At 42.5% G+C, this 72089-nt stretch overlaps 1 protein-coding gene across 1 annotated transcript; it reads right to left on the bottom strand.

The window, feature by feature from the left end:
- Positions 1-45439: 45439 nt before the first annotated feature.
- Positions 45440-67513, bottom strand: LOC124720373 (cortactin-binding protein 2-like). Its single transcript, XM_047245700.1, has 3 exons — positions 65595-67513; positions 61736-61882; positions 45440-45867 (listed from the first exon to the last, which is right to left on the bottom strand). Exons 1-3 carry the CDS (start codon positions 66155-66157, stop codon positions 45480-45482), a joined length of 1098 nt encoding a protein of 365 aa, XP_047101656.1. The 5' UTR covers positions 66158-67513; the 3' UTR covers positions 45440-45479.
- Positions 67514-72089: the final 4576 nt, after the last annotated feature.

Below are 72089 nucleotides of genomic sequence, written 5' to 3'. Positions count from 1 at the left end.
AGGGTATTTCTCCTGTCTCATACATCTTGCTCACCAGATGGTAGAGTTTTCTCAGGACTGGCTCTCCCAAGGCCATCAGTAGTTCTAATGGAATCTTGTCTACTCCCGGGGCCTTGTGTCGATTCAGGTCTTTCAGTGCTCTGTCAAACTCTTCACGCAGTATCTTATCTCCCATTTCATCTTCATCTACATCCTCTTCCATTTCCATAATATTGTCCTCAAGTACATCGCCCTTGTATAAACTCTCTATATACTCCTTCCACCTTTCTGCCTTCCCTTCTTTGCTTAGAACTGGGTTTCCATCTGAGCTCTTGATATTCATACAAGTGGCTCTCTTTTCTCCAAAGGTCTCTTTAATTTTCCTGTAGGCAGTATCTATCTTACCCCTAGTGAGACAAACCTCTACATCCTTACATCTGTCCTCTAGCCATCCCTGCTTAGCCATTTTGCACTTCCCGTCGATCTCATTTTTGAGACGTTTGTATTCCTTTTTGCCTGCTTCATTTGCTGCATTTTTATATTTTCTCCTTTCATCAATTAAATTCAATATTTCTTCTGTTACCCAAGGATTTCTATTAGCCCTCGTCTTTTTACCTACTTGATCCTCTGCTGCCTTCAGTACTTCATCCCTCAGAGCTACCCATTCTTCTTCTACTGTATTTCTTTCCCCCATTCCTGTCAATTGTTCCCTTACGCTCTCCCTCAAACTCTGTACAACCTCTGGTTCTTTCAGTTTATCCAGGTCCCATCTCCTTAAATTCCCGCCTTTTTGCAGTTTCTTCAGTTTCAATCTGCAGTTCATAACCAATAGATTGTAGTCAGAAACCACATCTGCCCCTGGAAATGTCTTACAATTTAAAACCTGGTTCCTAAATCTCTGTCTTGCCATTATATAATCTATCTGATACCTTTTAGTATCTCCAGGATTCTTCCAGGTATACAACCTTCTTTCATGATTCTTGAACCAGGTGTTAGCTATGATTAAGTTACGCTCTGTGCAAAATTCTACAAGGCGGCTTCCTCTCTCATTTCTTCCCCCCCAATCCATATTCACCTACTATGTTTCCTTCTCTCCCTTTTCCTACTGACGAATTCCAGTCACCCATGACTATTAAATTTTCGTCTCCGTTCACTACCTGAATAATTTCTTTTATCTCGTCATACATTTCATCAGTTTCTTCATCATCTGCAGAGCTAGTTGGCATATAAACTTGTACTACTGTAGTAGGCATGGGCTTTGTGTCTATCTTGGCCACAATAATGCGTTCACTAAATTCAGTAACCTGGTAAAATTTGGACGACGGCAGTGCTGCGTCGTGGCCCTGTAAGGTCATTCTGAATAAAAAGCAAAAATTCTTACCTCAATAAAAACGGCGAATATATCTGCTCTTACGTAACATTTCTCCGGCACAGCTCCGTGCAATGCCTGCCTATACATTTGTGATTTGTGAAAGAAAGCAACTGATTTTTTTTAAATGAATGCTTTTTTTTTAAAAAAAATTACTTAATATTGCAAAAATTATTATTAGGACATTTAAAAAAAAATTTGGATGACAGTCCAGATACATTACTAGATATGCGCGGCGCTGCTTCTTTACCTTATACAATAATACTCCATCTCCAGATTCCTGACCAGAGCGGACTGCAGACAAGCGCAGACAACCTCAGACTAGCGACTAGCAACAACTAACTGCTACAGTTACACAGTTCGTACTGCAGTCAACACTGCTCTCTCGTCAGCGATTCTGATATCGCAGACAGCGCATACCTCTTACAACGTGTTACCCCTTCACCGAGGAAGCAACGCTCACGAACGGCAGTAATGTAGATTTACGTAACGTGCACTGCTGGCCAGCTCAAAGTCCACGCTGGCCCCGTCACGCACAGCACCGACGACCGTGGAGCGTAAACGCGTGGTGCGGCGCCGTAGGAAACTCCACCGTGACGTCATCGCAGGGCTGTTGAATAGGCACCCTTCTCTACGAACACTCCGTCTCTTCTCCTGGAAGACGGACCACCGGATAAGAGTCAGCGTACGTGGTTCCGACACGACGGCTGCCCAGCTCGGTCATCCGATAGGAAGCAGTGCTGCACTACAGTTGCCTGCTGCTCTCGATTGCTCATCTCTGAGGGCAGCGCTGGAAGGTGCAGCCTGTCACGAAGCCCCAGTCACACAAGGCTGTGTGCGCCGTCGCATCCCCACAGGACGCTACGACGTAACATCCAGTCTACTTTTACCTGCTCATCTTTCTCTCGAACGGCGATTGCAAGTCTGCAGTCGATGGTAAACAATTCGAGCACGTAGTTAAGTAAGGTGTAAAACTACGTTTCGTTAAGAAAAATATTTATTTTGTGGGTGGCATGTCGTCAGTCATTGTGAATAAAATGTTTAAGTGTCTTTCGACTGATTACAATTTCACGTAGTATCTGTAGACACATTTTTCAACAGCAGGCGTTTTGCCTTTAACAAGCATTCAGAAGTCTCCTGCGAAAGACGGGTCAGGTCTTATTATTATTATTATTCTGAATACGTCATCCGGCGATCACATTCCAATTTCAGTTATTCGTTCTTCGTTCTCTTTTTTTTTCTTCAGGTATGCCTTCATCTGTGCACTGTGTTTCTTCGTTCTGTCTTCAGATCCTTTTGAACCAGTCTTTTTAGCTACCCTACCTTAGGATCCTTCCATTTTCAATCCTTTCACCCTAAAGGCTTCTCTGTTGTTTATAATTTCCAATTTCATATTGTTGCATTCTAAATCCTGTTTCACTTCGTTGACCCAGCTTGTTGTGGGCTTCTGAAAATCTTATTAGTTAATCTACTGTCTTTCATTCGAAACAGATGTCCAAAAATTGTGAGTCTTCTTTTTCTCATTACGTTTGAAATATATTATATACTTTGGTATACTCCAGCATTACTTCATAATTTCCAACTTTCTGCTGTGTTTTGTGGTCCTTATATTTTCCTTGTAATTCGCCTTTCTGGTACTTCTAATTTATCTAAATTGTAGTTTAATGCCAGGTATTCGTTTGCATGTAGGCATTCTGGCTTCACTACTATGCTGTAATACCTCACTTTTGCATTTTTCGATAGACGCTTTGTATTGCAGATGTCTTTGACGATACCATACGCTTTCTTCATGTCATGCAACCTTTCCTCTGTTGCAGATTCCTCCAAAGCATTTTGTTGCATTATCTCCCCTAGCTATTTGAATTTTCTTACCTTCTCTATGTGGCCAATATCTGTTCTGAGAAATTTTGGAGCATCTTTAACGTTTGTTACAAAATTTGTGTTTTCTGCAGAAATTCTTAAGCCGGTTCTGCTGGCTATTTCTTCCAAGAGATTTATTTGTGTTATAGTAGGCGCCACATTTTTGGAAAGTATAACAAAATCATCTGCAAATGCTAGACAGTTGATATCGATCTATTTGCTTCCTCTTTCTAACCTTATAGGTGATGTGTTGAGTTCAATAAGTTTTTCGTTCCAAATTGTTACTGTTTTCCCTAACACACTATTAAAAAGAATTGGTGACAGGCCGCCACCTTGGAGTACGCCTGTTTTTATTTTGAAAGGCTGTGAAATTTCTCCCATAAATGTTACCTTACACACTGTATCTTTAATTGTTTCACGGATTAGGTTTGCCAGTTTAGACTTAACGCCGAATTCTCGAATTATTTTATCTATGGTTTCTCTGTCAAGAGAATCAAAAGCTTTTTTGAAATCCAAGAACATACCTACAATATCTTTTGAATTAAGTAATCTGGAGCGCCCCTCATGAACCATGGAGCTTGCTGCTGCCGTTGGTGGGGAGGCTTGCGTGCCTCAGTGATACAGACAGAAGTACCATTGGTGCAACCACAACTGAAGGGTATCTGTTGAGAGGTCGGACAAACGTGTGGTTCCTGAAGACGGGCAGCAGTCTTTTCAGTAGTTGCAGGGGCAACAGTCTGGATGATTGACTCTCTGGCCTTGTAACACTAACCAAAATGGCCTTGCTGTGCTGGTACTGCGAACAGCTGAAACCAAAGGGAAACTACAGCCGTAATTTTTCACAAGGGCATGTAGTATTACTGTATGGTTAAATGGTGATGCGGTCCTCTTGGGTAAAATATTCTGGAGGTAAAAAAGTCCCCTGTCCGGCCTACAAAAGAGGTCGCCGTTATCAGGAGAAAGAAAATTGGCTCTCTACCGATCAGGGTGTGGAATGTCGGATTCCTTAATCGGGCTGGTAGGTTAGAAAATTTAAAAAGGGAAATGGATAGGTTAAAGTTAGATATAGTGGGCATTAGTGAAGTTCGGTGGCAGGAGGAACAAGACTTTGGGTCAGGTGAATACAAGATTATAAGTACAAAATTAAGTAGGGGTAATGCAGGAGTAGGTTTAATAATGAATAAAAGTATGAGTCCGAGTAAGCTACTATGAACAGCATATTGAACACATTATTGTAGCCAAGATAGACATGAGGCCCTTTGCCTACCACAGTAGTACAGGTTTATATGCCAACTAGCTCCGCAGATGACGAAGAGGTTGAAGAAATGTATGGTGAGATAAAGGAAATCGTTCAGATATTGAAATGAAACGAAAATTTAACAGTCATGGGGGACTGGAATTCAGTAGTAGTAAAAGGAAGAGAAGGAAAAGTAGTAGGTGAATATGGAATGGGGGTAAGGAATGAAAGAGGAATTTTGCACAGAGCATAACTTCGGTTCAAGAATCATGAAAGAAGGTTGTATACATGGTAGAGGCCTGGAGATACTGGAAGGTTTTAGATACATTATATAATGGTAAGACAAAGATTTAGGAACCAGGTTTTAAACTGTAATACATTTCCAGGGGCAGATGTGGACTCTAACCACAATTTATTGGTTAGAGCTGTAGATTAAAATTGAAGAAACTGCAAAAAGATAGGAATTTAAGGAGATGGGACCTGGATAAACTGAAAGAACCAGTGGTTGTAGAGAGTTTCAGGGAGAGCTTTAGGGAACGATTGACAAGAATGGGGGGAAAAATACAGTAGAAGAAGAATGGGCAGCTTTGAGGGATGAAATAGTGAAGACAGCAGAGGATCAAGTAGGTAAAAAGACGAGGGCTAGTAGAAATCCTTGGGTAACAGAAGATATATTGAATTTAATTGATGACAGAAGAAAATATAAAAATGCAATAAATGAAACAGGCAAAAAGGAATACAAACGTCTGAAAAATGAGATCGACAGGAAGTTCAAATTTGCTAAGCAAGGATGGCTATAGGACAACTGAAGGATGTAGAGGCATATATCACTAGGGGTAAGATTGATACTGCCTACAGGAAGAGACCTTTGAAGAAAACAGAACCACTTGTGTGAATATCATGAGCTCAGATGGAAAATCAGTTCAAAGCAAAGATGGGAAAGCAGAAAGGTGGAAAGAGCACGTAGAGGGTCTATACAAGGGCGATGTACTGGAGATAATATTATGGAAATGGGAGAGCACGTGGATGAAGATGAAATGGGAGATATGATAGTGCGTGATGAGTTTGACTGAACACTGAAAGGTCTGAGTTGAAACAAGGCCACAGGAATAGATAACATTCCATTAGAACTACTGATAGCCTTGGGAGAGCCAGCCCTGACAAAACTCTACCATCTGGTGAGCAGGATGTATGAGACAGGCGAAATACCCTCAGGCTTCAAGAAGAATATAATAATTCCAAAGAAGGTAGGTGTTGACATGTATGAAAATTATCGAAGTATTAGTTTAATAAGTCACAGGTGCAAAATACTAACACGAGTTCTTTACAGACGAATGGAAAAACTGGTAGAAACCGACCTTGGGGAAGATCAGTTTGGATTCCGTAGAAGTGTCGGAACACGTGAGGCTATATTGACCCTACGACTTACCTTAGGTTAAGAAAAGGCGAACCTATGATTCTAGCATATGTAGACTTAGAGAAAAGGACCTGGAAAAGCAGTTGAATGAAATGGACAGTGTCTTGAAAGTAAGATATAAGATGAACATTAACAAAAGCAAAGCGAGGATAAGGGAATGTAGTAGAATTAAATCAGAGGTTGTTGAGGGAATTAGATTAGGGAATGAGACACTTAAAGTTGTAAATGAGTTTTGCTATTTGGGGAGCAAAATAACTGATGATGGTCGAAATACAGAGGATATAAAATGTATACTAGCAATGGCAAGGAAAGCGTTTCTGAAGAAGAGAAATTTGTTAACATCGAGTACAGATTTAAGTGTCAGGAAGTCGTTTCTGAAAGTATTTGGATGGAGTCTAACCATTTATGGAAGTGAAACATGGACGATAAGTAGTTTAGAGAAGAAGAGAATAGAAGCTTTCGAAATGTGGTACTACAGAAGAATGCTGAATATTAGTTGGGTAGACCACATAACTAATGAGGAGGTACTAAATAGAGTTGGGGAGAAGAGAAATTTGTGGCACAACTTGACATGAAGAAGGGATTAGTTGGTAGGACATGTTCCGAGGCATCAAGGAATCACCAATTTTGTACTGGAGGGCAACGTGGAGGGTTAAAATCGTAGAGGAAGGCCAAGAGATGAATACACTAAGCAGATTCAGAAGGATGTAGGCTGCAGTAGGTACTGGGAGATGAAGAAGCTTGTGCAGGATAGAGTAGCATGGAGAGCTGCATCAAACCAGTCTCTGGACTGAAGAACAAAACAACAAGAACAACAACAACAACAGTTTTTAATTGATTCTTTCGTTATAGTCAGACTGTCTGTATTATACATTATTAATCTTTGTGACTTTCTATGTTCTTAATTCGGTAGGAGTTTGCCTGATTTTGGAGAGGTACTGATCAGAATCAGATTCACTATTCGGCACTGTTTTCACATTCACAGTTTCCATTGCACTTTTTTGCGAAATAGCTACATGATCTAATTGAAATCGTCCTAACATTGGGTTAGGAGATATCCACGTTTCACCTTTTCTTGGGAGTTTCCTAAATAAGGCTGGTGTTAGCTTCTGATGAGACCTTTAACACGAGCTGATTAGCCTCATAACATTTGTGTTGGTTATTCTATGAGCTGGGAAGTGTCCTACTACATTTCTAAATTTCTTTCCTCTGCGTATTTGTGTACTGATGTCGGGTAATAGTAGTACGATGTTCATCTTTGGAATTTTAGATATTTCAGTTTCTAAAAGACAGCAGAATTCCTCTGTTTTTTGTGGATTTTTCTCGTTGTTTTCATTTATTGTATATCTTGTTTTTGCATCTAACTGACAAGAAAGATTGTGTGTCTGAGGTGGATCTAAATTCTGTAACTATTCTAATTACGTTTTTATGAACACAGAAAGCTGTACCCCATAATGGGATCGGATTCGTAATTTTTATTGCTGGTTTGCCTTTGAAGATTTTGTAGTTACAAGAATCTACTACATTTTCTTCCAGGAACCTTTGTTTCTTGAATTGCTAAAATCTGAATTTTTCTTTAGTATTTCCAGTTCCTTTTGTTTGCCATTCTTGATTAGGGAATTCGTTTTTCCGTGAACAGACTGTTTATCACGGTGAAGTATGACTGGCATCTCTATTTCGGCACTGATAAGTGATCAGCATTATGGAGGGTTTCAATGGGAAACTGCGTGACACAACTGTAGTTGTTTCTTAAAAACTGGAAACGTACATACGTCTGTAACAGTATACTCAAGACCCATCTGACGCACCAGGAGTCGGCGTTCAGCGTAGTTCCATACACAAAGCTGACAGCTGGCCCCGTGTCTGCGTGGCTAGGTGGGGTTTCCTCCCGTGGGGTTTCCTACAAGGGTGCAGCAGGTAGCGAAGCAGTCCAGAGCAACCGGTTCCGTAACGAGGTGTTTGCGAACTGAGCCTCCCCCACTGCTTCTCTTCCCCAGTCGCTCACCCTCAGTGCAGGAGTTGTCACCGTTTCTCAGACAGTGTCGCCGTCGATAGCTTTCATTCCGTGCGTTTTCCTCTACGACTTCTGTTCTACGCAGTGTACACGATGGAAGTGGCCGTGTCTTATCAAGGATAGTCATCGCTACCGTATTCACAGGAAAAATGAAGAATATACGAACTGGATGTGCGTCAAATATGAACGGAGTAGGTGCAAAAGGTCGTTTAAAAATTGCAAATGGTGAAATTGTTGCTCAACAGCAACATTCTTGTCCACCTGACAAAACAGATGTGGAGATAAAGAAAAGACTACATAATTTCAGAAAAAGAATTCGTGAAGAAAAGACAGTGCCTGTAGCCCAAATTGTTAAGCAGGATTTTCAAGATTTGAAAGATAAAGGGTTAGAATTCGTGGCAAATATTCCGAATTATGACAGCTCCAAGACTCAGTTGTGTAAGGCGAGAAGACGAGCTATTGGGACTACCCAGAACCCTGGCTCTAGTTCGGAAATTCACTTTAGACCTTTTGAAATTAACGGAAGGTAATAGTTTTTTGAAGATTGATGATGGCTCTGTTCCAGGCAAGAGACGTTTAGTATTTGCTTGTGAAGAAGCAGAGAAAATCCTTTGTGACAATGGAACTGTGCTTATGGATGGGACATTTGACAGCTGTTCGAAACAGTTCAAACAATTGTACACAATCCACGTCGACATCGAAAGTACAGAAGAGGCAACTAAGATATTTCCTGTTTTATTTGCTTTGCTGCCAGACAAAAGTCAAAATTTATACGAAAGACTTTTTTGTGGATTGAAATCTAAGATGCCTGGGTGGCCACCAAAAACTGCAGTGCTAGATTTTGAAATGGCTACAATTAAAGCAATGAATTCAGTGTTCCCTAAAACTCAACTTTCCGGTTGTAATTTTCACTTTAACCAGTGTCTGGGGAAAAAGATACAGGAACTGGCATTAACGGGAGACTACAGGGATAGGGAGGAAGTACGATTGTTTTGTCGCATGTGTGCTGCAATGGCACATCTTCCACTTAACACTGTCGATGAAGCATGGCTTTTAATAATGGAACAAATGCCCAGTGGAGAGAAGATCACAGCATTTGCAGACTATGATCAGTGGATGGAAAATCCTAATATATCTATTGAAATGTGGAATGTTTATAACCAACGACACAGAACGACGACTGCTGTCGAAGGTTCGCATAGAAAACTGAACTCCTCAATAAATCAGAAACATTCAAATGTATACTTTCTGATTCAGAAGCTGAAGGAGGAGGCAGTGAATGCTATTTTTGAAATTAAAAAAGATTCCATAGGCCTACCTCTTCAAAAAAGAAAGAAAACGTACATAGATCTTGACAAAAGATTAAAAGACATTATGAAAACATACGAAGACTCTGGAGATTTAAAAAGGCGTTTAAAATCTCTAGCCTTTTTACAAAAAATTGAATAAGAAATTACGATTGATAAGAAAAAAAGGTCTTTAATTTGCTACTGTAATTCTGAACAACAATAACAACAAAAACAAGAAGAAATAAATAAAAAGAAATAAAATTTAAAAAAAACATTTAAACATGCCTATGTACTACGTGCATAGCCAGTCCTAAGCCTGGATAAAATGTGAAGGGATGTTCTTATTTTCATGTCAGTCGGAAAGTTCACTGTTACGATATTTATTTGTAGTCGGAAATGCGAGCGTCACCACGGAGGGGGTCTAGAGACTCGAAAAGTTGGATGATAAAAAATTTACCGTGATGTTCTGTGTGAAAAATTATGGAGCTTGCTGTGGGCCTTAAAAATATTGTTGTTTCAAAACAGTATGTGTAAGTAAAGCAAACATTTACCAGCATCAATAATTTCGCAAAGTTAACTTGCCGATTCTGTAGTTCCGTCATATATGTCATACGAAACTAATTATTTGTATTTGGTGGATTTCATTCACAAAAGTACGCTTTTAACGGTATTTCTGAAGTTATAATACAAAATCTGCTATTTATTGAATTTTTAACTCAACAAAACTGAAATTTTACTTGGTAAATTTCTTACATAACATGGTCACTCGTCCTGCGAAGCTTACAGATTTTTTGGTGAGGAAGGCGGAATGAGGACTCAGACAGCTGGTTGCCCACTTTTCTGTCAGAGTCTTTTTAACACGAACATATTTGCCTTTATTGTGCTCCAACAGGAGCATTTTTAAGCTGATTATTATGAAGTTCATTTTATAAAGATGAAATTCCAACTAGATGAACTTTGGTGGAGTCATCTGTATTATGCAACGAATTTTATCATATGTAGACATCAAGAACAACACTCTAGTTATCGAGACTTTAAACGCCTCATCGAACCATAGTAAAATATTCTGTAATTTCTTTCAGATGAACATGCCCATTGTCGGTTAAATCTTTATCTAATTACTAACAGAAACCCGGCGTTGCCCAGATATTTATTCATCCCAGTTTTATGTCAGTTCATCCCCTCTTCCCTCATCTCTCTTGTCCACTTAGTCCTGCCTCGTCTCTCTATCCACCTCTTCCTTCCGCCCATCCGTCTCCCTTTCCATCTCCTCCATCTGCCCCCTCTCTCACATCCTCCTCCTCTCCATCCTCCTCTCCTTTTCCATCCATCTTCCCGTCTCTGTCCACCATCCATCTTCCCGTCTCTGTCCACCTCCTTTTCCGCTTTTTCTAATAGCACATCGAATTCACAATAACACCCCTAATTTATGTATTTATTACAGTGTTCTATTAGTCATTCACCACCTTCCCCCTTTCTCTGTTTACCTGCTGCTCCCTCTCTCTTTTAATCTGCTTCTTTCACTTCACTGGATGCACCTTCTCCCCCCTCCCCGTACCCATCACGTTCTCCTCACTCCGTATATCTCCTCCTCCGCCTGTCATGCCATCTCCTCTTTCCTGTCTATGAAAAAATACGTATATCTGCCAACTTTCATGCTGACTGACGAAACGATGTTGAATTTATTTAAAGGTAGGCCAACCCTCCGCCATCCAGCATACGTTGGCTTTTATGAATGCCTTCACCACGAAAACATACTTACATGAGCCAACTCCCAAGCTGATCAGTCAAACGGTGTGTAATTATGTTGTAAGGTACTCTCCATCCACCATACGCCGTATGAAATTTCACTTAGACGGTGAGGTTCCCCTTGTTTTGAAGATCAAATGTACAAAATTTCATCAAAATCGGAGCAACACCGTGGTTTTTGTTGAAATCCGTAAGTAAAGTACCCTCCACCATGCACTGAACGAAGTTTTATGTAGACAGTGACCTTCCACTTGGTTTGGGAAATAGGGATTAATTTTTATACGCCCCGCTCGCTCTATGCCGACTTAATTGCAAAACATAAATAATAGATTCGAACAACAGAAATCATGTAATGAATTCCGTCGTATGAGGGGCAACATAGCTATTAAATAATAGCAACGAGATTACGAGAGCAGTCACTTTCAGTGTTACGTAAAATAACGTTATACATTGTAAATTATCATGACACAAAATGAAGATGATAAGCAATGTGGGACTTCCTTCCGTTTGCGTTTGAAACTCTCGGAGAACTCATGTGTGGCGAGGAGTGTGGGAGGGGAAAGCAAGGGGAGCCTCAATTTGTTTTGCCGGCCCGGCCCTCTGATAGGTTTAGTGCGAAACTGCTCCTAGGAAACCCAATGGTAGGAAACCCTACGACACCGCCTGTACGACGCCCGCAGCTCGTGGTCTAGTAGCTGACGTTGCTACCTCTGGATCACGGGCCCCCGGGTTCGATTCCAGGTCGGGTTGGTGATTTTCTCTGCCCGGGGACTGGGTGTTTGTGTTCTCCTCATCATTCGTGAAAGTGGATAGACTGGACTGTGTACAGATTGGGAATGTGTACTGGCGCTGATGGCCGTGCAGTTGAGCGCCCCCCAAACCAAACATCATCACCGTGTCTGTGCGACACGCGGGACGAAGAGTATAAAAACAAAGACAACAAGAGAGAGCCGTGGTGAGCAGCTACTGCAGCCGTTTTGGCAGAAAGGGGGATGGTCTAGATGACAAGCAGAAACCAGATCTTGGCGAGTACTAACAGTAAAATGTTTTTTTAGATCCATAAACAGTGTACAGATTCACGAATAAAATACCAACAAGTGAATTGCTACACTAATAAAACTACGTCTTTGTTCGAGGATGTTACCGCAACGATCTTGCAGCGCTACAGATCGAAGCCATGATACAGAAGTAATCAGCAAAACGATCTGTGATACTTTTCCCATTATTATTCCCTTTTGTCTCATGTGCAGGAATACTTTCCATACTGCATGTCAGAGTGTCACCGAAACTGTAGCCATCATGTTTGTGAAGTGCGCAACGTGCCTGAATGACAGTATCTGCCACATTCACATTAACTTCGGTTGGACGACGAAAAATTCTCCATTTATTAACTAGAGTGCCAAATGCACGTCCTACATGACGATGTCATCGTGACATCCTCTAACTGAAGACTTTTTGTTTATTAGTCAGGTTTTTTGTGGGATATGGTCTCATTAAGTTGTTCCTCAACGCGAAAACCTCATCAGCTACAAACACGTGACGTATTTTCGGCCACAACGATCACTGAGAAGTGGTTAAGCAGCTGGCAAATTCAAAGTTTGATTCTAAATGTTTTTAGCTAATGCAGTAGCTTTGAATATGTTAGAGTCTCCTTGATGACCAAATGACCAAGCGTTTATGAATCTGAAACAATAATTGCTGTCTGATATGGCCGTCAGTACAACAGAAAAGTACTTCTTGCAATTGTAATAACCGCTGCCTGATCTGCACGGTTTAACGATTGTGACGTGTTGTCCGTCTGTGGTTCCCGTACAGTGAGGGAAGTTTGCTGTCTTCTCATGTTGGTCGCTAATAGTCTTCCACTCTTCTGTGGTGAGTTGCTTCACGTATTCCTCTCTTAACATCTGCCAAATGATCGTCCATGTGTGTCTAATAATGCCAGCAATTGTAAATCGGCCGAGCAGAAATTTAAAATGTAGAGAACGCTTCGAATTCCCATGCCCTAGATACCTGTAAAATTTGACTTGATGCATTATAAATAGTTGGCGAAAGCCTGCGGATTTTCTTTTTACTAATTTTTTGCACTTTGAGTTTCGGGAAATCAGTTCCACTTTAAAGTGTGTTTTCTGTGCGCTATGCCATTTATTTCTGATGATTTACGTGTGTGATGTGCTAAGTGATTTGTTGTCTTTACTGTAATGCATAAAAGCACATGCAATTTTTAATTAATGATCGATCTGAATATAAAGACCAATTAAAAATTGCACTTTTTTTTATATGTTACAGTAAAGACAACAGAACAATGGAGCACTTCACACATGCGAAACGTCACGAATAACTGGCGTATCACAGAGAAAAAGCAACTGAAAATAAGAACCGTTCCCCGAAACACGTTGTGGAGAATATAAATAATAAGAACATTGTGTTTCAAGAAAGGGCGTAAGGGAGAATTACACATTATTGTCGTTGGATGTACAACTCCACTGGTTGAGCTGTAGTAGCTCGTTCAGTTAACGTACGAGGTGTACAACCTAGCTTCCGCCGTTTGCCGATAGGTGACTACAACGGTAAGTAGCGGTCGAAAGAAACAGATGGCAGACGTCAGGCAGTTAGCTTGGAACTCGGTCAACATTAGTCGATTTGTGTCTGCATCATAAACTTGTTCTTGATTGAAAATGTCAGTTTACGAGACTAATCCTCGTCATTTGCGGGAGGTGTTACTGTTTGTTTCAATATGAAGGAAACAGCGGCTGAATCTCATCGAATGCTCTCAAGTACGTATGGTAAGGACGCTATTAGTGAAAGAACGGGTCGCGAGTGGTTTCAACGGCTCAAGAACGGTGATTTTAACGTCGTGGACTGGCATAGTGGTGGAAGAGAGAATGTTTTCGAAGATGCAGAATTGGAGGCGTTGCTGAGTGAAGACTCGCGTCAAACTGAAGAAGAACTGGCACAATTAGTGGGAGTGACACAGCAAGCCATTTCAAATGTCTCGTGGTTATGGGCACAATTGAGAAAGAAGGAACTCGGGTCCCGTATGAGCTGAAACCGAGAGACGTTTGAAAGGCGTTTGTGTGTTGGTGAACAGTTGCTTGAGAGGCAAAAACGGAAGGGATTTCTGCATCGCATTGTGACCGGGGACGAAATATGAGTTCATTACGTTAACCCTAAACGCAAACAATCACGGGGATATCCCGGCCATGCTTCCACGACGACGGCCAAACCGAATATTCACGGCTCCAAGATCATGCCCTGCATCTGGTGGCACCAGCTCGGCGTCGTGTACTGTGAGGTTTGAAAACCAAGTGAAACAATGACAGGTGCTCGATATCGAACGCAATCAATGTGTTAGAGCAGAGCATTTAAAGACAAACGGCCGCAATACAGCGAGAGGCGCGATAAGGTGATTTTGCAGCAGGACAACGCTCGACCCCACGTTGCAAAAGAAGTCAAAACGTACTTGGAAACGTTAAAATGGGAAGTCCTACCCCAGCCGCCGTATTCTCCAGACATTGCTTCCTCTGACTATCACCTGTTTAGATCAATGGCACACGGCCTGGCTGACAAACACTTCCGGTGTCATGAAGAGACCACAAATTGGATCGGTTCGTGGATCGCTTCAAAAGATGAAATATTTTCTCGACTGCCCGAAAGTGGGAGAAAGTAGTGGCCAGCGATGGAAAAAACTTTGAATGATAGATGTGTAACCAATTTGTTTCATGAAAGCGGAAGCCAAGTAGTACACCTTTTAATATTCGTTAAATTATATAAAAAACGTTATTTTTTCAGAACTTGTGGGAATAAGAACACCATTGCAGGTGATCTGATTAAAGTGATAACTCAGTCTCCATCTGGAGGAAGTACGCTCGTAAGACAAGTGTCCAAAGGAGATTTGGCACACTCTACACCCCGTGTGCCTGACACGGATGACATGTTTCTCGTGTCGCAGCTTCCTGTGATTAGGATACTGAAACTGCAGGTCAAACTTTACTTTCAGTTTAAATTTATTGAGCTTATAAAATCTTATGTAATGCCCAAGCCTTCCTCTTGACTGTTAGTGCATAAAGTCAGCGCCGGCACGCCAATCGGCAGTGTGTGGGAAGGCTGTGAGGAGAGGACAGCCAATCACATGCTCACCGACCTCCCTCCAGGACGACAACGCTACAGCAGCGGCTCCTACGTGAAGGGGACATAAGCGCCGCGCCCGAATGGTGGGAGCCCACTTCGGTAGCAGCTTCTACGTTAGCCACTTCGTTAGGAATCTTTATGTAGCACAGACGAAGAAGATTGCTTGTTTTGTATGTCTCCCTTTGCTTCCCCACATCTATCAAAGTTAAGTATTCTATTTGTTTTGATGTAATAAAACTCATTAATACGAGTTGTTTGATTGTTTGTCTACCGAACCGAGTATGCAGGATTTCTAGACACGACATCCACCATCTTCGCCAAGTGGCACCACAGTTAAACAGCATGCAGTACAACACTACGAAAGCAGCGTATGAAACTGTGAAACGTCCCCTTTGAACAATTATACACGACTGTGCTTAAACTGACACACAGTATTTTTAGCGCAACGCAATCTGACTTTAAAAACATCCCTACAAAAGAATGGCCCTGACTAACATCAAACTATACCTTTCATAAATCACTTACCTCACAAAAATCTTCGCTACTCAAGCTACTGCAATACAGCGAGCGCCACTACTGCCAGCTAAATGAAAGATTCAAACTACTGAAGGCACTAACTACTGATAGGGATAGTTAGCAAATGAAAGATATTAATAGAGAACAAACAATGTACTTACCTTAATATCATTATATATATATATATATATATATATATATATATATATATAGCAGTTCATGACAAATTTCAAAACTCTGCCATCTCTCTCCCCACATCCACCACTGCTGGCGGCTCACCTCCAACAGCGCAACGCTACGCACTGTTCACAGCCAGCTGCCTAACACTACAATGGCGAGTATTACAACAATGCAAAGCAGCCACAGACTGCACACAGCACAGCCAATGATTTTCATACAGAGGTGGCGTTACCAACATAAAAACCTAAACAGCCTACTTACAACTGTACTGAACAAGGTGAACAAGAATGTTCTGTTACTCTTTTTGAGCTTTAATTGAGCTTTAATTGTATTCCGTAAAGAATTTGGGTTCATGGACTTTAACATTATGCACTAATATTAATTAAAATAATTTTTAACGATCATAGACACGGAGATGAGAAAATAAAAAATAAGATATACCTTAAAGCAACTGCGAGTATTTCTTCTGCACTGATACGTCGCCTCATAGACGTAGATGTGTTCCTTTTAAATTCCGTCTCTGACCATGCTCAGAAGCATTTCAAATCAGTCAACAGACATGCTGTAGTATTCGAAAAATTTGTCTGGATTTGCCTTCAGTTTTCTGTGTAGAAGCACAAATTTTCCCTTTGTCGATCTCTCGCTTGGCATACGATGAATCAAGTGGTTTTTCTCATATAGTAGTTTTGGGCCCCTGTGGACAACTATCGCAGCACATCATGCGAGAACCGCATTCTTGTTCAATCAACTTGCACTCACAGTTCCAGGAGATGTTTCCGCAGCCTGCACCGGCGCGGCGCACTGCGTGAGAAGTGCGCCCTGCGGCTACCACTGAACAGTCTTGAGTGTTGCGTGAATTACGTCACAGACGCGGGCGAAAAACACGTTTGCGAGGCTGTAGCCTTGGAGCCTTCTATAGTTTTATCTCTGCTTTCTCTGGTTATTCCGCACCGTTTCTTCTTCGTGCTGCGTCTGAGCAGCATATTGCTATGTTTTAATTTTTGCCATTCTTTTGTGCTATATGATTTACTAATCTCAATCTCTTAGCTGCAAGTATGTTGATAAACATTGTAGGTACATATCTACACCTACATCTACATGGATACTCTGCAAGTCACATTTAAGTGTCTGGCAGAGGGTTCATCGAACCACCTTCACAATTCTGCATTATTACAATCTCATATATCGCGCGCAAAGAACGAACACCCATTTCTTTCTGTACGAGCTCTGATTTCCATATTTTATTATGGTGATCGTTTCTCCCTATGTAGGTCGGCGTCAACAAAATATTTTCTCATTCGGAGAAGAAAGTTGGTGATTCAAACTTCACGAGAAGATTCCGCAGCAGCGAAAAACGCCTCTGTTTTAATTATGTCCACCCCAAATACTGTATCATTTCAGTGACTCTCTCACCCCTCTTACGGGATAATACAAAACGTGCTCCCCTTCTTTGAACTTTTTCGTTGTACTCCGTCAGTCCTATCTGGTAAGGATGCCACACCGCGCAGCAGTATTCCAAAAGAGGACAGACAAGCGTAGTGTAGGCAGTCTGTTTAATAGATCTGTTACGTTTTCAATAAAGTCCAGTCTTTGGTTAGCCTTCCCCACAACATTTTATACGCATTCCTTCCAATTTAAATCGTTCGTAACTGTAATTTCTAGGTATTTGGTTGAATTTACAGCTTTTAGATTCGACTGATGTATCGTGTAGCCGAAGTTTAAGGGATTCCTTTTAGCACTCATGTGGATGACCTCACACTTTTCATTATTTAGGGTGAATTGTCAATTATTGCACGATACAGATATCTATTCTAAATCGTTTTGCAATTTGTCTTGATCTTCAGATGACTTTATTAGTCGATAAATGACAGCGTCATCTGAAAACAACTTAAGACGGGTGCTTATACGTATAAGGAACAGCAAATGGCCTATAACACTACCTTGGGGAACGCCAGAAATCACTTCTTTTGGACTCAATGACTTTCCGTCAATTACTACGAACTGTGACCTCTCTGACAGGAAATCACGAATACAGTCACATAACTGAGACGATATCCCATAAGCGCTCAGTGTCAAAAGCCTTCTGGAAAACCAGAAATACGATATCAATTTGAAATAACTTGTCAGCAGCACTCAGCACTTCAAGCGAGTAAAGAGCCAGTTGTGTTTTAGTATCACTAAGAATTGCAAATAAAAATGTGTCAAGAAAAGGGAAAATCCAGGAATGACAAGTTCGAAACACTAGACAACTGTATCATTCACTTTCCAACCCCTATTTGGACGCGTTGGAATCTGTGGGAGGGGGTGGGGGTATAAAATAAATAAAATAAAATAAAATAAAATATTATATTAATTATGTATTATTGTATGATAGTGATTGGTTGTACTTAATATTTGCGTGACGTTTAATTATTCGGTATCAGACGCTTGACAATGGCTTTTTCGTAAAGGCAATGTTACTCGTACTTGACCGTGAAATAAAACTGAAATAATCGGACTTCGTAATTAAATCGATTCCAAAGACTGCTGCGGTAGGTGCGGACTCATAAACTAAATCTCAATATTACAATAATTTGCCAGCCATGCCAAAACGTCGTACAGAGGTGATTGTCTACTAAACAAAAAATTACACAGTTAGTTAAATCAGATATATTCAATGAATAAGCCTACAGTTCACAATCCTACTTACTTTTATAAATATAAATTCTTTACAGAATCGAGTGCCTAGTATGGTTGCAACTCGCAGTAATTTTCTATATCATGAAATATGGCGGTGTGCCAGACAATAAACTAAAATACGTGCTTCTCGCACCACTTCAACCAGGGCTCTCTCTTTTTTAATCAAACATACGACTAACGTAATTCTGTTTTTGTTTTATCAGCGACACAGCGCTGCAGTTCTGTGCCATAGGCTTTATTTATTTCTCACAGATTAATTATTTAATTAAGATTTCGCGTTTCCGAGGAAACTCACGCACGGCATGCAAATGTGCCTTTATATTGCCCCCTGAATTGCGAGGCGAAAGGACACACCTGCAGGCGAGCAATTCACCTAAAGGCACAAGAAAATCTAAGTTATCTACAACTATTTACATGACTTACATTATACTGTATATTATATACAAAATTTGAATGACGCGCGTGCGCCGAAAAAGTCCTTATGTTGGCAAAACAGAGTGCGCGCATGCGCAGAAGCGCCTGTGTAACTACGGCACTGCCGTTATTTCGTAAATTTAGATCACGCGTTGCGACTGGTTCGTCTAAAAAATGTCCCATGTTTAAGTATTTTTCAAAATATCTGCGTAAGTTACCATTTTTACTGTTAAAAGTTTCAGGTTCTAAAATTTGTCTTCTGAGTCGCTCCTGGACGGATTGCGACCAGAATTTGTTCAGAAAAGCACGCTCAAACTCACTGTACGTGGTACATACGTCAGCTTGACTGTATGCCCAGACAGCTGCATCGCCTTGGATGTAACCGACAATATATGAAATCTTTTTCCGGTCACTCCAAGTGCGTGGAAATGCGTTACTAAAAGATTTAAGAAAAATCACCGGATGAATGGTTCGTTTTTCTGGGATAAAAGCCTGAAATTGCCTGTGTTTTATTAAGCTTTCTTCTTCCTTTGCATTATGATATGGATTTGTTCCACTGTAATTACTGCAATGCTCAGCTGGCGAGTAATTACGATAATGTTGCTGTGGTTTACCATGATAATACCTCGTGTTCGTGTTTGCACGTTGTGGTATGTGTTGTTGTCGTGGTGTGTTTTGTTCTTGTGTGTATGTTGTGTGCGGTATGTGTGCGTCACACTCGTATGTATATTGGTTTCTGAACTGTACATTTTGACTGATATTTTCGTTACATTCAGACTGTGGTTGATCGGTGAATTGTCTCATGGGTGCAGTGACGGATTGTACTGCATCACTAATCAGCTGTTTGTTATTAGTGATGTATTCCGCTACGGAGTCGTGCACAATTGTTGGTAAATTTTCACGTATGCATCTATCAAAATGTTTGTCTTTGTTCTCTACCCAATCATGAAATTCTTTATTAATATTTTGAAAATGAGCTGTGGCATCAGATTGTAAGATGTCAGTCAGGTGTTGTTCAACATCGTCAAATTTATTCTGCACGTCAGTAATTCGTTTTTCAAGGTTGTCGTGTACTGAAGGATATGTTTGAATTTGTTCAGTAAGAGCTTCACACGTGACATTAAGGTTTTTTAATTGTGTCTGTAAAAGTGCTACGTCATTTGTAGTCTTTTCTTGTCTCGTATTAAGCTTGGAAAATTTCGTACTGAGTTCAGTCATCTGTTTGGTCAGTGTGGCGTCTATAAGTTCCACACGTTTACACAAAGTGTCATTACATGCCCTGATTGCTATGAGGTCAGATTTAATTTCGTCATTTTGTGTCTTTAAGGTTGCCATGTTTTCCGCGTTCTGTTTCATTAGCATTTGTAACATGTTGGCAATGTTTACTGTTTGCAAGGTCTCTGCCCCCGCCGCGTCATTAGACGTGACGTCATGTATTAACATGGGGTCTGACTGAGACTTTGAAATTTTTGTGGTGGACGGCCTATTGTCAAAACTTCCGTTAACACTTGCGTCAATATTTGATGAATCGTCACTACCGGTTGCTGTCGTAAAGTCATTTTCTAACACTTGTCTCTCGTCCGAGTCGGATTGCGTCTGAATAGTATGTCTTTGCTGTTCCATCTTTGCGTATTGTTTTCTAGTTATGACCATGCCACACGTGATATATATTTCAAGAAATTAATGTTTGACACTGGTTTTAAAATAAAATGCAGTTGAGCATGAATCGCTCGTAGCAACAATGGCTGTTTGTTAATTTAAAAATGTAAACTGAATATGGGATTATTGTTAATGGCTGCTGTCCATGTTACAACGTATCGTACAGAAGTCGGCCATATTGTACACTCGTGTATTGGTATTGTTGCAGAAGTTATTGTTTAAGGAAAAGTACTGAGAGTGAAATTTATCACTGAAAACTGCTACGCGCGAAAGAAATACTACAGAATCTACTGAAGAGCTAATACACTGAATTATGCGTCTGGTCAAGCCTGCCAATGCAAAGATGCTGCGTCTTACCTTATTTTGCTGGAAGCTTCATTGCGTCTTCCCGCAAAATTTTAGAATTGGAAAATATCTTCAGATCTTTGTTATTTCTCATACATTCACGTCCAGGTCCAGATAGTTAATTTTTCACATGAAACAAAGAGAACAATGTAACAAATGACAAAATAACAAGTCCGACACGCAGTCGCCAATATAAAATAAATAAAATAAAATAAAATATTATATTAATTATGTATTATTGTATGATAGTGATTGGTTGTACTTAATATTTGCGTGACGTTTAATTATTCGGTATCAGACGCTTGACAATGGCTTTTTCGTAAAGGCAATGTTACTCGTACTTGACCGTGAAATAAAACTGAAATAATCGGACTTCGTAATTAAATCGATTCCAAAGACTGCTGCGGTAGGTGCGGACTCATAAACTAAATCTCAATATTACAATAATTTGCCAGCCATGCCAAAACGTCGTACAGAGGTGATTGTCTACTAAACAAAAAATTACACAGTTAGTTAAATCAGATATATTCAATGAATAAGCCTACAGTTCACAATCCTACTTACTTTTATAAATATAAATTCTTTACAGAATCGAGTGCCTAGTATGGTTGCAACTCGCAGTAATTTTCTATATCATGAAATATGGCGGTGTGCCAGACAATAAACTAAAATACGTGCTTCTCGCACCACTTCAACCAGGGCTCTCTCTTTTTTAATCAAACATACGACTAACGTAATTCTGTTTTTGTTTTATCAGCGACACAGCGCTGCAGTTCTGTGCCATAGGCTTTATTTATTTCTCACAGATTAATTATTTAATTAAGATTTCGCGTTTCCGAGGAAACTCACGCACGGCATGCAAATGTGCCTTTATAGGGGGTGAGATAAGCACCCGCCAAGCGCGCCGGCAGAGAGGGGGCCCAAAAGCTGACCGCCAAATATTAATACAAACAAGACTGTTTAACCGTGCAGTACTACACCTATGCGAAATCCTCCTGAACTGGGAAACAGTTGATAATTAAATATTAATGAAATACAGCTGCAAATTGCGAATGCCATTGTACAATTACAGTCATCTTGGTCTGCTTCGTTGCATCCACATTCGTCTCGTCCTGCAGCGTCACATTCGTCGTCACAAAAAAGTCGGTCGAGAATCTACTCGTACGGTAATTTTTTCACAGCCATTTGCAGCAAGACTGTTTGACAAAATAATAAAAAACTCTATCATTCATCCCTTGGATTTGTGTAATTTATAATTATTAGAAGTTCCTCAATTTTTCACTTTGGACTTGTTTTCTTCCTTACGTCCATGTGTTTTTGAATTTCAAATTCATTCCTATTGAGTTCTTGGCTGTGAAGTTATGTGCACTGATTTTCTGCTTGTATGTTGTACATGTAATTGCCAGTAGGTCAACACCGATTTCTTTAAAATCACTTCGGGTGTCTACTGGGCAACGTATTTTAGATTGTCGGATCCTGTTGACGATGTGGAAGATTTTCTTGATCAAGCGAGAGTCGTCCACTCCTGCTATATGACCGTAGAATTCTATGCTTCTTTTCGGTGCAAGTGAGGCGAACCACACAGTCAGCGAATATAGTTCTTCCGAGCTTTTGTCTCCCAGATATCATTTGAATTTTTGTCTAAATATTTGCTGTTTTGTCGTTTTATTTTCTCCGTGTCTTTGACATCGGTTGGCCCCTCCGTCACGTGGAGTACTTCTGTGAGGCCGACTGTGTGGTGGTGACAAAGGTTGGCTCTGATGCGCAGCGACTTCTTGTTGTACACATACCACGTAATTGCGCAGGCTTGCGCAGTTTTTGTTCACGTGTTTTGTAAGCTACTCTTCCGTTGCTAGTGTTTCCAGCATTTTCCTCTAGGTACCTCAAGTGTTCTACTTGTGTGGTGTTACCACACTTGGTTGCAAGTGGGGAGAATTTTGGGCTCTTGCAGTCTGTGTATTGCGTTTTTTCGTAAGAGATTTGGAGTCCGGTGTTGATGGCAGTCTCGTGGCATGGCTGGCTTCTTTGCTAGATCGTCAGCAAAAGCAAGGCACTTGATGTTCATTCGTTTACCTTCATTACCATTCTCATTGCAGGTAATTATTTCTTCCGAGTTTTACGATCTTATTGAGTACTGTTGAATAGGAGTGGAGGTAGTCCAGCTCTAATTTGAAAAGTTTCGAAGATTTCACCCATGAATTTTACTTTAGAGATTACCTGTCAAGGCCTGTTCGATTAACATAGTCGTCTCGTTATCCACACCGTATTCACGAAGTATATTGAACAGGGTGATGCGGTCTAACGAGCCGTATGCTTCTTTGAATCTAAAAAAGTGAAAACTTTGCGGTTTGACTTTCGGTGTTGCAGTATCGTCTTGAGGTTCCAGATCTGTTATGCACATGGTCGGCCAGGTCGGAAGCCTGCCTATCAAATGGTCTGTCTATTGCTCCAGCCCAGTAAGCAGAGCATCTGAGACAATTGCTAGAAGTGAAATACCTCGGTAACTGTTTGCGTCTGTATCATCCACCCTTTTGTGTAGTGGGTGGATCAAAGCAGTTTTCGAAAACTGGTATGATGCTGTTTTCCCATATGTTGGCAATGATGGCTGGTAGACTGTAAACCATGAGTTCACATGCGATCTTGAGCATTACACTACTTCCCACCTTGTGTATTTTGTGCCTATAGACGCTTTCCTCTGTGATCTCTGCTGAATATACCTGTGCTTTTTCCATATCAATTTTGACTTGTGCCATCAAAGGTGTAGTGGTTTTGAGCCTCCGTATGTGTCTGAGTATTCTGTCGGTGAGTCTGGTCTGTGGGAGTCTGCTGGTGTGCCCGTCAAATTTTAGTCACCTTTTTCTGATATCTGCCGCAAGATTGGTCAACTTCTCTGTCGTGTCTCTGGAATGAAGCCTGTATCCTTTGTCTCTCAGTTTTGGTCCAATAATTTTCCTCATAATATTTCTTTCCTCAATGAGGACCTTCCCTAGGTCGCCCTTTGTGTGTAGCGTCAGAGTCTCGCAGAGGTATAGCACCTCAGGTTTCATTACAGTATTGTAGTGACGAATTTTGATGGAGGTTGGACAGACATTTTTTCTTGTAGATATCCAATGTCTTGTATAAGGCTAAGGTTAAGTAGTACGTAAACTTAGGGACTGATGACCTTAGCAGTTAAGTTCCATAAGATTTCACACACATTTGAACAACATATGTGTGTGCCTGTCCTGTCTCCCTTCTTACGTGGCGGATGGATTATGGCTTGCTTCCAGTCGTCCGGTACTCCTCCTTTCTCCCACCAGTATTTCGTAACCTCGTAAAAGGTTTCAGCTGCCCGCTCCCTCCTAGTTTTCACATCTCAGCCAATACTCCGTCTTCTTCTGGCGCCCTGTTGTTTCTCGGCTGGCCACTTCATTGTTGAGTCTAATGCAGTTCTATGGCTCTCAAGACGGGATTTCCTTTTGAGGCTGTCTGAAAGATTGTCTTTGTGTTGGTTCCTCGCAGTTTAGAAGGTTGTTGAAGCATTTTGCTAGTAATACAGAGTTGTGTTTGTTGTTGGTAGTCATTTTGCCTTTTGAATCGTTGAAGTACAACTGCTTGTACCCTGTTATTACTGCTTTTAAAACTTTTTAGAATTCCTTGTGTTGTTCTGTCTGGAGTCTGTATGTATACGTTTCCCATATGTTCCTAATTATGTCATTTTGCCATTGTTGTGTTTGATTCTAAATCGTCCCTGCCAGAAACACCCACTTTCCCATAACGAGCACCAAAACATATACTGAGATTAGTGAACACAGGATTGTCGTAGCGAAACTGAGTGTTGAAACTCCCCGACGAAAGATTCGTAACCCAAAGACTGGAAACTTGCACAGGTCACACCGATACTTAAGAAACGCAGTAGGAGTAATCCATCAGTTTACAGGGCCATATTACCAACGTCTATTTGCAGCAGGATTTTGGAACATATATTGTGTTCGAACATTATGAATTATCTCGAAGAGAACGGTCTATTAACACACAGTCAACACAACTAGCTTTTATTCACACGAAGTATTGAGTGGCATTGACAAGGGATTTCCGATTGATTTCGTCTTTGTAGAGTTCCAGAAGACATCTGACACTGTACCTCACAAGCGGCTTGTAGTCAAATTGCGTGGTTTTGGAATATCGTCACAGGCTGGCCAGTGACTTGATTCGTGATTTACTGTCACAGAGTTCACAATTCGTATTAATTGGCAATTGATCCTAAATAATGAAAAGTGTGAGGTCATCCACATGAGTGCTAAACGGAATCGGTTAGACTTCGGTTAGACGATAAATCAGTCAAATCTAATGGCCGGAAATTGAACTAAATACCTAGGAATCGCCGTTACGAACAACATAAATTGGAAAGAACGCATAGGAAATATTGTGGGGGAGGAGAACCAAAGACTGCGTTTTATTGGCTGAAGATGCAACAGATCTACTACAGAGACTGCCTATACCACGCTTGTCCGTCCTCTTCTAGAATACTGCTGTGCAGTGTGGGATCATTACCAGGTAGAATTAACGGACTTCATCGAGAATGTTCAGGGAAAAGCAGCACATTTTGTATTGTCGAGAAATAGGGGAGGGAGTGTCACTGAGATGATGCAGAATTTGGGGCGGCCATATTTAAAACAAAGGCATGTTTCGTTGCGGCAGAACCTTACCACGAAATTACGATCACCAACTTTCTCCTCCGAATGCGAAAGCATTTTTTTTTTTCGCCGACATCCACAGGGAGAAACGATCATCATCATAAAATAAGGAAATCAGGTCTCGCTCGGAAAGGTACATCTGTTCGTTTCTTCCGCATTCTGTTTCAGACTGGAATAATAGAGGATTATTGTGAAAAATGGTTCGATGAACACTTTGCCAAGCACGTAAGTGTGATTTGCAAATTGTCCATGTAGATGTAAATTACGAGTTTACTACGAGTGATATTGTAGTGGACATTAAAGGACATGCATGGTGCTTTCACTTGCACGCGTAAACTGTGATAATTTGTTTCATGCATGTATGTTTTTTTATGTTGTTACTTTCTTTTTTGTTAGCTCAATTTATTTGCAATATAGCTTATAGCTATGTAATTAATCGCATGAGCTGCAATCGAATTTTATTGTATGTGTACATTATCTGTCTTTTTTGTGATACATTCTTTGGTTTAGGATTGAACCTCATTGTCTTTAGATGTCGCCTCTAAGTAGCATCTGTGAGTCAGATATGACGTCCAAGAAAGCCATAGAGTAGAAAAATCTCTGGTTTGAGCATTGCGTGGTGTGCATGTTGTCAACATTAAGCTGAAATTGTCGCATGATCTCGGGATGCCGTCAAGTCTCGTCGTGTGAAAACATTCCACAATGCATTTCAAATGGCGGCATTCAGACAAGTCGTCAACAGACCGTCACGTCACGTCACGTCACGTCACGTCACGTAACCTCACGTCACGGCAGGTCAAGGTTTCCAGGGAATAAAGTGTCGACTGTATCATCATCTGCTATCAGCGTAAGTTAACTCGTTGTATAGTAGTGGAAATTGTGCTTTTGTAACTTCTTACTCTTCATTTTATTATTGTGCTTTGATTTCGTGGCAAATTGTAAATGTTCGATGCCGACTTGGAGGTTTTTTGCACTGGATGTTCTCACACAAGCAATGTGAGATATCTGAAAGCGAAAAATTGTTTAGGTTTGGCAATAACAGAAGAGACGGCCACTCACCCATAACATAGAAATGTCGATGTTTTGAGGTGTTGCTTCACGCCTCAGCACTTCAGCAAACAAGACTGATCAAGAACACAAGTTATGAGGTTTGCTTTGGCCATTAATAACCTTGTTTCCTCAATTGAAATACTGTACTCTGACACGGACTAAGCGAATTGACGTTACATGACGTGACAGACGGTGTGAATACACGCTGACGTGACGGTGCTGCGACGTGATGTCTGCTCATTTTGCTCGTCAAAGCTGAGAAAACAATTTATTCCAAGTATAAAATGCAAGTTGTTATGGTGTCTGCAAAACGCCTGTCCCTAATACACAGCACATACGATTGGAATCTATCTGAACTAACAATTTGGCGACATTCAAAATTTATAGGACGTTTTACGCACAAACCTATGCCAACCCAAGGATACACAACCACTGTGGCAATGTGTGTCGACAACAGAAAATAAATTCTGTGCGTGTAAATCCTCACGCTATGGTCAAAGCGGAAGGTGAAATCGAGCACTAGAATATGTTCACTGTTTTTTTCCGTTTATGTATCATTAAATGAGGCGTCCTTATCATCCTTGTGCCAATGTAATTCGCATCCTTAACACCAGTGCAGTACTCCCATGTTATCTTGGCTCCTCATCTCCCTAGAACTGAATTAGTAGAGACTGCGCGAATTTGAGCTGCCGGTGTGTTGACTCATGTCGCTGTCAACTTTGGCATTCAGGCCATAGGCCTTAAACTGTAATGATCTGCCACATATTGATTACAACGCAAACTATTTTTATGGCAAACTTTCGCAATTTTCTGTACCATGGTATGTATGAAACATGGACATTTTTCTCATTTAAACCAGTAAAGACGTGGGTATTTCTTTCGGCATGATGTCATATTTTTGTGCTACAAACATACTTTTTACACCTTGTGCTCACAGATAACACTGCCCTTCCACAGATGTATTTATAAATGTATTCACAGATAACATAGTTCTTCCAAAGATGTTTGATTTTATGTACCTATGATCTTCCTGTGGACTTGGATTGTCCAACATAGACATGTTATTCATCTTTGGCCATGTCAACCAGTATCTTCCATAGTATAATTTCAGATCAGATTCATTACACATGTAACTACTGTACTGATGTTCATTCTGTGGCTCGACTGTTTAATGACTGGAAACCATATTTGCTACCTGTCTGTCGTTGACTTGGACCATTAAGCACTTTCTTGATGCTGGAACATCCATTTTAGATCTTGACGATGCCTTCACACACACTATGTGGTCAAAAGTATCGGGACACCTGGCTGAAAATGACTTACAAGTTCGTGGCGCCCCCCATCAGCAATGCTGGAATGCAATGTGGTGTTCGATTTGTTATCATCCACAACTCCAAATGGATTACACGCTTTCTCTTTAAAGTACTTTAATCACCACATGGGGTCGCAGTAACCTTGAAAATTAAATTTCAAATGGTCTTGGGAAATCGTAAATTAAAAAAAAAAAAAAAACAGGAGAAAAGTTGTGCATAATTCGGGCTAAGCTTGGCACCACTTACTCAGTCGTATTCCACGCTAAACTCCAGCCGTGACAGAGATCTCGTTCAGACACCGACTTCAGTTCTCCAGTCGCTAGGCTGGAGTGAGAGCGGCACTGTTGCAGGGACGTCGCTAATGAGGAAAATGGAAGAGGAAAAGGGGTTGATTTCGGAATCCCAAAGTGGAAGGAGTGAAGATTAAAGAGAAAGGAAACAGAAATAAACACGGAAACACTATCTAATACAACGTTTCTGGCGATTGGCAACCCAGTGTTGGACGCCATTAATTGGAAAGGACCAAAATAACTCTTGGCCCGACCCGATTCTGCCGAAAGCCCGCAGAAATTGACAGGTATGTGGTATTAACGTCGGAAGAAAAACAGTACATTGCCTCCTGTGGGGTAAACGTTCGTCACAACTAGTATTGCTGTGTTTGGGACAGAATTGTACATTTCGATTTGCAGCTTCAGAGTGAATAATGTAACAGTTTCTGAAACAGCCTGCTGGACACCCAGTACTTGCCGCCTACCAGAGTGGAAACTTTCTGAGCCGAATTACCTCTCTAAGTGTGCGTCATCATGGTTTCGTGCAACTTACATAATCGCGACCTTTGGTCGTATGAATAAAACGGAGAATGTACTTTATACTGGGAATTGTGGAGAACATTCCCAGGTTCGCGCGAATAAAACGAGTCGGAAAATATACTTCACCCAAGAAATTTCTCAGCTTGAGTAAATGGGTGGAAGAAGTCGCTAAAAACAAAGAACAATGCACGATTTCGTATGAATAAAACTAGAGGAGCGATCACGAACCGTGAACATTTTCCGTTTTTTGAAGTGTGCTCTGTAGCATACATCGAAATGACTAAGTTTTGATGGCGTTAGCTTTTGCAGACTTTTTGGTATTAAAGGCAAAGTTTATATTGCCTGTAATGTAAGAAGGTATACGTACCCGAAGAAATACAGAAGAGAGGAACCGTAGAAACTTCTACGAGCCTTACAATAAAAACATTATTTGCGTTGCGAATTTCCTTCCAAAAAATCATGAAAGAAAAGATGAGCGACCTTTCAAAAGAAGTGAAAATTAAAATGGTTTCTTTTTTTTTTTTTTTTTGCTACTTAAGAGACTCAAGTTTTCACACTGATGTACGAGAAAACTTTGGTATACACAGAACAAGTGCGCAACTGACATTTCCGGATATTCTCACACCGTAAATCTTTCATTTTGTTACGTTAGAAATATAGGCGAATCAGAAAAATTAACAGCTGGTTGATTACAAACCTAGCGATCTGCTTCTCGTAACGAACCCGACGGGCGATCGCTAGCGACCTTGACACGCGAGCACACCATTCTGCGTCGTATTTGAACAAAATTATCTCTTCTTAGAAAACTCGGCCATAGTTCCGGTTTGGAGTCGATGAAAAATGATGTAATTTTAAGATTTCATTCACATAATGTGTTCACCTAACTTCAGTAACAGGAAAGGTTCGTACGAGTCGTATACTCAATACGATCGCAGAAAATGCGTTTTTCCAATTGTCTTTAATCGTCTTAACTATTTGCTGCCGCACATAAAAGTGAAATCGAAACGCAGTGCAACTCTTTACAGAACACACTGACGCCAGTTCCATCTTCGTACACTGAACGGTTTGCCTGTTTGAGCGAGCTGAATGAAGTCTGACGTCACGCGTGACACGGCGGACGACACACACAAGAGAACCTTCTCAGGGAGGTGGGGAGGCAGTGGGAAGGAAACCGTCTCGCCACAAAATACGCTTGCGATTTTTCATTCATGGGAAACTGAAAACTTTCTGAGAGAATATTCTTTTGCTCTGATAATCTTCTGCGCAGAAAGATGTCTTTTTATGTATACGACTCTTTATCCTCACGATTCGTCCCCATCAATGCGAAATCGAAGGGCGTACCCACGACATAAACTAGAGCAATTGTGGCGGGAGGGGGCAGGTCATACTATTCGCAAAGAACTGGGAGTAGGCAAACCAGGCATCATTTCTCGATAGAGAAAACAGAAAACTGGCGACAAACTGCTTTCAATGAACATTTTAAACGTAAGAATGCACTCCCGAAAAAATACAATAATTTAAGTTCTTGGATTGGACTCAGATGTTTCTGATACTTTCTTTTTTTAAATCTCGCAGTATTCTTTCACGTAGTTTCGGTGTTCGCTCAGCAGGAACAACGCAGCCACTCTCCCTGGTCTGTCTCGATTCGGTTCTAAGGCAAGTCTTTGCTCGTCGTAGGGTATTGAAGCATCGTTCCATAGCCACCGTTTCCGTGGAATAGTACTCAAAATATTTTGTGCTTCTATAATGCTAGAGAAAAGATTCTTGCCCTAGTGAAACAGAGCAGCGACCTATAAACCACTTAATTTAGAGTCAGAGACACACTTTCTCCTCGATCAGTTGTACTGCGCGTGCAGCTGAATGGCAATGGCCTTAAAACCGTGAAGCTTTTAAAACAACTCGGTGTTTTTATGGAAGTTCAGTGCGCTACTTTTGCACATATTCAGGGGATGTAGCTTGTTCAGAGCAAGCGCTGGAACACTTTCAGGGGAAACTGAATACTTAACGCAGACGGGAGTGATTCGATATACGGTAATACGACCGAACGTCATCAGCACTTCGTCTCAATTTATGTCAAATTTTTTTCTTTCGAATTTTTACTTACGAGCCAAAAGTCAAAATTTAATTTCTACCTCCGGTCCCCCTGCAGGAGCAGCCTGTGCTCCTACAAGTAATTCCACACTCATCGTGTCTCGTTCACTTAGGTCTGCACTCAGATGGTCGATAACCCATGCCGTGTGTTCACCCACCGACTTACATTGCAGGACATCCACAACGGGTACCACAACTCTAGAGACCTCGCTGCTACTATTCTGCGAAGAGAAGATAAACTACACCTACGTTGTCTTTATTTAACATGTGGATAACTGAAAACCACTTTCTGTTACTTGGTAAGTAATTATATCTGATTAACTTTTTACAGATTCATACACGTCATGTAGTAATACGCTTATTCTCCTGTTCTTCATCAGCAGCATAACAAGTACCGCCTGCCTGCCACCATTAACTCTACAGTCGACTGCCTTTCATCTGAAAACAGAACATGCCCTGCTCGAAAGCTGCCTTTGAGATGTAGGGATGTGTCTATCTTTCTTTAATTTGATAAAAATGATATCTACAAATTCCTATACGAAATGTAGTGCATCTACACAGATGGGTTACTGCTGCTACGATGGCAGCTTATCAACATTTAAGTGAGTCTGAACGTGGTGTTATAGTCGGTGCACCAGCGATGGGACACAGCAGCTCCGAGGTAGCGATGAAGTGGGCATTTTACTGGACGACCATTTCAGTGGTGTACCTACAATATCAGGATACAGGAAAACATCAAATCTCCAACGTCGCTGCGGTCTAAAAAACATCCTGCAAGAACAGGAGCATTAACGACTGAAGAGAATCGTTCGACGTGACAGAAGTGCAACCCTTCCGCAAATTTCTGCAGATTGCAGTGCTGGGCCATCGACAAGTGTCGGCGTGGCAACCACTCAACGAAAAATCATCGAAAAGGGGTTTCGGATCCGAAGACCCACTCGTGTACCCTTGATGACTGCACGACACAAAGCTTTACGACCGTCAACACCATCACTGGACTGTTGATGATTGGAAACACGTTGCCTGGTCGGACGAATCTCCTTCCACATTGTACCGAGTGGATGGACGCGTACGGGTGTGGATACAACCTCATGAATCTGTGGACCCTGAATTTCAGCAGGGGACTGTTGAAGCTGGTGGAGGCGCTGTACTGGTGTAGCTGGAGTGATGTGGGACCCGTGACACGTCTAGATACGACCCTGAGAGGTGACAAGTACGTAACCATCCTGTCTGATCACCTGCGTCCATTCACGTCCGTTGTGCACAACGACGGACTTGGGCAATTCCAGCAGGACAGTGCGACATCCTGCTCGTCCAGAGATGCTACAGAGTGGCTCCAGGAACACTCTTCTGATTTTAAACACTTCCGCCGGCTGTCAAACTTGCAGCACACTGTTCAGAGGAGATCTCCAGCCCCTGGTACTCTTACGGATTTACGGACAGCCCTGCATGATTCATGGTGTCAGTTCCCTCCAGCACTACTTCAGATATTAGGCGAATCCAACCCACGTCGTGTTGCGGCACTTCTGCATAAAATATGTGGACTTGAACAGCAAATATTAAGTGTGTCTTTAGGGTTACATCTACTCCTTTTCCTGAAACTGCTCCTCTATCTTTAGTCTTTTCTAGTGGGACTGTAGGGCAAGAATTATTGGGACTGCGTTTATTACAAGCGGCATAAATAATCAATGTAACTCGAAATCCATAATCAATTACCGCGGTGAAATTATGTGAGTCAATTGATGTCTTTTTAATTCCATGATACACCTCTTGCGGCTGTTTTTTCCCTGCAATAACGTGTCTCTTATGCCTTGCAACGTGATAATATGTTCTGTTACTGTGTTCATGTGGTAAAAGTGTGCAAATTGATTAAATCCTAAAATTAACTATTGATCTACTTAATAAAAACAAAGTGGTCCTCGTGTGTTAATGCTCCTGTTGGTGAAATGATCCCTGTCCATTGATGATTTTCGTAGCAAACAGATCCTGGAATGGAAATACCTCACCTCGTAACGTACTTGTTTTGCAAGTAGTGGCGACTACTCGCTCATAAATTATTTTGCAGAAAGCTTCGTCCATTTCGTGCTCAGGTGAACGCCAAGTCAAGTTACAAATGTTGTTTACATTGGTGCTCAGGTGTACTCAGAATACGTTACATTTCGTTTGAAAGAAGTGTGCGCAAGTTGAGAAAATGGTCTACTCCATTATTGTCAACTAGCTATAAAGTCATCAATTGAGGGAAATAATTACATTCATTGCTTTATTTTTTATCGTTGTTCTGCACAAAATCTCGTGAGACTTATTGTGATTACGTCGAAGCAATGTCTTTTCGTGGTTTTCACACACGCAGCTGTTGGCCTGAGAGTACCCAGTAAGCTATGCAGCACATGTTGGAGTGTCTTCCAGCACTCGTGACGTTGTAACACCTCTCCAAGTGAAAGCGTCGTATCGTGACTGTGTGGCAGGCGGCTGAGAGCAGACTTGGTGCACTCCGTACGTGTCCGTGACAAACCCAGTGACAACTCAGAGCCAGACCGCTCACAGAAGGTACCTCCATGTTACTTTAACAAAATGTCTGTGAAGTCATCTAAAATCACGGTAATCGATTTGGCATGTCGTGATAAAAAGAAAACTTTCATAATACGTTCAACTTTCTCACAGTGCAGAGAATAACTCTACTCAAGTCTATCAATGTGCTGGCTTCACATAGTACGTATATTCTGTTACAATACAGTGAAAGCAAATAAAGCCAAGATGTTTATCTAAAACTACGTATGGTAGATTCTCGGATTACATGACAAAGACTAACAAACATTTGTCACGAATATCGACATTGCAATTTAAACAGATGTGTCCGTAGTAACATGTCAAACAGAAAAATCATAATCGAAATTTGTTTTACTGTGCTAGAAAAGAAACATTAAAATACAGTAATCATTACATGTATAATGCATTACGAAAATATCAATAGGTAAACATTGTGTTATGCAAGAGTACAATAGTGATTTCTGCAGAGTGCGTGTTTCTATGTACTCGAGTAAATGCGCCGAAGTGTACAGGCTAAAGGAAAGGAACAATGTGTTGCTGCATTCTCTGTTGTCTCTCAATCACACAAAAAAAGATAAAGCAAATGAAAATGTGTCCACAAAACCTTAATCTATGCACGTGCCAGTTACTTATAATTACCCAAAATGCGAAATTTAAGTGTTATCAAGAAGAGTACTTAATACTTATGAACAACTAAAGGCAACGTGCAGAATAAAAATAATTAAGAAATGATCTCTTTCCGATGAAGTCGATTAAATGTGGGTGAAAAGTAATGATAAATGATATTATTCTGTGAATGAGAAGAAAATCGATTAGTGGAAGCAAAGTCACAAATTTCATCAAAGCAAGTAAATCGTAATAAGCGTCTTCAATCCTGCAGGTTGTTATTCCCAAAGAAAAACATGTAAATGTTTGAAAGAAAGTGTTTATCTTCCTGTAAATTCACAGTTTTGTCTTGCCGCTTTGTAACACCTTATCGCAAACCATTAGACATTCCAGAATGAGAGTTTCACTCTGCAGCGGAGTGTGCGCTGATATCAAACTTCCTGGCAGAGTAAAACTGTGTGCCAGACCGAGACTCCAACTCGGGACCTCTGCCTTTCGATGGCAAGTGCTCTACCATCTGAGCTGCCCAAGCATGACTCACGCCCCGTCCTCACAGCTTTACTTCCGCCAGTACGTCGTCTCCTACTTTCCAAACTTCACAGAAGCTCTCCTGCGAAAGGCAAAGGTACCGAGTTCGAGTCTCGGTCAGGCACGCAGTTTTTATCTGGTGGGGAGTTTCATTAGAAATTCTATTCATCAGAGAAACACACCAAAACACAATCAACAAAGCATGCTCCAAAGGTTAAATCATCACGCAATACCTAACACTCCCAAACATCAGTGTGCCACACTTCATATTATAAATCATAAACATCTGCATAATAATCATGAAAAGTTCGCTATCCTCACTTCCTGTTGTCTCACCATATCTTTGTTGCAAAAATCCATAAGTCATTGCTGCACATGCTCCATCTATAATTAATCCTTAAGTCTTCACATACGACGCAGAGTAAAATTCTTACAGTCAATGAAGAAACCCTGGTTATAGCTCAGGATTAGAGTATCCCAGTGGAAGACGAAGAAATTAAATATCTTCTCCGATAGTTGACAGTACGTGTCGAACCTGTGCAAATATTCATACTCTACCTGTTTTATCAGTACTATCTGGAATCCGTTATCGCATACTTCTGTACGTTAGCCAGTAAGAGAAAATGCATTATGACGCGCAAAATTCGATGTTATTGTTTCTCACGTTGCTTTTATCTTTTGTGATGCCTTTGTCTTTGGCGAAAGAATGTTTGTCTTCTTTTACGTAACCTTTGTTTTTAAAATGATGTACTGTAACGATCGGGGTCAGATGTTAGAACACGGAATGATATATATACTCTGTAACAATCATGAAACAGAGAAAATAAACATCCGAAATGGCTTGTGCTGTATGAGATAAAAATGTTATTGTCATGCACACATACATGTCAATGAAACTACGTACAAACGGTTGGCGTCATAGGGAAACGAAGTGTAGTATATCGGTATGGTGTTGTCTTCATGAGGAGTACAAAGTCAAACAATTACACAGTGAACGGTTTTGTATTGGTGATGTGATGAAGACCTGTCGAAGCTTTCGTTCTGAGTGTGTCAAGATGTCCTACGTTCCGAAGTGGGATTCGTCGATTCCGAAATGGTCCGTTATAAGGCAATGCAAATTTGTGACACCTGTTCTTTGCTTTACTAAGACAATGGGCGTGTTTAACCAAAAAATTACTGTCCAACTTGAAATTTTTTAGTGTGACTTATCTTCTGTTGTAAGGTTTTCCTCTTCTCAGCTGCCTCTTTTGTATTAACTGTTCCAGTGTCTGTCAGTTTACGATGACGTAGACGCTGTGACTTGGGGAGAGACACAAGTTCTTTTACTTTGTCTGGCTGATTTTTATCCTTCAAAATTAAATGTGGCGAGAGCAAAGTTGTATCAATAATAGTTGAATTAGTGGTGATCTGAAAAATCTGTCCAATGGAGTGGGTTGTTTGGTTCGTCTGTTGCTGCTTCACGACTGTCTTCCTTGGCTTTGACTGTCTGCGAAACGTCGAAATTTAATCCTTCATCCGCATTGACTGTGGCAAAATACGTGTCAGTTAAAAATGATGTGTACCATTGGTTATTTTTTGTGTATGAAGAAAGCTCTAATCTGTTAATTTCCCATTCGTGTATTGAAATGCTCTGCTGAAAGTGTAATGCATCTTCATAGTCCGAAATGGCATCATGTTCTGTTAAAAAACCCATACGTAGCTTAGCTTCAGTTTTTAAAAAGTTGGACGATCCAAAAATCTGCATAAATTGTGTGGCTGTGAACAGCAAATTTTAAGTGTGTGTGAGTGGTTTTTCCATCTATTCTTTTTCCTGAAGCTGCTCCTCTAACTTTAGTCCTTTGTAATGGGATTGTAGAGCAAGAATTATTCGCATTGTGTTTATTGCCCGCTGCATCACTAATCGATGTAACTGGAGATCCATAGTCAGTCAGTGTGGTGAAATTATGTAAGTCAGTTGGTATGCTTCTAATCGCATGATGCACATTCTTTTGTGGCTGTTCTTTTCCCTGCAATTACGTGTCTCTTGTGTCTTCCGACGTGATAATATGTTGTCTTACTGTACTGATACCGTAAAAACTGTAAACTGATTAAATCCTGAACTTTACTATTAATCTCATTAATAAAAGCAAAGTAGTCCCCGTGTGTTAATGGTCTGCAAGTAATGCTGTTCGTGAAATGGTGCCTGTCAGTTGATAATTTTCGTAGCAAACAGATCCTGAAATGGAAACATCTCACCTCGTAATGTAATTGCTTGGAAACACAGTGCTTGGCTGCTCTCTGCGCTCCAGTTGCAAATTTCTGACTCCAGTTGCTGAGAGCCCAGTGCAATGCTCCAGACAGCGAGCAAACTGTTTTACACACACCACTGAGTGAGAGACTGCTTTGAATAAAAATGGCTTGGACCGAGGATGTCGTGAAATATGCCTTTAGCAAAATGTTTTTACATTATCAGATATATTAATACCTGTATGCACTTCATATTACAACATTAACACTGTCAAAGGAAGACACCGATACCAAAATCTTACTCTCACAAACGTCAGTGAAATTATTGACAGACATGAAAAAACCCTCAGAGTGAAAATTAAACATTCTTTAATGAAAAATCTCAATTTCCTTGATATGGCTGCCTAATTCAACAATGAAACTAATGTAACTAGCGCGACTGCAGTGCCACGAAATAAAAAAATGTTACCTTCATTGCTCTTCATATTCTTTTCTGATACCCTTACACCTCATTTCATTCTGAACCGTTAATCGTATCTCTCTCCTCTGTTTCACAGCATTCAAACACAAAGCACTTTACTTAAACGCAGGTGCACTTAACTTCACGCCTGCACTGCCCAGAGCCCCCTGCTCGGCGTCTCAACTCACAACTACCCCCCTGGCGCTGGAACTCCAGCGCCCCTCTCTGTCCCCGGCAGCGACGACAAACACGTGGACACCCTCCAGCGACGCAGCTGCTCCTCCCTTCTTCCGCTTGGTAGGTAAACAGACCTGGTCAGACACTGTTCATATGGGACCCTGCTGCCTCAAATGCTGTCTCCTGTTCCTTACCAGCAGGTTAATGAGCGCCACGTCGCTACCGCCATTTATTCTGATATCGACTGCATTTTATTATTATTTATTTTTTTTTTTTTTTTTTTTTTTGCCAAGGAAAGATGCCCTGCCCTGCTCGAAAGGAGGCTTTTAAATGAAGAGAAATAAGTACTTCCTTCCAGCACTGGGTAAGTAATTACATGTGGTTAACATGTTTTGATATTACTCTCTGCAACGTCAAAGGCTATTGTCTACACCTTCCTATTTGGAATGTGGTAACGGGGGGTATTCTGCTGTTCTTTATCAGCATTTAGTCTACTCTGGCGATGACTGCATTTTATCTGCAAATGGAAGATGCCCTACTCGAACACTCTTTTTGGGAACATCTTTTTTATAACAAATTACATCTGGTTAACGTTTTAAACATCACATTCTGCTGCCTCAGGTGTTTTCTACAGAGCCCCACATGAATTGTAGTAATAGCACTGTTCTTTTCCAGCAGGTTATGAATGTGTTTTGGCTGCCACCATTTCCTCTGTCAACAACTGTGTTTTATTTGCAAAGTGGAGATGCCCTGCCCAAAAGCACGCTATGAAACGTACAGAAATCAGTACCTCCTCCTTTCATTTGGTCAGTGATTACATCAGGTTTAGACTTTCAATACTACGTTCCACATATTGAAAATGTTACAGTTCTCTTGACGATAATGGAAGAGAAAAACGTTGTAATTTTGTGTCGCGTCACCAAGACCTCAGTGAGTGTGTCTGCAGTTTCTTTGCCTCAGTCTGTCATCAACTGGAGGCCGCGGCAGGCGCCTCTTGCCGACACACTGTGGTGACGTCACAACACCACCGCCCACACACGCTGGCCCCGCAATCGAGTGAGTCTGGCCTTGTTGCCTCTCACCGGAACAACAAATCAACACTTTGAAGTCTGGGAACAAACAAACTGAAAGGCATTTACTAAAAAATATCTTAATACACAACTAAATTAAATTACTATTTTTTTTACAAATAATTTGTATACGTAATTGGCTTTCGTGTGAAATGGTTCAAAGCATTCTGGCATGCACAGCGCAACATCACACACTGGACAACAGTATGTTGTTTCTTTCCTTTCCCACACTCCAGTTTCTTTTTTAACTTTGCTACCAGACACTTTACACCAGGCTGTTCCAACCGAGCTCCAGGGAGCCGGAGCGCTCCGGAGCGCTCACTGCGGCAGCTCGGAGCCCACGTGGAGGGGGAAAGCGAACCCACTGCTCCCTGGCCGCTTGCAGACGTAATAACCCGTGCTCAATGACAGCTATGACTAGCCGCGGGAGCCCTGTACCTCTGCTGGAGGATACCTTTCTATTCATTGAGAGGGATGGTCGTCTGCAATGTCTTGTACGTCATAAAGTATTTAATTCTGCGAAGAGGTGCAATATATAACGACATTATTCACGTCTTCACGCAGCGCACTACGATCAGGTAGAAGGCGTTGCACGCAGAGACCTGGTAGCCAGGCTTAAGAACGACATACCAGTAGACGTATGTTTAAAAACGGATTCGTAATATGGAGGGTATCAAAACATGCAACGTAGTTCGTGTTCTGTAATGCGTTTATAATTTTCAGGTGAATGAGAGCGGAGAAAACACTACTGAATCTGCAATTCGAGCAAGCTACAGGGTCGCTCACATCACTGCGACGAGTGGCAAACCGTTTTCGGTGGGACCTCTCGTAAAATCGTGCATGGTAGCAGTTGCAGAATGTTTGTTTCCAAGGGAGGTGCAGGCAATTGAAGGGGTTTGCCTGTCGAAGCAACCAATGTCTCGTCGAATCCTGGACATGGCGGCGGATTTAGAGACACAGCTCAGGAAAAAGGCGGAGAGCTTTGTTGCATTTTCGCTAGCGCTTGACGAAAGCACCGGCATATCGGACTGTGCTCAGCTTGCAGCCTTTGTGCGTGGTGTCGACATGGAGCTGCAAGTAACTGAAGAACTCTTGGATGTGGTAGCACTCGATTGCACCGCAACAGGACGTGACATTTTTGAAGCTGTTTGTCAGTGGACAATATGAATTTGCCGTGGGATAAGCTCCGTTGTGTAGCGACAGACGGTGCACCACAAATGATCGGGCGTCACCAAGGTTTTGCTTCTCGTTTGAAAAATAAGCTCAGGGATGAATTCGGGAAAGACATTTTGACTCTTCATTGTTTTATTCACCAAGAGGCACTGTGTGCTGAAACAGTAGAGCTAGGTGGCGTAATGAAAGATGTCGTGAAGTGTGTGAATTTTGTGCGGCGTCAAAGGATTCCTGAAAGATGTGGAAGCGGAGTATGGGGATATATCTTACCACAGTACAGTTCGTTGGCCGAGTCGGGGAAAAGTTCTTGATGTTTTCTTTGCCATTCGTGGGAAAATATCCCTTTTTCTCGAAATGAAATGGGAAGAAATGCGTTGTCTGAAAGGTATAAAATCGATATCAGACCAGGCGTTCCTAGCTGATATAACTATGCATCTGAATAATTTAAATCTGTCACTGCAGGGCAAAGGGCAGCTAATCGTTGACATGCACGACCAGATCAAAGCGTTCATGGAAAAGTTACGTTTATTTGAGAGGCAGATGAGTAATGGAAATTTAACGTTCTTCAATCGTCTTGCTTCTTTAAAACTACCTGAAGGCACTACTTCCGGCTATTACCAAGCAAAGTTAAAACAGCTCATCACGTCGTTTGAAACACGATTCCGAGACCTGACTAGTTTGGAAATGGAACTTAAGGTGTTCAGCACTCCTTTTTCAGTTTCCCCCGATGGCTTGTCACCGTCACTTCAATTGGAGATTATTGATTTGCAAAATTCAACTTTGTTTAAAGAGAGGTACTAGAATACGTTGGATTTGTCACGATGGTATCGTTCATTACAGCAAAAAACGTTTCCCAAGCTTGCTACAGTCTGGAACCACGCGACCGCTACGGTCGCAGGTTCGAATCCTGCCACGGGCATGGATGTGTGTGATGTCCTTAGGTTAGTTAGCTTTAAGTAGTTCTAAGTTCTAGGGGACTGATGACCTCTGAAGTTAAGTCCCATAGTGCTCAGAGCCATTTGAACCATTTCCCAAGCTTCATAACAATGCCGCTCAGATCATGTGCATGTTTGGATCTACGTATTGTTGCGAGCAGCTTTTCTCAGCAATGAAAAGAGTAAAAAGTAAGGAACGATCGTTTCTTCAGGATGCAACAATGAAGGCCATCTAATGAAAAGAAAATGTCAAGCTACAGAGGCCCGATAAATTCAGTATGCAATTTCTTGTAAAACAGTTGTTTCTTATTTATTTCCTGAACATCGTATTTAATGATGTAGCACGTCACCACGTCTTAGCATCTAAGAGTATGCGGTTGTCGATCTTGTAAGACGCAGCTGGCACATCAGAACGCTTGCCTTGCCGCCTGCCTCAGCCAGCCGTGCCACGGGCCGGCCCACTGGAATGGTCACAGCGAGCGACACGGCTCCCTGGAGCAGGGAGCGCTCCGCGGCTCACAACGGAGCCGACGAGCTGGAACAGCCTGCTTTACACCACCTCCACGGCCTCGCTTTGCTGTCAGTTGGAGGAAATTTTCTTCAAAAATGTCGCCCAGTTAGTCTGTCGCCTGCAGTCGAAGGCTTCCCGCCTACTTGTTCCTTTCCAGCCACCGTGGCCAGTGTTTCTCCAGTTAACACACATGAGTTTATCTGGAGGACGTGGCTGCCTGTGTAGCATTTTGTACATAACTGTTTACTATTCCCCAAATGAAAATTCTGTAGATAAGTAAGTCAGATGTAGGACTTGCCAACATGTTTTGTAGTATTTACAGTGTGTTATGTCATGTGAACGAATTTTTTTAAAATTATTTAGTGCTAATTACTAATTATTCTTACAAGTTTCAAATAATTCAAAATGTAATTCACACTTTACTTCAATCCTGTAGGCGACATTTGTAACTAATTTCCGACCACCGGGTTTTGCAAGGTTCAGCCGCCACTCACTCGCGTTACGGAAGAAACGTCTGCGGTTAACCCACGATTTGTACCGACCAATGAAATGTATATTCACCGATGTTATGTGGAGGAGGTTACAATTTAATTTCCATTATCCTCTGCCAATTATTTTGGGACGAGGTAGACCTTTTGCTTTCACAACTACAGTGTCACGGTCAGAGAAGCTGACAGGGGCTGCGTCGTAATCCTGCACAGTTACTCACAGCCCGCTGTGGTGTGGAGTCTGTCAGGCCTCGAAGCCGACACTGCGGAGACGTGCGTGCAGTGAGTGCGTGTGGCGGCGCGCCGCTCACCTACGGCTTCCGTGTCCAGACCTGCAGTCAGATTTTGCAGGGCGCCACAGAAGGGTGTCGCACCTTCTGAGTCGATGGCTGAAAAATCTTTCCCTTGGAGATCTCTTGTTTGATGCGGAGGGAGTGCAGAGGTTTAGAGAGGTGACCACATTCGCAACGCCTGTCACAATGCGTCCTCCCGGCTCTTTTTCTGCATCTTTTAGTTACTGTGTTCGTGAAGAGTTACTCACCGCAAAAGGCGCAAAATCTGCATTACGAAACTCTGCACTTGGCCGGTGGCCACCCGAGCGAGAAGCAGAACGGGTACTTCTGCGCATGCGCGGGCGTATCGAATTGGTCTGCTGGTTCTGTGATGCTGGCACCCTTTCTGCCTCCAGACGGCTGTCGCGCTGGACCTGTACCGTACGTTTTTGACAGTTCCGTCACTCTCTTAATAGTAACTGGTTCCAGAACAGAGGAGCGTTCCGTTCGGACAGCTAGGCCCACAAATTTAATTAGAATCAACGTTCATGTCGCGCTGGACCTGTTGCTGTTTGCACGGGAATAACAGTGTCGTAAGCGTTTCTGCCTTACAGACAAGACCGAATGTTTACACGGGCTTTCGTTACATAGGGAGTAATGCAACATGTTACAGATACGTTGCTCTTTCCAGAAACAACTGTTTCTTTGGCGTCATTTTTATCGATGAAATTCGGATCTCGGAAATTCCTTTGTTATCTCGTGATCTGGCGTGCGCAGACGCATACTTAAATGAAAAGAAGTGCCGTAAACTCATCGCTGTGAAACCGGGCTTGAAACGCATTTGGTCGGTACACACCTGTCTGAAGCTTATTTCACAATGCTCTTCAACTTCTTCCACTGATACCCGCGCTGTTGGTGCTGCAGAGGAAAGGTAACCTGAAGCCTGTTTCTCGTCGCTCTTGCTAAGCACAATAATATTCCCAACTTATTTTCTATTTCTCTTTACGGTCGTATTCAGTAACACTGTAACGGTCTTGGCATAGCTGATTCCCCGTTCTACCCTAACAGATTCGAAAAGTTCGGGTCTATTTGTCACTTGCAAGTGTAAGATGCTGTCTTCACGACTCGTTTCTCAGATTAATGGCCCGAGGTAGTTTTTGAGTGAAGCACTTGGATCAGTTTCTCGCGATTCCCTGGCCCTGCCGTCAGTCTCAGCCACCTATGTCGCCCACTGCAGAGGTGGCAGGTTAAAGGTTCCACCTAAAACTGTAACATGGCGAGGAAATGCACGCCAGATGATCTCCGGGTTTCTTACTTTCCATTCAGAGCTCTTAATAGACGAGTAGTTCAAAGATATTTCTAGCATCGCTACTGCAACAGGAAAAGGCCGGAACAGCTGTGGTACTCAAACTACCCTCCGCCACACACCAGAATGTATCTGTGAAATTATCATTTCAGACTTTCCGAATCCCTAAATTATTTCAGAAAGGCGTTATCTTGTGAATTTTGGAGCAGTTTTGACACAAAGCGGGATGCGTTACATTTTATCTTCATTTGCACTATAAATACGGTAGCAGATCTGGTGCAGTTATTGTTTACAAGTCTGAAGATAAAGATTTACAATATTCAGGACCAATATTTTAAATTGAGTTACCTGTTTTGCAGATAAATGGTATGTATAAATTACATTGAAAACGACCTCCTCTCTCGCAGGCGAATTCTTTGATGTACCGGCTAGCCTGGATTTCGCATCGTGTAGCGTGTGCTTCGCATAGTTCCGTACAAAATTTAATTTTTACACTTTTCTGTCGCACTGGACTGAGATTTACGTATTTCGTTATCAAAACAAATTTTAGCCATTTCTCAGATACCAACCACACACTTAGAAGCACTAGTTTAAATAAATGCGAACACGTTTCAAAATATATGACGTCTGTTTGGACAGCAGATGTCTGCCGTGAGTGCTATTGTGTTTGACGATGCGAAGAACACAGATGGAGTTCTGGGCTGTTCTCCGTCTACTGAAGCGTGCCATACCGTTCCAAAGTGCCGTAATAGCAGAGTGCAACAGGTGAATGGCGTTAGGCGCGATCCGAATTTTGGGGAGTCACCGTTTTTTCAGGACGCTCTAGCGCGGTCACCACTCGTTGTCAGGAAATCACTGCTGATTGCTGCATGTTGTAGAAGAGTTTGTCCAATTTAATTTTGTGTCGGGTTTTCAACTTTGAGAAACACGTAGTCTTTGTGAAAGAAATTAAAATCTGAGAAAAGTCGGAAAATTTTGAGGCTTTCGTTGTTAAGTCGACATATTACAGGGCAGGAAGCATTAAATTTGGATTTAGGAGCCCAAAACATATGATTATGGAATCGCTGAGAAAAGACCTGCCGCAGTTTCTTAGTAAGTGGTGTCATTCCACGTAGGGTGGCTCTGGATAGTTACTCCTACGTAACTTACTGTTTCCAGCAATTTGTGATCAGCAGCGTAATTGTACAGTAGTGGATTTCTTTTCCTGTGTATGCACAGTATATTACATTTATTTATGTTGAGGATCAACTGGCAGAGCCTGAAGTATTCATCAATGCCGTGGAGATCACTCACCAAGTCAATACTGTCTCCTGGCGCCGCTGCTTCCTCACAGAGAATGTTGAGGAGCTTGCGTGTGTAACGCCGCCACATGAGGGCCACAGAAGCTCTTGTTCAGAATGCAGTCTGCCGCTTTGGTCACACATGCACGCACGGGGATGCCAAGTCTAATTGTGTCACAGCAGACAGGGGAATGAGTGTTCGAAGTGTGGTCTGCTTCCAAAGCGTCTACAGAGACGCAAAAGTGTAATTTGGGGAAACTGCCGTATACTTCCAGTGATGGCTGCATGTCCCACGTGATTGAGTGTAATTCCTTGAGAGATGGTAGGTTGTTCTGTAAGAGCAGCAAGTGAGGTGTTTGGGAGTCGAATGATTTTAGGTGGTTCTTCAATTCTCTTTATTTGAAGGTGAGCTGGCAAGAAGGCTGCAGATGGTGTGAGCATGATGTGGTGTGAGCACTGCTACCAATGTGACATTACAATTAAACACGAAAAGTACTTGTGCAGTGCACGCACAGAAGTGAATTCAGTGTGAAGTCGCAAGTGAAGATACATTCTAAGTGAACAGCTTATATGGCGGTAATATGAGAATGGTGCAGTTCGCAGTGATGTAATGTAGCAACATAAGACACTGCTAGCAAATAGTTTGCAGTAATTAGGTAATGTAGGAGACTGGTGGAAAGAACTAACATTAACGCACAACAACCGGTATTCTCGCATTTGTCTCTTGGAAGAGATTGGGTGTTTACATTTCGAAATACAGGCGGTTGTGAGAGACGTCGGCTGTATTCTTGTAAGCTGTTTCAATACTGTATGTGGGACGAGAAACACAAGACAGAGAGGGAGAGAGAAGTGAAGTTTATGAATGATGGAGTATTTTGCAATTGTTGCCGAGCTTTTGCAGAAATTGCTTGTGAAATGTTTTACAGAGTGAATTCTGAAAAGGAAGGTTTGTCACGTTGGTTTACAGATGTCTCCTGTTGTTGCAGTAGTTGTGGTGTTACTGGAGAAATTGTGTGGACTTCAAAAGGTAGAAATGAATAGAGAAAGCGATCCTTTTTTTTTCAATTTTTTATTTTAATATCATGTAGAATGAAGTGCAGGATGCCATTTCCTCTAGTGGCGTGTATTAACTCTGTGTTAGCATGCTGACGATCTCCTGATGGTTGTACCGCCTGGCGATGTCCAGGGCGGTGTTCCCACTATTAGTCCTCACCCCCCTGTCGGCTCCGGCCTGCAGCAACGCAGCCGCCGCTTCTGCGTGGCCATTCCATACCGCCAAGTGCAGCGGCGTCTCCCCCCCCTGACTCCTGGCGTTGGGATCGGACGCCGCAGAGAGCAGCAGCCGCACCACAGCCGCGTGGCCTCTCCATGCAGCCCAGTGCAGGGCGGTCCCCCCGGCCCCGCTCCTCGACCCCACGTCCGCCCCAGCCGCGAGCAACGCCCGCACCTCCTCCACCGCCCCCTCCTTAGCCGCCTCTCTCAGCCTCCTGCCTCGCTCTTCATCAGAAAGGTTCCTGCACAAAACATCGACACACTTAGTCTCTACTATCGAGACACACACACCAAATGAAAGAAACTGTCACAGCCGCAAAACTGCCAACAATTCGGAATACACTTCTTCCGAGCGACAAGTCACAAATCTAGAAACCTCGCTTCTGCGATACGGGTTAACCAGCGTATTACAGACAGATCCACAGCACTAGCCCATAATCAAAAACTTCAGCCATCTCCCATTAAAAATAGGTGCACTCCATCCCGTAACAAATACATTTGGCACATTCCCTCATAGTTCACTCCACAGATCCGCCTCCTTTCACCTCGGCATGCAGTTGCCACCCAATCCTTCATCTACATTCAAATAGACCCCTAAAACTACCTTCTCTGGGTACCAATTCCTTCAGTCACTTAGGAAGAAAACACTAGAAACTAAACGTATCTGTAAGTACTGAAATACAATTTCCTCACCAGACAGCTAAGTGATTCAGACCAGTAACATGGAAATTTCCTGACATACCGACAAAAGATATAAAAGTCACTCCTTCGTACACAATAAGTTGGTCGACATATTTCAAATACAGGCACCAGGTCGACTCTCCCTGACACACACACACACACACACACACACACACACACACACACACACACACACACACACAAACTACCCGCTGCATAATAATCATCACATGTGCTCATATAATCATGCATGCAACAAGAGATACATCCACTGGAACATTCATTTCCATCTACTTACAAACTTTGCAACCCACCATATGGTCTGTGGCAGGCGGCATCCTGCACAACTACTATATTCAGTCATGTTAACTTTGTGCAACTTTTTGCATTTTCTGAAAATTCTGGACACAAAATAAGTTACACACCACTACAGAAGGCGTAAAACTTTACATTTATACTTAAAAAGTTCTAAGTAAACTTAAAGTGTACACCAGCTACGCTGCTTCCGAGTAAAATTTCTCTTTCAGTAGTAGTACAAACACTTAAGCCGTAACTTTAGACCAGTCTCAAAAAAGTACTGTATTTCCTGTATCTAATGCAATGCATAAATTAGATCATGCCAGAAAGAAATCAGGTGCCTGTAAGAAATACAAACAGAGTGTTGATTCATTATCGCATGTTCACTTACAAATATCAAAATACTTGTATAGATCTGGCATTGCTGAACTTTAACCAATGTCGCGGGAACCTCTCCCCACAGTTGAAGGCTAATCCCAAGCGAGAGAGCCAGTAAGAAGCTCCAAAGACAATTGAAATACCAACTAGAAACTACAGACCTAATAAAACTGCTGCATTCAGTACAAAATAATCAATGTAGGTGGAGCAGCAACCATATGAAACAATAGTAGTAACTGGTACATATAAAAAGTTCTCAACTGACTGCAGTCATCTGCTTTTTCCGTTCCGCTCCCAAGTAGAGCGAGGGAGAAAGGACTGCCTGTATGCCTCTGTACGAGCGACAACGCCTCTCACCCTATCTTCACACGCCTTGTCTCAAGTGTACACTGCCGGAACTAGAACTGTTCTGCAGTCAGCCTCGAAAGACAGTTCTCTAAATTTTCTCAACAGAGTTCCTCGAAAAGAACGTCGGCTCCCCTCCAGTGATTCCGATTTGAGTTCCTGAAGATTCTGCGCAATACCTCTGCGTCACTCTAAACTGCCAGTAGCAAATCTAGCAGCTCAGCTGTCAATCCTATAGCTGTCTTCCTTTAATTCTACCTGTTGCCAATACCAAACACTCGAGCAGTACTCGAGAATAGGTCGCACCAGCGGCCTACATGCAGCCTCATCTACAGGCCAACCACTCTTTCTTGAAATTCTCCCAACAAACTAAAGTCTACCTCCCGCCTTCCCTACCGCAGTCCTCTCAACCTCGTTCCATTTCGTATCACTTTGCGAACTCTCGCTCAGACATTTAAGCGACGCCTCTGTGTCTAGCGGAACACCTCAACACTACGTGTCTGTTTTTCTTACTCACCTGCATCAACTTACAGATGGCTGCCATTCGTCACACAAACTAGAAATTTTGACCAACTCGCCTTGTGTCCTCCTACACTCACTCACGACGACATCTTACTGTACACCAGGGGACAATCAGCAAACAGCTGCAGATACCTGTCCACCAGACCATTTATGTATACAGACAGCAACAGCGGTCCCACCACCCTTTTCTGGAGCACTCCTGCCTCTGGCGAACACTCGCCACTGAGGACAACATACTGGGTTCTGTCACTTAAGAGCTGAGGTCCACTCACATACATGGGAACCTATTCCACACGTTTCCATCTTCTTCAACAGTCGACAGTAATCCACCGTGTGAAATGCTCTGTGGACATGTACGAATATGTTATTCAGAGATGATCGACAAGCGCACCACATCACAGGAAAATCTGCACAATGCAAAGAATTGCGATCTTTGGGGTAAAAATGGCTCAGTCACCTCTGTTGCAATCACGGATTGTATTAAAGAGTCGGCACAGAGAGAACTGGGGGCTAATGTTGCCAGTCTCAAAAAGAAAGGATTGTAGTTTACACACAAGTCAGCCTTGCCGCTATTGGACGCATCAGAAAGGCGACCGAAAATAAACCACGCGGTTTGCCAGAGCCGCCAAGAAAGTGCACTACGAAATTTGGAGTATAAATCCATCATTGCAAGCAGTTTATCAAAATAGGTAATTTGATCAACCATAGAGACTTTTGTATGGCTAAAAACTAGTGCCGACATTACACAAATTAGTTGTTGCCGTAAAAACAAAAAAAAAATTTCTCGTGTCACAAGAATGGTTGCGCTTCAATCCACCCAATCAAGGGGAACTTTTACCTCTTAGAGGAAACACAATGGAAGACCAAGTCTTTAATTGTCCGGTATAATTGCACCACATTTCGTTTATAATCGCTTTGGAATATATCCATCCATTTAGGAGGGAATTGTAGATGAAAATGCCTTTAGATGAACAGCTATTCGGTACTGATGTATATTCGTAATTTATGTAGCAACCTTGGCTTTTGATTTCTGTTCCTGTGTTGATGTAATTTACTCCACAATGTTGTGTTTCGGGAGATGGCTATCGTCTGCTGTCTCGCAGTGGTGCCACCTCATTTACCCAAAAATGAACGCTGCCCGGATGGGCCTGCACAGTGCGTCGCCATCGATTTAAGGCGCGCGCCGCGGAAACGCCGACACGGCATTTCGGAACCGAGGCATATAGGAAAAGCAGGCCGGCCATTCCGGCCCCAAGCGAGTAAAAAACTCGCAGACGCCCTCGCGCGCCTTGACGTCACGGAGAGGAGAGGAGGCTGCAGCGCCGAGCATTCAGTTTTGAGACAGCCACGAGCAAGACTCGCTGTAAGTGTGCCGTGGCACATTGCATCAATGGTGCTCGGACGACGACGGACGTTACGTATCACGTTTTTCCCAAGGATGAGCACTTGCGACGTGAATGGATGGTTCGATGCAAACGCAAGGACAAAGTGAATGCGGAAACTGCACGTGTGTAGTCAGGTCACTATCGGCCAGAAGATTGTGAACTGGATCTGAGAAATGAGCTTCTGGGGTTACCTTCAAGAAAGAAGTTATCACCAGCAGCAATCCCCTGCATAAATATTCCGAACTGGCGTGGACAAGAAATTGTGGAAAGCGGTGATGCAAACGAAAGGGTAAGACGTCTGCACATACATAACACTTTCAATAATTGAAACTGAAAAATTACCGTAATACAAACGAATTCACATAAATGCGATGCCTTTTGACGCATTACTATATTGCTTTACGGGAGTGAATGACTCGCTATATTGTACAGGCAATAAATAATGTTGCTCAAGTGTATTTCCTTTTCCTCCTGGATATAATAGCTACATTTGTCTTAGAAATAGCCGTTTTTTTTAAGTATTCTCGATATGTTGAGTATTTTAAAGCTAGTATATAGTTAAAATGACAAAATCATCATATTTCGCGTAATTTGTTTACATTTACTTCTGTAACAATAGCTGATGCTGACCAGTCGACTTGGCAGCGTAGTGGTGTGGTTTCTGACTCCCATGTTGGAGGTTATGGGTTCGTATACCTGTATTTCCTCTTACATTGTATATTTACATTTTATCAAACTGGGCTATTGCAGCCGCTTATGCCACTCATATTTAATCGCTTTCGTCAATTGATCTGATTTTTAGTGAGAAATTAATGCAGTTGCATAGTAATTTTTAGGAGTAGTAGGCCTACTCGGTAAATAATTTTACGAATAATAAAATTAAAATTAAATTTATGCTTTAGAGATCCGGAAGACGTGCACAATGCTGTGGAGTAAGAAGTTTGCAAAAGCTATCTCTGACAGCTTTAGAAACTGTGCCGCCGAAAGAAAGAAAGTCGACCGAACCGCATGTACAGACTGCGTTCATGAACCCGCTGAAGTAGTGAATACGGATTTGGAAATTAAGGAACTGAGGGCCGAGACTGAACTTTTAAAAAACTGAATGCACAGAAAGAAGCGGCAATAAAAAATGTGATGCAGCCTTACAAAGTAAAACGAACTATCTCCGACGTGTTCTTTCGTCGAAGCGGGCAGAAAAGTCATCTGGCGTGAAAGCAAAAGTCGTATTGCACAAAAGTGTAAATAGTGTATTGTCAAAGTGTTTTACACCGGCACAAATAAGATGTCTATTAAATGAAAATAAAAGGGCAAAGTGGAATTCGGAGGACATTGCCCATTCATTAACTTTAAGAGCTCTGTCACCTAAAGCATACACTTATTTGCGAAAGCGAGAAATTCCTTTGCCTTGCAGGGCAACCCTTCAGAAACGGACGAAGGAATTTAAATGCAGAGCGGGTATTCTTTAAGATATCCTGTGTTCATTGAATGAGGGGTCAGGCAGACGAGTGTCTCTCGCACCCCGCATTTACATTGATGCCACCCTTACCATCTGACACTCCACTGGGAACTCCTGAGGACGTGATTTTGAACGTGGCTCAAAATTTTGTCTTTCTGCGCTGCAGTGCATGGCAAACGATTCTGAAAATGTGCGCTCGCTTCATCAGGTAGAATACTAACGGTATTGAATTACCAATGTATGATTTGGCACGATACGAAATTATACTGTGGGACCTTACTTCTTCCACGGGGTGATTAAATGGAAATACGTATGCACATATTCTTACTAACATCGAGCCTATTCTTCTGGAGGTAGTTCCGTGGACAAGCGACAGTGTATGTGGATCGAACACGACCACTGCCCAGACTCTTCGCCTGCTCCAAAGCGACCAATGAATGGAAAGTTTCCTGGCCGTTGTATGGGACGGAATGCTGCAGTACAAAGGCCAGCCAGGTGCCCTGATATGACTCAAATGGATTTCTTTCTACGGGGAGCACTGAAAGATAGAGTCTGTCATGAAGGGACTTATGTCAGATGATACGCGCCAGACCACACGACAACGTATCATCCAATGTAGCTTGTCCAGTACATCTCTCTCGCTCAAACAGCGATTCCAAATGTGTCTAGCAGTCGATGGTGTGCTATTTGATCATATTGTTCATTAAAATGTGAAACCACACTTCACTAAGGAAAGTATTTAGTTTGTGGATGACAAGGCATCAGTTGTTTTGAATAAATGTTTAGCTTATTTAAAATCTATTCCGTCTACGTACAATTTCGAGTAGTTTCTGATTTCTAATTGACAGCAGGTCTTTTGCGCTGTAGAACCACCCGGGTGCTTCCAGGCAGAGACAGGCTGAGCTGACAGAAGGTCATGGGATAGCGATATCTACACATACAGATGGCAGCAGTATCGCGTATACAAGGTATAAAAGGGCGGCGGGTTGGCGCCGCTGTCACCTGTACTGAGGTGGCTCCTGGGAAAGGCTTACCGACGTCTTGATGGCCGCACGACTGGTTTTAACAGACCTCGATTGCGGAATGATAGAGCTTGCCTATGACTTGATATTTTTAAAATGTACAGTATCCAATGTATCGATATTTAGTAAAATACCGTTATCTGCTCCCCATGTATCGAGGAAAGTATGGATATATCAGCGCCAAATCATCAACGTGCCTGCCTATAAAAATATGGGCTGCACGTTGTAAGTACACTCCCGGTTTTAGAGCTGTACGTTGGAGTATTGATTTATTATTGGATACTCTGTACATCAACAAGCTATCCCCCTCAGAGCAAGAACTGAAAGGAAAACGACGGATGTCCACGCCTCCCGACAACCACCGTGCAAGCTGCGGTAACTGCATGTAAGTGGCACACTGAAAGGTGTCTCGTGGGTCCATCGTTCGGTTTCGTCACGTATCGGATTTGTCCGCAACACTTCACGTCGACTTCCCTGCTTTTTCATTTCTGCAAACGCCAGCGACCCTGCAGCTGTAGCGCCAAAACTGTGAGGTGAATCTGAAAGTTTGCCATTTCTGTTGGTAGCGCTGGGCGCCGATTACGCCAGCAGTTCCCCGAGTCCACTGCAGCGACCAGTTTTGTCGTTTAGATTTTTGTTCATTTTCAACGTCTGTTTTTGAAGAATGTCGATGTGAAGAAAGAGCACACTAGTTCCGATAAAAATTGTGTAACGCAACTGGTGTCCTGTTTCTTCACATTTGAAATCGTCTTATTCCATTCAAACCGCCCCTCCCCCCGGGGCAATGGGTGTCACATATACTTGCCTCACATAAAATTACACACTGGACCTGATGAAAGTTCAAAAAGCGACAACACTCCTTTACACAGTGAAAGGAAAATTGTGCCTCAGTACAAATTCAAAAAAGCAACTTCAATATTTTCCGGAAACTGTGAAAAAAATCTAAATTAGAGAGACTGTCTTTAGTTGCCGTGGCGAGAAGACTTATTTCTAGTGATGCAGAATGTTGTCTGAATAATACACCACTGGCCATTAAAATTGCTAAACCACGAAGATGAAGTGCTACAGACGCGACATTTAACCGACAGGAAGAAGATGCTGTGACATGCAAATGATTAGCTTTTCAGAGCATTGACACAAGGTTGGCGCCGGTGGAGACACCTACAACGTGCCGACATGAGGAAAGTTTCCAACCTATTTCTCGTACACAAACAGCAGTAGACTGGCGTTGCCTGGTGAAACGTTGTTGTGATGCCTCGTCTAAGGAGGAGAAATGCGTACCATCACGTTTTCAACTTTGATAAAGGTCGGATTGCAGCCTATCGCGATTGTGGTTTATCGTATCGCGACATTGCTGCTCGCGTTGGTCGAGATCCATCGACTGTTAGCAGAATATGGAGTCGGTGGATTCAGGAGGGTAATACGGAAGGCCGTGCTGGGTCCCAACGGCCTCGTATCACTAACAGTCGAGATGACAGGTATCTTGTCCACACGGCTGTAACGAACGGATCGTGCAGCCACGTCTCCATCCTTGAGTCAACAGATGGGGACGTTTGCAACACAACAACCATCTGCACGAACAGTTCGACGACGTTTGCAGCAGCATGGACTACCAGCTCGGAGACCGTGGGTGCGGTTACCGTTGACGCTGAATCACAGAGAGGAGCGCCTGCGATGGTGTACTCTACGACGAAACTGGGTGCACGAATGGCAAAACGTTATGTTTTCGGATGAATCCAGGTTCTGTTTACAGCATCATGATGGTCGCATCCGTGTTTGGCGACATCGCGGTGAACGCACATTGGAAGCGTGTATTCGTCATCGCCATACTAGCCTATCACCTGGCGTGATGGTATGGGGTCCCATCGGTTACACGTCTCGGTCACCTCTTTTTCGCACTGACGGCACTTTGAACAGTGGACGTTACATTTCAGATGTGTTGCGACCCGTGGCTCAACCCTTTATTCGATCCCTGCTGATCCCTACATTTCAGCAGGATAATGCACGACCGCATGTTGCAGGTCTTGTACGGGCCTTTCTGGACACAGAAAATGTTCGACTGCTGCCCTGGCCAGCACATTCTCCAGATCTCTCACCAATTGAAAACGTCTGGTCAATGGTGGCCGAGCAACTGGCTCTTCACAATACACCAGTCACTACTCTTGATGAACTGTGGCATCGTGTTGAAGCTGCACGGGCAGCTGTACCTGTACACGCCATCCAAGCTCTGACTCAATGCCCAAGCGTATCACGGCCGTTATTACGGCCAGAGGTGGTTGTTCTGGGTACTGATTTCTCAGGAACTATGCACCCAAATTGAGTGAAAATGTAATCACATGTCAGTTCTAGTATAATATATTTGTCCAATCAATACCCATTTATTATCTGCTTTTCTTCTTGGTGTAGCAATTTTAATGGTCAGTAGTGTATCTTCCAACGGAAATCGTAGGGTCAGTATTGCCTCATATTCCTAGACATCAACAAAACCCAAACTGATATTCCCCGACATCAGCTTCTACGAGTTTTTCCATTATTCTGCAAGGAGCTGATGTTCATACTTTGCAACCCAATGACTTAACTGGTATCTCATTAGTGCTCACACCTGTCACCAACTGCTTTCTTTGGAACTGAAATCTCATATTATTTTTGAAATGTGAGGGTATTTCGCCTCCCTCATACATCTTGCACACTAGATGGGAGATTTGTGTCATACCATATGGGAGAGTTTTGCCATGCCTTACTCTCCCAAAACTGTCAGTAGCTCTGAGAACACCACACACACACACACACACACACACACACACACACACACACACACACACACACAATTTCTACACAGTCCTCCTTAGCCATTTTCCACTTCTCGTCAATAATTTGTTAAACATTCATATTTCCTTTTGCCTACTTTATTTGCTGAATTTTTATAGTTTCTTCTTTTTACAGTTGAACTCAGTATCTCCTGCATTAACCAAGGATTTCTATTTGGCCCTGTTATTTACCTATTTGATCTTTTTCTACCTTCTCTGAAAGCTACCAATTCACCCCCAACAACTTTATTCTTTGTTTCTCATTGTCCTAGTTTGTTATTGTGTGTGCTGTAAGTCCATTGCTTCCTTCTCTAACATTAAGTTTCTCACTTTTTTCGTTGTAACATAACCTGTTGTGTTTGCATCCTAAACATTTCCCCACTTCTTACCTTTCCAAGTCTTGCATCTCATCCTGGTGTTCTATTTTTTTCTGCTTTGTTTCACATTCTCTACGGAGCATACTGATTTTGATATCAGCATGTGCCGCATAATTATTACTATCATCCTGGACACTAAGTATACAATTCGACACTATCAATTATGTTTTCAGTGTGCATGTAATACATGTAGGTGTGTGTCATCTTATATTTAGCGTTTTTAAATTTTTTTACTTGTAGCTATGTACTTCCTGTGCCAAATTACGCATTATTACCCACATGATTTGTATGCACGAAAATTGAAAAATTTATGTTTGTTGCCTGGCAATTGAAATTTCGTAAACAGATCTCGTCGCAAAGAAAACCGCCTTTGTTTCAGTGACTGCCACACCAACTCGCGAATCATGTCAGTGACACTCACCCATATTGCGCCATAACACGAAATGAACTGCCCTTCTTTGCACTTTTTCGCTGTCCTCCGCCAATCGTACGTGGTAAGGATCCCACACCGCCCAGCAATATTCCAGCAGAGGACGTACAAGTGTAATGTATGCTCTCTTTGGTAGGTTTGTCGCATCTTCCAAGTTTCTGCCAACAAAGCGCAGTCTTTGTTTCGTCTTTCCCACAATATTATCGATGTGGTCATTCCAATTTAAGTTGCTCATAATTGTAATTCCTAGGTATTTAGTCGAATTGACAGCCCTTAAATTTCTGCAATTTATCATATATCCAAAATTAAGCAGATTCCTCTTAGTACCCACGTCGATGACCTCGCACTTTTCTTTGTTTGGTGCCAACTGACACTTCTCGCATCATAAAGAAATTCTCTCTAGAACATTTTGTAATTGGAATTGATCGTCTGATGATTTTACTGGAAATTACAGCATCTTCTGCAAACAGTCTAAGGGGCAGCTCAAATTATCACCTAGACCCTTTATGTAAATCAGGAACGGCAGAGGGCCTATGACACTACCTTGCGGAACGCCGTATATGACTTCTATTCTACTCGATGATTTGCCGTCTATCAGTATGAACTGTGACATCTCTGCGAGGAAATCAAGAATCCAGTCACACAACAGAGACGATACTTCATACGTATCAAATTTGATTAATACTGGATGTATACGTGGACAAGGAAAAATTCCCAGATTTCCCGCTTGAAAATACACTCTCCCACATGAAAACACTTTTTCCGTCTTAAGTGACGGTATATTATCCCTCGGAAGTGCAAAACTTATCAATTCTTTGAATGGTTATGGACATGGGCGTAGAATTTCCTGGCACTTTAGAAAACGAAACTCAGGGAAAAAGACACGTTTTGGAAATATCTTTGACGTGCAGCAACATGTACGTTGCGTATTTTCGTATTACGACAGCACACATTGAAATTCCACCAAACACCACATGTTACTTTCCGAATCACTGAAATCGAGATTGCGATGCGCTTTTGTAAGCCAGTCACAGCTCATGTCACGTGATCTCGCCAGCTCATGACAGCGAGTACTCAGGGCATAGGATGCGTGATGTAGTCAGCCAATAGCAACATCCCTGCTAAGCAGCGGTAACACACAAGTTAATGGCTTAGATTAATATACATAGTGTTGCTACAAGAAAAGCAAAGCTTCCACATATAATATTGGTCACTAAGGTTAATAAGCTGCAAGAGAAGCTTATCTTTCGAAATGATGTCGATTTTTTGCGCGTGTTACACTTTCAGATAAATCACACAAATGTGGCAGTAAAATTTTTAATAATGACAGAAATGTCTGATCTCCAGGGTTGGAAATTCTTGTAAATGGCTTGTCATCAAAGAGTTGATTTTTAAATGGAGTGAAACACACTGTGATTTAAGAATTTCATGGTACATCCTCGCGCATAGTCCAACTTACGTTAAAGAATATTTACTTTGAAATTAACGCTTTTCAAACCAACATTCGCAATATTTTTCCACGACCTGCTGGAAACAGGTTCGTTCCAGCAGCTGCCGGAGAGCGCCAGGTAAGAGCCGCCCCGCGCTTGCGCAGCTAACATGACGTAGGAAGCCCGTATGTACGTACGTGTAAAACATTGAAAGATCTTACATTACGTTGTAAAAGCAGTAAGACGTCACAGGGTACTCCAAGAGATCAGAATTTCGTGAACCATACTAAAATGTGCACATTTAAACTGCTACTTAAAGCGCACATTCGTATGTCCAGATTCAGATGTAAATTTTCTTGGAGTACCAGTGCTGCATTATCTCATGTTTGGTTCATTATTATGGAATAATGCCATACGTGCTAGAAGATGAAAACTTGCACTTGAAATGCAGCGACCAGTTGAAACTAGCCAGTACTGTGGAATTAAAAATTTCGTTTCAAATACATTGGATGCCTCTGCAGGAAAGGTTAATAAAAGCCAAATTTCTTTGGCAAACAGACAAAAATAACTTATTTTCTGCAAGGCGATTAGTGCTTGACTGTCAGAAACTTGGAAATAAAGTAAAGTCTGAAACTAATAACGTATATCAGCCTTCGGTAATTATGTGAATGTATTTTAATTCACTTGATACCTCCCGGCCAAAGATATCCGTTTTGCTTTCATTTGACGCGAGAGTAAACGGAAGGAGAAAAAGCAAAGTCACTGAACGTTAACACGGGCCATGTGGAGACTGCCCACTATAAATCAGACTTCTCTGCGCATCGGCCTCGGATCTACTATATTTGCGAACCGGTCAACACTAAAAAAAATCGAATTTTCAAAAGTACCCTAGGGCATCTTGTAAAACACATCATTCTGAAAAATTTGAAACAAAAACATACGTGTTCGAGAAAATATACGACATGTTATTTGGTCTTAAGTGTGCCGAAGTGCAGTACCACGCCTCTTCACACAGCGTTCTCTTACTGCACTGCACATCACTGCACTTCGCACTGTGGGACTCAAATGTGTATTTTGTAACGGATGCCATCGAACTACATTCAGGACAGCGGAAATTAAAATGTCCTTTGATTTTAAACAAAATAACCTTGCAATTAATACTGGATGGAATTATTTGTAACCGGAAAAAGAACTCTTCAGAAAATTTGGATTCTTTACTGCCTAATAGCTAATAACTTTCTGTTCTGGGTGACAAAATGAAATATAGGATACACAAAACCAGGTAAGACATGAGACAAGCAAGACAGTACATATTTCTTCAATCCTTGTGTTCTTTTCTCACTAATCTTGCTCTAGCTTTACACGCCGTGCTTTCCTTTCTGCGAAAGAATCTGTTGCCTCATCAAAATTCGTCAAATGTTTTGCTACATGAAAAATCGAAATGTCGTTGTCTAATACTCAAAAAGCTTTTAATACAAATAGTACCAAAGACTGGTGTGGTTTCTCGATCTCATTACGTCTATTGTCACTGTTTGCAGGACGAAAGGAAATAGGCCTTTCTAATATTGCAGCAGCTGTAACACACAATAAACAAGCGAGATTGTTTTGGTAATAACGGTCATTTTTATAATACGGCAGAATATAACTCGCCAAGTACCAATATGAAATGCCTGTTTGGCCTACTACAAGCAAAAGGCTTTGTGTTAGGAAATAGTTTCATGTTTCATTCATAAGCTCCAGTTTCTTAAGCATGAGATCGAAAAGTAGAAAAGTAGTAGTGCGAAATTTTTGTATAAATTTGGAACCACCCCGTTTCTTCTCCTTCCTCGTTCTAACAAAAGCTTCTCATCCCTAATTCTATAGCTATTCGTATTATTGTCAAAGCTCAATTCTCCAGTTAACTCTACTAACTCTGCCAGAATCACCTGTTTAGTAATTATCCAGCGATTATTCTCCGGTTAGGCGCTATTACGTGTTCGTACAACGCGTTTTCCGCACTACTCCCAGAATGGAACTTAAGCGGCTACTAACCAGGAAATGTACAACTTGCCCTCTCTAGTGTAGCGAGCTGGTCCAAAACTTTGTCGAACTTTCATTTTCTTTGATACAGCGACAAGATAATACATTAATATTTCGTATCTGGATAATACGTTAATATTTCGTATCTGTTATTCCTGTTGGTCGTTCATTTCCACTCTGGTAGTCTGAATCTATGGACGTAGCTATTCGCTCATCATCTGCATACCAGTCACACACACACACACACACACACACACACACACACACACACACACACACACACACACACACACTACATTCACCCGTGCGGCTTTATTCCACTCAGCTCGTGTAGCCCCGTCCCCTTTGTCTGCAGGAAAGTTTATTTCCAGATGCGACGAAGATTGCCCTGGCAGGTACGTCACGTACACTATGCACGCATTCAAAAATCAACTTACGATTCATTCAGAAATCAACTTAGAATGTGATCCAAAATGTTCACAAATCAACAGCGATGAGCTTCAAACTCTTTTGAATAATCAAAAGACCAATGTGCGCTAGATGCTAGGTGCTTTGCGAAACAAGGTTATTTTTCCTAAGCAATATGAATTCCCCCCCCCCCCCCCCCCCTCGCCACAGAAATTGGCGCCCGGTTCAGATACTCTGGTTTGCTGCGTGCAGAACCAACACCGACATTTGTTTCCAGAAGCGGGAGAAGGTACTACTCAAGAAGCGACTCAACTGCGCATGCGCGTGATTCCGCTCGTAACTGCTTAAATGAATCTAATGTAAACAGTTGTGACTTAACGCTCATCAGAGGTAATTTGTTGTTACGAAGCACTGCATTGTCTTCCTACAGCCTTTCACACATTTTGCTGTTGGCAGACACTCGTATGAGCACTGTTTCGTTTATATATAAAGCATCCCCTCGTTCATATTTTGTTGCTGCAGTATTATTTTCCAGCAGCGGGATACAGTAATGTCCTTAGTTAGAGTATCGGTTATTAACAGTCACAATGACAAAAAATTAACTGAAAACTACATCAATGAAAAACTCCCGGGATTCTAGAAAATTCCCGTTTTTCCCAGTTTTCTTGCGGATGAAAAAATTCCTGGGTCTTTCCGGGATCTTCCGGGCCGTATACACCATGTAATAGTCTCTTGTTAGGAATGGTATCAAAACCCTTCTGGAAATCTAGGAATATGGAATCGATCTTAGATCCCTTGTCGACAGCACTCATTACTTCATGGGAATAAAGAGCTAGCTGTGTTTCACACAAACGATATTTTCTGAATCCGTGTTGGTTATCTATCAGTAAGTCATTTTCTTCGAGGTGAGTCATAATGTTCGAATACAGTATATGCTCCAAAATCCTACAGCAAATTGAGGTCAGTAATATGTCTCTGTAATTCAATAGGTTACTCTTATTTCCTTTCTTGAGTATTGGTGTGACCTGTGCTACTTTCCAGTCTTTAGGAACAGACCTTTCGCCAAGTGAACGGTTGTATATGATTGCTAAGAAAGGCACTATTGTGTCTGCATACTCTGAAAGGAACCTAATTCGTATTCCATCTGGACGAGAAGACTTGCCTTTCTTAAGTGATTTGAATTGTTTCACAACACCTAATATACATAATTTTTCGTGAAGGAATTAAGGAAAACTGTATTTAGTAACTCCGGTTTAGTGGCACCATCACTGAGGAAACTGCTGTTGGGTATATATAAAACTGAAGTATAAAATGGTCCATACTTGATACTGAAATCCACAGGCTATGAAGTCATCTTGCAAATGTATCAGTTCACTGTGAGATGTCAATATATTTTTCAGTACGACCAACTATCTTTGCCCACGTCAGTTGCTCATTTCTGAAACTATGCAAAACTTCTCCTCTGTGAATCAAATCCACTACTCATCACACCTGGTGACCTCCATCATCCATCGAATACAGGAGTTTGTTTACGAGTGACGAGCCATACAGTGCTGTACGCATCTCCACTCAGCCACACCCATTGCATTTCTCACTTCTCGAGAGCAGATACCTCAACCATTAGACCAGCTGATGCGTTTGCTGGCGTAGATGGAATTACCATTGTGGATCATGTTTTTTACCCATGGTTTGCAAACACTACCGCCAGAGGTTCTCATGTACATCCTCTGCAGTAGGGTAACATCCACCGATTCGATTTCCCTTTTGCTACTCTTCCCACAAGTCCGCCAGGATAAACTCTAGTGCAAGTGTCGATGAGAAGCTGAGTCAGAAGTGGAGGTGTGCTCAGGCAGCCGACTGCTCAAGGAGACTGCCTGCAATAAGCAGCAAATCTGGGTTCCTGTTCCAGTGCGGCACAGATTTCCAATAGTCACTACAGATGTAACTCACTAGGGAACCATTTAAGGAATATTCAAATTACATTTTAAGACAAACCCGAAACAAGCTGCATCCTCATACCGGTACTAAATAATAACTTTGTAATTATTACTTTTATTTCTGTTTACCTTTCTTTCGTCATTTCTTCCCGAGTGTCTTCAATAACTTATATCTACAACCATTCACGTAAGTTTTGTTGAGTGGAATTGTGTGAAACATCCCGTTTGCATACCCATTTAATTCAGAATCAATTTGTAAGACACACAATCATCACTAAAAACAAAATCTAGATTCAACAGATCAATATATAAAGAATCTTTGGAAATGGGTATGATTTGTACGTGACACTTCCTACGTAGCTAAAGTTGAGCGACTCTGAACTGAACTTAATTCTCACGGCAAATACAGAGCGAGAAATCTTCTGCACATGTGCTCAATCTTCAAAATATCATAGCCAAAAAAGTGAGAAATAAGTGATGTTTAATGGCAACTGTAACCTCTATCCAAAAACTGAAGGAATCTGTATTTTATTTTATTTACTATATCGGCTGATTAATGCCAAAATAAGCAGTACTCTGAGGGTAAGACTTGGGCACGTGTGGCAACACAACTTACCGGAAGCGACAGACGGCTGCGTCATCAGGTGGAGGGGTGTGTCGGGCAGACGTGGGAGGCGCAGCTGCAGCAGGAGTCCGGCTGTGGCCGCTGTGGGGTTGACTGTCAGAGTTGGGGGTGGACCCGCCCCCTGTGGCGGCCGGCGAGCTGCACAGAGAAACACTGTGTGGGTGGGCGTGTTCACACAGGGGCTCACTGCAGGCGGTACAGCTGAGGGACTGTCCACCGGGGCAACAGAACGCTCAGTGCCAACAACACCAGCCTGTCACTTAACGTGACTGTGCCACCAATTAACTGATCTTTTTCTACACTACTTCTGCTATATACCCCAATGGCATAGCTTGAGATGCAAAACAACAAATTGTTCACAATGAAGCACAAACCAAATCCCAAACATCAGGGCCAACAATTCTGCTGCCCTGACAGAACAACTATCAGACACAATTTAGAAGCAGTTAAAGTCATCTGGCTGCTACTTTTGGTTGTGAGGTGATTTGAAAACTGATATATGGATGCTGAATTATATCACTGGAGGGAGAGAGAGAGAGAGAGAGAGAGAGAGAGAGAGAGAGAGAGAGAGAGAGAGAGAGAGAGAAACTGGTAAGTTGGGGTATCAACTTACTGTTTAAACTATATGGTCATGGATATGCAGGCGCTCTGATGTGAAGCCCGAGGGAATGAAGAAGATGGACAAGAATTACAAGAGCTATGCTATAAAAGTTATCGAGAGTATATTCAAAATTTGGATTTCAGTAAAGCAAATAGAACTGTATATACGCATGTAATGTCTCCACAATTCGATTCCTTGGAAAGACAACAGTGGTGATGTGTTTCATAAACAACAATTTTTGTGTTGAGCAGTTTGCAGTAGAGGCCACCATTAAAAGAAAAAAATGGATTACACAGTGTATGCAATTTTATCTGATGGACAACGTTTACAACTTGCGAAGTAACCTGTAGTCTACTGAATATGGATTTTTTTTTAAATTTAAAAAGAAACAAAATAGACTTGTCTGGAGCATATGTATCCGAGAGACAGAGGCAACAAATGATAGCTGGATGAAAACGTCACATCAATACTGACATTGTGGGAGATATGTCTTACACCTGTAGATGAACAGCGAATATAATCTGCTGTATGCCCGTAGCAGGAAACCTGATAGGATTCCCTGGACGACCTCTGGTAACGCCACAAGGAACTTCAAAAAAGACAGGGGGCAGAGATTTCCTGTCTGCTTTGTTAAAGGGAATGCACGGAAAATATTCAGGGCGATAGCTGAACAGAGACGAGAAGGAAATGTGATTGTAAGGCACAGCCTTGAGTGTGACAATGTTACTGTGCTGGCTGGAGTATTCTCTTCTTGTTTGCCCCCAGTGTGCATGAGTAGCCCCAGTGCTCATAGCTCCTGCTTGACTGGATATCTCAGGGAGTCACACCCTGCTCTTTGGGGCCAGTCACCCAGGGGTAGCGTCTTTTTTAGTAATCAGGAAAGTCTTCAGTCCCAGGTTTGAACCTCACCATCACTTGAATTTTGAATACGAATCATCAGCATTGGTGTCTGAAGACTTCCAGCATCAGGTGTCGCCCTCTTTCAGCCAACAGCCTTTCCAAAGAGGGCGGAGGGGCCGACAGAGGTTCAGGGCACTCTCTTTCCCTTGAGGTCTGAAACTGCTCCTAAATGAGGAAGAATTGGCAATGATCAAAGGTTGAGTAACCAACGAAAGGATAACGTTCTATGATTCTGGAGCTGGAAAGTTAGGAGTTCGAATGTGGTTGGGAGCCAGAAAATAAGAAACGGATTTCTGGTCACATGAGAATAGGGTAGTAGCAACAGCAGTAGGATTCAGTATCAATAGAAAGGCAGGGCAGAAAGTGAGTATAGATATGTTCTCATGAGAATGAAAAGCAAACCAACAACATGCATAGTTCAGGTATACATGATGACGTTGCAAGTTGAAGGTGGAGAGAGAGAAAAAGTGAGGATATTGAACAGGTAATTCAGTACTATGTAATAGTCATGGAGGGACTGAAACGCGATCATAGGGGAAGGAGTAGAAGAAAGGGTTACACGAGAATATGTACTTGATAATAGGAATAGGAGAGAACAAAGGCTAGTTAAGTTCTACAGTAAATTTATCGTAGTAATAGCTGGTATAGTCTGTTCAAAAATAACTAGACGAGGAGGTATACTTGGAAAAGGACCGAAATATGGGAGGTTTAAAGTCACACCATATTATTGTCAGGAAAACATTTTGAAATCAGATACTGGACTGTAAAGCATACCCAGGAGTAGATATAGAGTCATAACAATTTAGCAGTGATTAAGAGTAGGCTCAATTTTACGAGACTCGTCAGGAGCAATCGATGTACAAAGAAGTGGAATACAGTAGTACTAAGGAAAGAAGAGATGAGATTTATGTTCTCTGAGGCTACAGTTACTGCAATAATAAGCAGCTCAACAGGTAGTTCAGTTGAAGAGGAATGGATATCTTTAACAACGACAGTAACAGAAGTTGGAAAGAAAAACGTAGGTACAAAGAAGCTAACTGCGAAGAAACCATGGAAAACATAAGAAATCCTTCCGCTGATCAATCGAAGATAGAAGTTCAAAAATATTCAGGAAAATTCAGTAATAGAGAAATATGTCACTTAGGAATGAAATGAATAGGAAGTGCAGAGAAGCTAAGGCGAAATGGCACGAAAAATGTGAAGAAATCAAAGAAGAAATGATTCTTGGGACGACTGACGCAGCATATAGAAAAGTCAAAGCAATCTTCCACAGAATTAGAAGCAAGCGTGGTAATATTAAGAGCACAATGTGAATTCCAGTGTTAAATACAGAGGCGAGATCAGATAGTTGGAAAGAGTACACTGAAGGCCTCCCTGATTGGAACAACTTGTGCGATGGCGTGACAGAAGAAGCAGGAGTCGGTATGGAAAATATTGCTGATTAGAATCAGAATTTAAAAGCGCTTTGGAAAATTTAAGATCAAAGAAGGCAAAAGGTATAGACAACATTCAATCAGAAGTTCTAAAATCATTGGGAGAGGTGGCAAAAGGTCTATTCTCACTGGTGTGTAGAATGTGTAAGTCTGGCAACATACAATCTGACTTTGAAAGAAATATAATCATCACGATTTGGGAGACTGCAAGAACAGAGAAGCGTGAGAATTATCGCACAATCAGCTTAACAGCTGAAGCATCCACGTTTCTGACAAGGATAATACACAGGAGAATGAAAAGAAAATTGAAGTTCCGTGACGTTCATAGGATTTGTGGTCCTGGAGAAAGCGTTCGGCAATATCAAGTGGTTCAAGATGTTAGAAATTCAGACAAAAATACATGTACGCTATAGGAGAAGTCAAGTAATTTGCAATATGTACAAGAGGCAAGAAGGTAAAATAAGAGTGAAAGACCAAGAATGAAGTACTTGGATTAAAAAGGGTGTCGGACAGGGATGTAATCCTTCGCCCCTACTGTTCAGTCTATACATCGAAGAAGCGATGACGGAAATAATGGAAAGATTGAAGAGTGGAATTAAAATTCAGGGTGAAATGATATAAGATTTGCTGATGACCGATTATGTCAGTAACAGTGAAGAAGAATTACAGGGTTTGCTGAATGGAATGAACAGTCTAATGAGTACAGAATATGGACTCAGAGTAAATCAGAGAAAGGCGAAATTGATAAGAAGCAGTAGAAGTGAAAACAGCGAGAGACTTAGCATCGTGACTGATGATCAGTAATTAGATCAAGTTAAGGTGTTACGCAACATGGGCAATAAAGAAACCCATGACGAACAAAGCAAGGACGACGTCTAATTCACACTAGCACTGCCAAAAAGGGAATCGTGCTTACCTGGCTTCTGCCGGTGGCTCACCGAGCATACTGCTGACTTCAATGACTTCTTGCGGGTACTCGAGCACAGCGTCCGCCCAGCCCCGCGTGGCCATCACCTGCGGGTGGTCCTTTATGAAGGCGACGGCAGCCCTGGTGGCGTCCGGGCACGAGTGCCTCACTGCCGTGACGGCCGTCGCCGCTGCGGTCTCGACGGCCAACTGCGAGATCAGCTGCCGCTCGCAGGCAGCCTTCAGGGCCGACAAGCCGTACTTGTCGGCCGCCGAGAGCAGCTGGGCGGCCGTGTCGGGCAGCTGGGGGGCCTGCAGGGTATACGTGTAGGCGACCAGGAGCTTCAGCACCGGGCCCTCCACGTCGTCGATGCTCACCTGGCCGCAGCTGGCCTCCAGCATGTCGTGCGCGAACATCGCTGCGAACACGGGGCTCGCGGCTGCCAACACGGCCCTGTGAGCCGCCACCCTCGTCTCGCCCGCCACCAGCGTCACCAGGGCGTCTTCACCCCCATCTACCAGGGCGGCCAGGGCCTCGGTTGTGTTGTTCTGAACCTCCGTAACTGCCGACATGGTGGGTAGTCCTGAAACACAGTGCCACTGAGCAGCCCTCACACTGCACCCTCAACACTTGTACGAGGCGCATGCATACCTGTATGAAACAGCAGCTGTGAAAGTGTTGTCCACCCTAAATCAATTGCAACGTCACCAGTTTCCTTAAAATGACAAGGGCCCGTACTGCTTTGCGATCACCTAAGGTTTGTGACTACCAGTGCGGTGCTACAATAGACTGCTTTCACCTTCTAAAAATGTTATCGTTCTCAGTCAAAAGATGGTTTATTTATGTCATAGCAAAAAAATTAGCAAAGCAACAAACGTGTTTCAGCCATAAAGTTACACGACTTATATTTAAATCCAAGTTGGTGGCACCTCTAACTAGGAAAAATTTTCTTCCTCCTTATCTCAAGTTCCTCAGATCCGTGACACCTGATCAGAAGCAATGTACATGTAATGCAGAAATCAGTTTCCTCGGTGAATGTCTCAGGGTAGGCACGATTAAACTTGACCGGCCACCGTGGCCGAGTGGTTCTAGGCGCTTCAATCCGGAACCACGCGCCTGCTACGGTCACAGGTTCAAATCCTGCCTCGGGCATGGGTGTGTGTGATGTCCTTAGGTTAGTTAGGTTTAAGTAGTTCTAGGTTCTATTGGACTGATGACCTCCGATGTTAAGTCCCATAGAGGTCAGAGCCATTTGAGCGGTTTTGAACCACTAGTCTAAATTCATTGGTATGTTTAACTCTCCTTTGAACAGATTGATACCTGCGTCTTCTTTCTTCAGAAAAAGATGCAGCGCCCACCTCCGTGGTAAAGAATGCTGCATAATACAATCATAAATCATGTCGCCATTTTATCCGATTGTTGCGAGCTACGGTGTACCCAGGTATTTCCAGGTTGAGCAGTTTAGGAATGAAACTCGTTGCCTCCATTTCCAGAGCATGTGTTGTGGAACTTTCGCACAAATATAAATTTGCATCTCCTTTTGGCGTGGACGTGTTTGTATAGCATCTTTGCCCCACAGAACGTTCGGGTACTTATTAGATGACACATACGTCATGGCTAAACCAAAGTAAGCTCCATCACAGCTCCGACATCACTCTTGACTCTCCTGGTCGTATGAGGGGGCAAACGACGGAGTCAGTGAAATAGTTCCACACCCTACAGTGTAAACTGGCTTCCCAAATTCAGACAAGTGGGTTTCGCGAGAACGGCGTCCACTTTTTTCGAAACGTGCCGAATCAGAATCTCCATTCCACCAGCGCAAGACGTCTGCCGGATCGTTACGGTGCCAGCAGAGCGCCTAAGAATTCGTCCGAAGGCTTCTGTCGCGCCCGCCCGACGTGGATGGAGACGCCGAGGCAGTGCTGCACAGAGCGTAGCGCCGGAGGTCAGCGCAGGGTCGCAGGCCAACACGTGCACTGCAGGCTTCTGGAAGCCACCCGACCAACCCGAGTCTTCCTTCCCCATCCCTCGTTAGTTAGTTGTACATTTGCTTGCGTTTTATATCGCTTTGCGGGTTTTTTCGCCTCCCCATACGAAGTATGCACTCAATGTTATAGGCTCAAGACTCTTGACACTGGCGTTGTAATCGCATAATGAACGACTTTTTACTGTTGTTTACAGGTACTGTGACCGTATTTTCCTACATCCAAGTGGTGCTGCATGTAAATAAACGAAGCGGTAAAAGCTGTAAAGCCATTTACATTTCCATACAGTCTTCGAGCATCGACATGTTCCTCGTCTAAGAATCAGACGTCATTGTCTTATAAATGTTTAATGTATCCTGAGATCAGTGGTGTAGTATTCTACTTTATTGTGACACTCGCAATGCGACAGTAGTTTACACTGAGCTTCCGCAGAGTCTTTCACTCAAACGGTTTTCTAGGTCATCACAACTTTGTCGAGATACTGAGCGGGATCGCGTCTGAATTATTAGTAGACAGAGAGCCATGGTCCCGATCACCTTCAGCATATTTTGGAGACACAATCTTCGTGCGTGTCTGCGCCATGTAACCGGCAGAGAAACGTGTGTGAAATGCAAGTAGTGGACTGGATATGCAGGCCGTGGCGGTGAGACTCTCTGGAGTCACATTCGGGAGGACAGTGGTTCGACCACACACCGTGCAGTGGCCAGCAGCAGGTCTGCAGACGAAGGGCGAATGAGTGGATGTGGCTGCTTGTCATTTGTGTCTTCTGCACCGGTTCTCTGTTTGCTGTCCACCCACACAGGTTTTTCTTCATAGAGTCTCTCTCAATAGGAGTTCCGTGATGGTGCCTCTGGTTTCGAGCCGAGTGGAAGGCTTAAACCAGAGGCTCAGACGATTCTGCGGAGATTTGGGGTGCAAATTTCTCGACCTCCGCTATCGGGTGGAGGAATGTAGGGTCCCCCTGAATAGGTCAGGCGTGCACTACACGTGAAGCGGCTACAAGGGTAGCGGACTATGTGTGGAGTGCACATGGGGGTTTTTTAGGTTAGAGAATTCCCTCCCTAGGCCTGACAGGATGCCTCCTGAGACGCGGCAAGGTAGGAGTAGGCAAAATGCAACAGGGAATAACAATATTAATGTGCTAATAGTAAACTGCAAGAGCGTCTATAGAGAGGTCCCAGAACTGTTCTCATTAATAAACGGTCACAACGCCCATATAGTACTAGGGACAAAGTTGGCTGAAACTAGACGTAAACAGTAATTAAATCCTAAACTTTGATTGGAATGTATACCGCAGAGACAGGCTGGACAGTCAAGGGGGGAGGCGTGTTTATAGTGATAAGAAGTGCTATAGTATCGAAGGAAATTGACGGAGATCCGGAATGCGAAATGATTTGGGTGTAGCTCACGGTTAAAGTAGGCTCAGACATGGTAATTGGATGTCTCTATAGGCCCCCTGGCTCAGCAGCTGTTGTGGCTGAGCACCTGAAGGATAATTTGGAAAATATTTCGAGTAGATTTCCCCACAATGTTATAGTTCTGGGTGGAGGTTAATTTGCCGTATATAGACTGGGAGACAAACAGATAACGGGTGGCAGGGACAAAGAATCCAGTGAAATTTTTTTAAGTGCTTTATCTGAAAACTACCTTGAGCAGTTAACAGAGAACTGACTCGTGGCGATAACATATTGGACCACCTGGTGACAAACAGACCCAAACTATTTGAAACAGTTAACGCAGAACAGGGAATCGGCCATCATAAAGCGGTTACGGCATCGATGATTTCAACCGTAAATAGAAATATTAAAAAAGGTAGGAAGATTTTTCTGTTTAGCAAAAGTGACAAAAAGCAGATTACATAGTACCTGACGGCTGAACACAAAAGTTTTGTCTCACGTACAGATAGTGTTGAGGATCAGTGGACAAAGTTCAAAACCATCGTACAATATGCGTTAGATGAGTATGTGCCAAGCAAGATCGTTAGAGATGGGAAAGAGCCACCGTGGTACAACAACCGAGTTAGAAAATTGCGGAAGCAAAGGGAACTTCACAGCAAACATAAACATAGCCAAAGAGCCTTGCAGACAAACAAAAATTACGCGAAGCGAAATGTAGTGTGAGGAGGGCTATGCGAGAGGCGTTCAATTCCAAAGTAAAGTTCTATGTACTGGCTTGGCAGAAAATCCTAAGAAATTTTGGTCCTATGTCAAAGCGGTAGGCGGATCAAAACAATGTCCAGACACTCTGCGACCTAAATGGTACTGAAACAGAGGATGACAGACTAAAGGCCGAAATACTGACTTTTTCCAAAGCTGTTTCACAGAGGAAGACTGCACTGTAGTTCATTCTCTAGATTGTCGTACAGATGACAAAATGGTAGATATCGAAATAGACGACAGAGGGATAGAGAAACAAAATCGCTCAAAAGAGGAAAGGCTGCTGGACATGATGGGATACCAGTTCGATTTTACACAGAGTACGCGAAGGAACTTGCCCCCCTTCTTGCAGCTCTGTACCGTAGGTCTCTACAAGAGCGTAGCGTTCCAAAGGATTGGAAAAGGGCACAGGTCATCCCCGTTTTCCAAGAAGGGACGTCTAACATGTGCAGAACTATAGACCTGTATCTCTAACGCCGATCAGTTGTAGAATTTTGGAACATGTATTCTGTTCGAGTATAATGACTTTTCTGGAATCTTGAAATCTACTCTGTAGGAATCAGCACGGGTTTCGAAAAAGACGGTCGTGTGAAACGCAGCTCGCGCTATTCGTCCACGAGACTCAGAGGGCCATAGACACGGGTTCACAGGTAGATGCCGTGTTTCTTGACTTCCGCAAGGCGTTCGATACAGTTCCCCACAGTCGTTTAATGAACAAAGTAAGAGCATATGGACTATCAGACCAATTGTGTGATTGGATTGAGGAGTTCCTAGATAATAGAACTCAGCATGTCATTCTCAATGGAGAGAAGTCTTCCGAAGTAAGAGTGATTTCAGGTAAGCCAGGGGAGTGTCATAGGACCGTTGCTATTCACTATGTACATAAATGACCTGGTGGATGACATCGGAAGTTCACTGAGGCTTTTTGCAGATGATGCTGTGGTGTATCGAGAGGTTGTAACAATGGAAAATTGTACTGAAATGCAGGAGGATCTGCAGCGAATTGACGCATGGTGCAGGGAATGGCAATTGAATCTCAATGTAGACAAGTGTAATGTGCTGCGAATACATAGAAAGATAGATCCCTTATCATTTAGCTACAAAATAGCAGGTCAGCAACTGGAAGCAGTTAAAATTATCTGGGAGTACGCATTAGGAGTGATTTAAAATGGAATGATCATATAGTTGATCGTCGGCAAAGCAGATGCCATTCATTGGAACAATCCTAAGGAAATGCAATCCGAAAACAAAGGTTACAGTACGCTTGTCCGCCCACTGCTTGAATACTGCTCAGCAGTGTGGGATCCGTACCAGATAGGGTTGATAGAAGAGATAGAGAAGATCCAACGGAGAGCGGCGCGCTTCGTTACAGGATCATTTAGTAATCGCAAAAGCGTTATGGAGATGATAGATAAACTCCAGTGGAAGACTCTGCAGGAGAGACGCTCAGTAGCTCGGTACGGGCTTTTGTTAAAGTTTCGAGAACATACCTTCACCGAAGAGTCAAGCAGTATATTGCTCCCTCCTACCTATATCTCGCGAAGAGACCGTGAGGATAAAATCAGAGACATTAGAGCCCACACAGAAGCATACAGACAATCCTCCTTTCCACGAACAATACGAGACTGGAATAGAAGGGAGAACCGATAGCGGTACCCAAGGTACCCTCCGCCACACACCGTCAGGTGGCTTGCGGAGTACAGATGTAGATGTAGATATGCAGGGCGCGGCGGTGAGACACTCTGGACTCACATTCGGGAGGACAGTGGTTCGACCACACACCGTGCAGCGGTCTGCAGCAGGTCTGCAGACGAAGGGCGAATGAGTGGATGTGGCTGCTTGTCATTTGTGTCTTCTGCACGGGTTCTCTGTTTGCTGTCCACCCACACAGGTTTTTCTTCATAGAGTCTCTCTCAATAGGAGTGCCGTGATGGTGCCCTAGGAGAGGCATGACCTTTAAGGTAGCCCTACCGGTCTTCATTACCGAATGTTCCACAAATTGCAACAGGTATTTACTTGTCGGTGTGTCGTTTCCCAGAAAAACCGTGAGGAAGTGGTCTCATTTCGTCCATCATTAAAGTTGTTTACAAGCTTTGCAATGAGTACAACTTGCATTAAACTACTTTTCAATATTATATAATTTCCAATGGTGGTCATGTTTTCTTCTACAGAGTAATTTCCGTGTGTGGGTCTCACAAGTCAGAAACGATTTCACGGTGCCATCAATTTGGAATCATTACAGTCGCCTCATCAGTATGAATTGCAGACTTCACTAAACATTTGGCTGAGCTTTTGATATATTATCAATTTCTTCCACCCCTGAGAGGCGTTTTTAATGTGATGGGGCCTTCCACTGCAATTCC

This window comes from Schistocerca piceifrons, chromosome 11 (assembly GCF_021461385.2).
Source record: "Schistocerca piceifrons isolate TAMUIC-IGC-003096 chromosome 11, iqSchPice1.1, whole genome shotgun sequence".
Taxonomy (NCBI): domain Eukaryota; kingdom Metazoa; phylum Arthropoda; class Insecta; order Orthoptera; family Acrididae; genus Schistocerca; species Schistocerca piceifrons.
The sequence above is the reverse complement of the archived record's forward strand: the minus strand, read 5'-3'. Positions and strand labels throughout refer to the sequence as shown.

What these genes read in the sequence shown, in the direction of transcription:
- LOC124720373 (XM_047245700.1), bottom strand. Translation starts at nt 66,157, where the DNA reads ATGTCGGCAGTTACGGAGGTTCAGAACAACACAACCGAGGCCCTGGCC. An exon ending in GAGCCACCGGCAGAAGCCAG is followed by an intron (nt 61,883 to 65,594) that starts GTAAGCACGATT and finishes TTCTCTGTGCAG; the next exon opens with CTCGCCGGCCGCCACAGGGG. An exon ending in GCAGCCGTCTGTCGCTTCCG is followed by an intron (nt 45,868 to 61,735) that starts GTAAGTTGTGTT and finishes TGTTTTGTGCAG; the next exon opens with GAACCTTTCTGATGAAGAGC.